Source organism: Engystomops pustulosus, chromosome 9, assembly GCF_040894005.1.
Source record: "Engystomops pustulosus chromosome 9, aEngPut4.maternal, whole genome shotgun sequence".
Taxonomy (NCBI): Eukaryota; Metazoa; Chordata; class Amphibia; order Anura; family Leptodactylidae; genus Engystomops; species Engystomops pustulosus.
The window spans coordinates 16,990,135-17,062,010 of NC_092419.1; the positions used below are offsets into that span (position 1 = coordinate 16,990,135).

Genomic DNA, 71,876 nt, shown 5'->3' on the forward strand with positions numbered 1-71,876 from the left:
GTGTCCCTGTCCTGTCCCCCCAAGTGTCAGCGTGTCCCTGTCCTGTCCCCCCAAGTGTCAGTGTGTCCCTGTTCTGTGTGAATCCTCCCAGGTTGGACAGTTTCGCCATCTTGTGGTTTTCTCATGAAATGTCAGGGAGTCTCTAAACACATTTAGGGTTCATATAACTTTTTTCTATATAATATCTTTCTTTTCTTGATTATCTTATTTGTAATAGTTCGATAACTGTATTTTTGGGGGTTTCCCGGTATATTCAGTGTGGACCCATTTCATTTTGGAAATAATAAGAACGTAAATTTCAGAGCATACTAATAATAATTACATAGACCCGAGAGTAGACGGATAATATCAATGGGGAGTCTACAGCAGATAAATCTAAATATTATATAAAAATAATGGACAACAATAAATAAATAAAATCCTCTTTTCTCTTTTCTACAGCTTTCTCCATATTTGATGCAGGAGCAGGAGCTGTGCCAGGAGCAGGAGCGTTGCCCGGAGTAGAAGCAGTGCCCGGAGCAGGAGCGGTGCCAGAAGCAGGAGCGGTGCCCGGAGCAGGAGCGGTGCCTGGAGCAGGAGCGGTGCCAGAAGCAGGAGCGTTTCCCGGAGTAGAAGCAGTGCCTGGAGCAGGAGCAGTGCCCGGAGCAGGAGCGGTGCCAGAAGCAGGAGCGTTTCCTGGAGTAGAAGCAGTGCCCGGAGCAGGAGCGGTGCCTGGAGCAGGAGCGGTGCCCGGAGCAGGAGCGGTGCCCGGAGCAGGAGCGGTGCCTGGAGCAGGAGCGGTGCCAGGAGCAGGAGCAGTGTCTGGAGCAGGAGCAGGGTCTGGAGCAGGATCAGGAGCGTTGCCCGGAGTACGAGCAGTGCTTGGAGCAGGAGCAGAAGCAGTGCCTGGAGCAGGAGCAGTGTCTGGAGCAGGATCAGGAGCGTTGCCCAGAGTAGGAGCAGTGCCCAGAGCAGGAGCGGTGCCCGGAGCAGGAGCGGTGCCCGGAGCAGGAGCAGTGTCTGGAGCAGGAGCAGTGTCTGGAGCAGGAGCAGTGTCTGGAGCAGGAGCAGTGCCTGGAGCAGGAGCAGTGCCTGCAGCAGGCCGATGCAAGGAGCGGGAGCAGTGTCTGGAGCAGGAGCAGTGTCTGGAGCAGGAGCAGTGCCTGGAGCAGGACCGATGCAAGGAGCGGGAGCAGTGCCAGGAGCAGGAGCGGTGCCAGGAGCAGGAGCGGTGCCAGGAGCAGGAGCAGTGTCTGGAGCAGGAGCAGGGTCTGGAGCAGGATCAGGAGCGTTGCCCGGAGTACGAGCAGTGCTTGGAGCAGGAGCAGAAGCAGTGCCTGGAGCAGGATCAGGAGCGTTGCCCAGAGTAGGAGCAGTGCCCAGAGCAGGAGCGGTGCCCGGAGCAGGAGCGGTGCCCGGAGCAGGAGCAGTGTCTGGAGCAGGAGCAGTGTCTGGAGCAGGAGCAGTGTCTGGAGCAGGAGCAGTGTCTGGAGCAGGAGCAGTGTCTGGAGGAGGAGCAGTGCCTGCAGCAGGCCGATGCAAGGAGCGGGAGCAGTGTCTGGAGCAGGAGCAGTGTCTGGAGCAGGAGCAGTGTCTGGAGCAGGAGCAGTGCCTGCAGCAGGACCGATGCAAGGAGCGGGAGCAGGAGCTGACCAGAGCGATAGGAGAAGACCTGGGATTGCATATGACAAGTTGCTCCTGTAGTGGAAGCGCTTATTGGTTTCTTATGCTGTCGCTCTGGGGCAGACCAGGTTCAGGCCACAGGTTGTGCACCCCTAGATTTGGGGAATAGAATGTGATAGGGTAAGTGGAGAAGTGCAGAGGGCTCTTAAAGGGAACCTGCCGGGGTGATTTCTGACACAAAACCACCCACAGTGCCTTATGGGCCGGTGGTTTAGCGCCCAATTTTACCCTTTATATTTCAATCTGTGCCTGCAATAAAAAACAGGAAGATTAGGGAAACGAAAGCACTGGTTCAAAATGACCTGTTGTAGGTTTATTGTCCCAAACTGCTGTGACAGGTTCTCTTTAGGTTGGCAGGGGGCGGTAGGATGAGAGGAAATAAAGTTTCCTCTGTGCCTTCGATGAGCACCCTCCCACACCCCTAGTAACTGACCTGATGATGACTGTAGCAGTTGCCGATTCCCTCCTCCTCTTCCTCTCTGTCCTTCCTCCTCCATGTTGTCGGCCATCTGTATTTCTAAGAGGAGGTAACATTGAGCGATGCTGCCACCTACCGGACACAATGGGGGTCATTTACTAAGGGCCCGATTCGCGGTTTCCCGACGTGTTACCCGAATATTTCCGATTTGCGCCGATTTCCCCTGAATTGCCCCGGGATTTTGGCGCACAAGATAGAATTGTGGCGCATCGGCGCTGGCATGCACGCGACGGAAATCGGGGGCGTGGCCGAACGAAAACCCGACGGATTCAGAAAAACCGCCGCATTTAAAAAAAAAAAAACTGTCGCAGAGCTTGCACTTACCTTCACTCAGCCCGGCTCGGTGTATTCCAGTGCGTTCTGATGCTCTTCAGCGCAGCAGCACCACCTGGTGGACGGCGGAGGAACTACCTTAATAAATCCCAGCCGGACCCGAATCCAGTGCAGAGAACGCGCCGCTGGATCGCGAATGGGCCGGGAAAGTAAATCTGCCCCAATAATTATCTCTCCTCCTAAACAGAGAGAAGATCATTATTGGAGCCTCCACACAGCAGAACAGAAGGGAATATTATCCTTAGGTCCCTGACCTCTACAGGTCTTGTGGTGGAGGTGCCTATTACCTATGCAGTGGATGAGGCCCCAGGTGCCCACTCTTTAATCTGACTCTGAATCCTTGGAAGTGGGGGGTGGGTTTCCCGGGCAACAACCTGCATATTTTCCTTGGTGGTGGAAGCCCCTCCTTGTACAAAGAAGACACAACACAACCGGGGATGACTACCACAACTTTATTGTCTCAGGATTGTACACAGCACAGATAATATAATGATGGGGGGTCCCAGTGCGGACCCTCATAGCACAGCGCACACCAATCTCTTATCACGGAAGGGATTCTCTGCAGCGGGAACGGGAGACACCAACGGATCCGAGATAAAGTGAGACTGACAGAACGAGAGGATGTCCGACACCACCACCGACACCTGAGGCAAAGAGGGGATATCAGTGATGTCATCAGTAGGGGCGGAGCTGTGAACACCTTTCACAGAGGATATAAAGGGGGGGGGGCTGTGACTACCTCTTACATTATGAGGGGGAGCTGCTGTGGGGCACATTATAAGGGGGAGCTGCTGTGGGGCACATTATGCTGAGAAGCTGCTGTGGGGCACATTATGAGGGGGAGCTGCTGTGGGGCACATTATAAAGGGGAGCTGCTGTGGGGCAGATTATAAAGGGGAGCTGCTGTGGGGCACATTATAAACGGGAGCTGCTGTGGGGCACATTTTGCGGAGGATCTACTGTGGGGCACATTATGAGGGGGAGCTTCTGTGGGGCACATTATGAGGGGGAGCTGCTGTGGGGCACATTATGAGGGGGAGCTGCTGTGGGGCACATTATGCGGGGGAACTACTGTGGGGCACATTATGAGGGGGAGCTTCTGTGGGGCAGATTATGGGGGAGCTGCTGTGAGGCACATTATGGGGGAGCTGCTGTGGGGCACATTATGAGGGGGAGCTGCTGTGGGGCAAATTATGAGGGGGAGCTGCTGTGGGCACATTATGAGGGGGAGCTTCTGTGGGCACATTATGAGGGGGAGCTGCTGTGGGGCACATTATGAGGGGGAGCTGCTGTGGGGCACATTATGAGAGGGAGCTGCTGTGGGGCACATTATGAGAGGGAGCTGCTGTGGGGCACATTATGAGGGGGAGCTGCTGTGAGGCACATTATGAGGGGGAGCTTCTGTGGGGCACATTATGAGGGGGAGCTTCTGTGGGGCACATTATGAGGGGGAGCTGCTGTGGGGCACATTATGAGGGGGAGCTGCTGTGGGGCACATTATGAGGGGGAGCTGCTGTGGGGCACATTATGAGGGGGAGCTGCTGTGAGGCACATTATGGGGGAGCTGCTGTGGGGCACATTATGAGGGGGAGCTGCTGTGGGGCACATTATGAGGGGGAGCTGCTGTGGGGCACATTATGAGAGGGAGCTGCTGTGGGGCACATTATGAGAGGGAGCTGCTGTGGGGCACATTATGAGGGGAGCTGCTGTGAGGCACATTATGAGGGGGAGCTGATGTGGGGCACATTATGAGGGGGAGCTGCTGTGAGGCACATTATGAGGGGGAGCTGCTGTGGGGCACATTATGCTGGGGAGCTGCTGTGGGGCACATTATGCTGAGGATCTGCTGTGGGTCACATTATGAGGGGGAGCTGCTGTGGGGCACATTATGAGGGGGAGCTGCTGTGGGGCACATTATGAGGGGGAGCTGCTGTGGGGCACATTATGAGGGGGAGCTGCTGTGGGGCACATTATGAGGGGGAGCTGCTGTGAGGCACATTATGGGGGAGCTGCTGTGGGGCACATTATGAGGGGGAGCTGCTGTGGGGCACATTATGAGGGGGAGCTGCTGTGGGGCACATTATGAGAGGGAGCTGCTGTGGGGCACATTATGAGAGGGAGCTGCTGTGGGGCACATTATGAGGGGAGCTGCTGTGAGGCACATTATGAGGGGGAGCTGATGTGGGGCACATTATGAGGGGGAGCTGCTGTGAGGCACATTATGAGGGGGAGCTGCTGTGGGGCACATTATGAGGGGGAGCTGCTGTGGGGCACATTATGGGGGGAAGCTTCTGGTGGGCACATTATGAGGGGAAGCTTCTGGTGGGCACATGATGGAGGGGGGGGGGCTAGCACATTTTTGCACAGATGTGACTCACCTTCATCCGCTCGATGTTCACCTCCATCTTTAGCTGCTCCACATCCTTTCGGGCTTCGACGATTTTTGCTAAATTATTAGACATTCTGCAATGAAGCCGCAGGAGAATCTGCTGTAATATACGGAGGTGACAAAACTAAGTGCCCCCCTCGCTACAGCCGCCGCTGCTGAGCCGCCGCCCTATTTATTCCTTTAATCCAGTCTGAACGCTCCTGGCGCTGGTGGAGAGGGGGCACATACTTTCCAGCATGTAGCAGGTGTCTGATCCCCCGGGGACCGGCAGGTAATTACACCGCGGGCTCCAGCCCATCCCCCACCAGGCAGCGCAGGGACAGACCGTAGTGTCTCCTCAGGGTGCGGCCTCCACCTCTCTGATGAGTGTGAGCTCACATCATGTGTCCGGGGGTCTCGCTCCCATCTACACCCCCCACCAGAGCAATGACATTGTATCTCAGGGCTGATAACAGCAGACAATAGCTGCTGCAGATATTTAAATATGTAGGTTACAAAGATGATCATCCCTCAGCTTCACCCAAATGAGTCCAAAAGATATCCCCCCCCCCCAAACCTGCAGAGCCGCTCACCCCCGGGGCGCCTCTCGTCTTATTCTGTTACAAGCAGCCCGGACCCTCACCCATCACCCGGGGGGCACTCACCTGTGTCCTGTGCTGCAGAGAAGAGAGAAGGATGCGACCGACTCCAAGCGTCACCTCCAGCGTCTGACAGGTGCAAGAGCTGAGATCTACAAGAAGAGGGAGGAGACGACAGATGTCACCTGCAAGGGAGGGGGGAACGGATGTGCACACCTGGGCAGCTTCATCTTATACTAAGGAGGAGAGGGATGTGCACACCTGGGCAGCTTCATCTTATACTAAGGAGGAGGGGGATGTGCACACCTGGGCAGCTTCATCTTATACTAAGGAGGAGGGGAATGTGCACACCTGGGCAGCTTCATCTTATACTAAGGAGGAGGGGAATGTGCACACCTGGGCAGCTTCATCTTATACTAAGGAGGAGGGGGATGTGCACACCTGGGCAGCTTCATCTTATACTAAGGAGGAGGGGGATGTGCACACCTGAGCAGCTTCATCTTATACTAAGGAGGAGGGGATGTGCACACCTGGGCAGCTTCATCTTATACTAAGGAGGAGAGGGATGTGCACACCTGGGCAGCTTCATCTTATACTAAGGAGGAGGGGAATGTGCACACCTGGGCAGCTTCATCTTATACTAAGGAGGAGGGGAATGTGCACACCTGGGCAGCTTCATCTTATACTAAGGAGGAGGGGGATGTGCACACCTGGGCAACAGCATCTTATACTAAAAAGGAGGGGGATGTGCACACCTGGGCAGCTTCATCTTATACTAAGGAGGAGGGGAGGTGCACACCTGGGCAGCTTCATCTTATACTAAGGAGGAGGGGGATGTGCACACCTGGGCAGCTTCATATTATACTAAGGAGGAGGGGGATGTGCACACCTGGGCAATTTCATCTTATACTAAGGAGGAGGGGGATGTGCACACCTGGGCAGCTTCATCTTATACTAAGGAGGAGGGGGATGTGCACACCTGGGCAGCTTCATCTTATACTAAGGAGGAGGGGGATGTGCACACCTGGGCAGCTTCATCTTATACTAAGGAGGAGGGGGATGTGCACACCTGGGCAGCTTCATCTTATACTAAGGAGGAGGGGGATGTGCACACCTGGGCAACAGCATCTTATACTAAGGAGGAGGGGGATGTGCACACATGGGCAGCTTCATCTTATACTAAGGAGGAGGGGGATGTGCACACCTGGGCAACATCATCTTATACTAAGGAGGAGGGGGATGTGCACACCTGGGCAGTTTCATCTTATACTAAGAAGGAGGGGGATGTGCACACCTGGGCAGCTTCATCTTATACTAAGGAGGAGAGGGATGTGCACACCTGGGCAGCTTCATCTTATACTAAGGAGGAGGGGGATGTGCACACCTGGGCAGCTTCATCTTATACTAAGGAGGAGAGGGATGTGCACACCTGGGCAGCTTCATCTTATACTAAGGAGGAGGGGATGTGCACACCTGGGCAGCTTCATCTTATACTAAGGAGGAGGGGGATGTGCACACCTGGGCAGCTTCATCTTATACTAAGGAGGAGGGGGATGTGCACACCTGGGCAGCTTCATCTTATACTAAGGAGGAGAGGGATGTGCACACCTGGGCAGCTTCATCTTATACTAAGGAGGAGGGGATGTGCACACCTGGGCAGCTTCATCTTATACTAAGGAGGAGGGGGATGTGCACACCTGGGCAGCTTCATCTTATACTAAGGAGGAGGGGGATGTGCACACCTGGGCAGCTTCATCTTATACTAAGGAGGAGGGGGATGTGCACACCTGGGCAGCTTCATCTTATACTAAGGAGGAGGGGAATGTGCACACCTGGGCAGCTTCATCTTATACTAAGGAGGAGGGGGATGTGCACACCTGGGCAGCTTCATCTTATACTAAGGAGGAGGGGGATGTGCACACCTGGGCAGCTTCATCTTATACTAAGGAGGAGAGGGATGTGCACACCTGGGCAGCTTCATCTTATACTAAGGAGGAGAGGGATGTGCACACCTGGGCAGCTTCATCTTATACTAAGGAGGAGGGGGATGTGCACACCTGGGCAGCTTCATCTTATACTAAGGAGGAGGGGAATGTGCACACCTGGGCAGCTTCATCTTATACTAAGGAGGAGAGGGATGTGCACACCTGGGCAGCTTCATCTTATACTAAGGAGGAGGGGGATGTGCACACCTGGGCAGCTTCATCTTATACTAAGGAGGAGGGGAATGTGCACACCTGGGCAGCTTCATCTTATACTAAGGAGGAGGGGGATGTGCACACCTGGGCAACAGCATCTTATACTAAAAAGGAGGGGGATGTGCACACCTGGGCAGCTTCATCTTATACTAAGGAGGAGGGGAGGTGCACACCTGGGCAGCTTCATCTTATACTAAGGAGGAGGGGGATGTGCACACCTGGGCAGCTTCATATTATACTAAGGAGGAGGGGGATGTGCACACCTGGGCAATTTCATCTTATACTAAGGAGGAGGGGGATGTGCACACCTGGGCAGCTTCATCTTATACTAAGGAGGAGGGGGATGTGCACACCTGGGCAGCTTCATCTTATACTAAGGAGGAGGGGGATGTGCACACCTGGGCAGCTTCATCTTATACTAAGGAGGAGGGGGATGTGCACACCTGGGCAACAGCATCTTATACTAAGGAGGAGGGGGATGTGCACACATGGGCAGCTTCATCTTATACTAAGGAGGAGGGGGATGTGCACACCTGGGCAACATCATCTTATACTAAGGAGGAGGGGGATGTGCACACCTGGGCAGCTTCATCTTATACTAAGAAGGAGGGGGATGTGCACACCTGGGCAGCTTCATCTTATACTAAGGAGGAGAGGGATGTGCACACCTGGGCAGCTTCATCTTATACTAAGGAGGAGGGGGATGTGCACACCTGGGCAGCTTCATCTTATACTAAGGAGGAGGGGGATGTGCACACCTGGGCAGCTTCATCTTATACTAAGGAGGAGGGGGATGTGCACACCTGGGCAGCTTCATCTTATACTAAGGAGGAGGGGGATGTGCACACCTGGGCAGCTTCATCTTATACTAAGGAGGAGGGGGATGTGCACACCTGGGCAGCTTCATCTTATACTAAGGAGGAGGGGGATGTGCACACCTGGGCAGCTTCATCTTATACTAAGGAGGAGGGGGATGTGCACACCTGGGCAGCTTCATCTTATACTAAGGAGGAGGGGGATGTGCACACCTGTTTCATCTTATACTAAGAAGGAGGGGAGATGCACACCTGGATAGCTTCATCTTATACTAAGTAGGAGGGGATGTGCACACCTGGGCAACAGCATCTTATACTAAGAAGAAGGGGGATGTGCACACCTGGGCAACAGCATCTTATACTAAGGAGGAGGGGGATGTGCACACCTGGGCAACAAAATCGTATACTAAGGAGGAGGGGAGGTGCACACCTGGGTAGCATCATCTTATATTAAGGAGGAGGGGGATGTGCACACCTTGGCAGCAGCATCTTTTATTTAGGAGGTGGATGTGCACACCTGGAAAGTTTGCTCAATTAATCCATTGGTTTTTCTATACTGATCGCCCTCTGATTTATAAATCCACAGTTTCAAAGCGCCCTCTGGTGGCCAAAGCAGAGGAATAAAAAGAACACATGGGCTATCGCTATCCGACACAGAAATCTACTTTTTAAAAAGTATATTTTAGAAGGCAGGAGGCCATGGATAAAAAATATAAGAAGATTCCCACAGACAGGGTGCTTGGATATAGGAGGAGGGGGTGCACACCTGGACACCCACATGGCACATCCTAGAAATGAATGAATTAAATATTCTCTTCGAATACTTAGTTCTGTACAAAGTTGAAAGTGCAGACAACAAAATCACAAAAGAATCATCAATGGGAATCAAATTTATTAACCAATGGAGGCCTGGATTTGGAGTCACCCACAAAATTAAATTGGAAAAACACACTACAGGCTGATCCATCAATGTCCGTAAAACAAGATGAGGCTCGGTGGGCGACTCACTCGCTGCCATATCTAGGCATCACATTGACCTCCTCCATCACCTCTTTATACAATTATCCAGCCTTGCTTCATATAAATTGGAACTCGATTTAAAAAGTTGGCCTCTCGGACGAATTGCTGCGGTCAAAATGACCCTATTATTCCCCACCCCACCGATACGGGTAATTTACAGCTAGGGAGTCACCCACAAGTACCTAGACGCACCTTGTTTGATCCAAAGTCTGTGGGGGCTTGGGTATGCCCAATCTATAAGGGGGATGCCACACATGGCGTTTTTTTGTTCCGTTTTTAAGCATGCGTTTTCAGTCTGATTAAAAACGCATTTTTTTTTACCTCTTACCATGCGTTTGTCCGCTTACAACCTCTTTATCTATTAAGATAATTGTCAAAAACTGATGCGTTTTAAAAATACATGAGTTTTTACGGACTGAAAAAGCATGCTTAAAAATGGACCAAAAATGCCATGTGCGCCACCCTGACACTAAAACTCGGCTACATTGGCCAACATGACCTCCATATACTTGAGACCATACTATCCCCAAGTGGGTCCCGATTGAGGCTCCAGCCTGTCATCCGGTCCCGATTGAGGCTCCAGCCTGTCATCCGGTCCCGATTGAAACAGTTTTATGGTTGAGGGCCTCCTCCAGACCTATTTTGGCTCCAGTACTTTCCAAAAGGCTGGCTCTGTGGGACGCTCTGCTGAAGAAACGTAATCTAGCATCGCCACATAGACCCCTGGCTACAATATGCCGTAATCTGGATTTCATCCCAGGTTTGCAGATGGGAAATTCTAAGTGGTGGCTAAACAAGGGCTTTCACAGAATCAGGGTGATGCCACACATGGCGATTTTGGTCCGTTCTTCATGTTTGGTGGGAATGCCCGATAGTAGATAAATTCTGGGGGGAAGTTTGGGATCTCATGCATGAAAAATGAGTGCAGTGCTCAATGGTGAGTTACACCCTCCGAAAGCCACACGGAAATTGGTTATGCTAGCGGCAAAAATAGCCACTGCCAGAGCGTGGAAGTCCCCCCCCCCCCCAGACTATGCCATTTGCATTTGTGACATCTAAATTGACATGGATTATGATGAATGACCAACTAAGTCACTTATTGGCCGATAGGGTCACAAATTTTACAAAATTTGGAATACCAAGCAATCTAGGATGATGACTTTTATGGGATAACCTCCCTTCCCTTGGAATGGCAGTGTCCAGAAGCACAAGAAGGTGGGACGAGGCAGAGCCGGTCAGTTCCCTAATTCCCTTCCCCCCACTACCCTATTTCCCATTTCCCCCCATAGTCCATAGCCAATCACGTTTATGGTCTATGTTACTTTCTACCTTTCAATTTTTCTTGACTTTATTGCATGTTATTCATTTGTTCTCTTTTTTGATTGTCTTTTGTTTTCATACAACATGACCTGTATTAAAGATGATACTTGTCAAGATACATCTCCAGAAGGGAGATATTGGGGCAGATTTACTTACCCGGCCCATTCGCGATCCAGCGGCGCCTTCTCTGCGCTGGATTCGGGTCCGGCCGGGATTTATGATGGTAGTTCCTCCGCCGTCCACCAGGTGGCGCTGCTGCGCTGAAGTCCGCTGGAATGCCTTGAAATACACCGACCTATCCTGGATGAAGGTGAGTGAAATTTTCGCGACACATTTTTTTTTTTAAATGCGGCGGTATTTCCGAATCCGTCGGGTTTTCGCTCGGCCACGCCCCCCGTTTTCCGTCGCGCACATGCCGGCGCCGATGCGCCACAATCCGATCGCGTGCGCCAAAATCCCGGGGCAATTCAGGTACAATCGGCGCAAATCGGAAATATTCGGGTAACACGTCGGGAAAACGTGAATCGGGCCCTTAGTAAATGACCCCCATTCTGTTCTGTTATGTGAATTTCTTTTGCCATTTCTTAATAAATCTGAGTTGAAAACAAAATGAGGCTCAGTAGTGTGTCCTCCACATGCCTGTATGACCTCCCTACAACACCTCCACATGCTCCTGATGAGGCTCAGTATTGTGTGTGGCCTCCACGTGCCTGTATGACCTCCCTACAACACCTCCACATGCTCCTGATGAGGCTCAGTATTGTGTGTGTGGCCTCCACGTGCCTGTATGACCTCCCTACAACACCTCCACATGCTCCTGATGAGGCTCAGTATTGTGTGTGGCCTCCACGTGCCTGTATGACCTCCCTACAACCCCTGTGCATGCTCCTGATGAGGCTCAGTAGTGTGTGGCCTCCACGTGCCTGTATGACCTCCCTACAACCCCTCGGCATGCTCCTGATGAGGCTCAGTATTGTGTGTGGCCTCCACGTGCCTGTATGACCTCCCTACAATGCCTTGACATGCTCCTGATGAGGCTCAGTATTGTGTGTGTCCTCCACGTGCCTGTATGACTACTCTACAACCCCTGTGCATGCTCCTGATGAGGCTCAGTAGTGTGTGGCCTCCACGTGCCTGTATGACCTCCCTACAATGCCTTGACATGCTCCTGATGAGGCTCAGTATTGTGTGTGGCCTCCACGTACCTGTATGACCTCCCTACAACCCCTGTGCATGCTCCTGATGAGGCTCAGTAGTGTGTGGCCTCCACGTGCCTGTATGACCTCCCTACAACACAAGTGTCTTGCTAATTGAAATTGAATGTCAAGCAGTGCTGCTTCCTAAGTGGACAGTTTGATTTCACAGAAATTTTATTTACTAAGTTATATTATGTTGTTCCCTTTACTTTTTTGAGCAGTGTATTTAGGCGGAGGGGGATGTGAATACTTGGGGTGTACCGATGCACAATTGCACCGTGCACCACATTTATTATGCAAAGTCCGGCATAATTGTGTTGAACGCCCTATGTTTAAGCTGCACCAAAAAAAAGTTGTTGCACTCGGTCGGAGCAGTGCAGGGGCAGCAGATTCTTGGTCTATACACTACACAGGACACTGCACAGCGCAGCTTGAACTTCTTTTAATAAATGAACTGTGGCCTTTAACCTCGAGAGCGAGCAACACAATCCTGCTGTGCGGAAATGTGTGTCACGGAGAGTGTAAAAGAACATGTACAGGAAGATTCCATGTTCTTTTCAGCACAAAGAAAGAAAACTGGCGCAGACACCTTCATAAATGTGAGATATAATCTCCAGTCCACATCTCACTCCCTCCCTCCCTCCATCCAAACATACATATAATCCCCCCTCCACACCTCATTCCTCCATACGTATAATCTCCAGTCCACACCCCAATCTCTTCCTCCATACATGCAAATAATCCCTCCTCCACACCTCGTTCCCTCCATATGTATAATCTCCAGTCCACACCTTGTTGTTCCATAAATATAATCTCCAGTCCATTCATCGCTACCTCCATCCATATGATCTCCAGTCAACACCCCACTCCCTACATACATAAAATCTCTTCCCCACACCTGGCTCCTTCCATAAGTATAATCTGCAGTCCACACCCCAATCCCTCCCTCCATCCATCCATACATATAATCCCCCCTCCACACTTCACTGTCTCCATCCATATGATCTCCTGTCCACACCCCACTCCCTCCATACATATAATATCCAGTACATACCCCACTCCCTCCTTACAAATAATCTCTCCCCCACACCTCACTCCATCCATACATACATATCTCCAGTCCACACCTTCCTAATATATATATATATTTATATTACACACACACACTCACCGGCCACTTTATTAGGTACACCATGCTAGTAACGGGTTAGACCCCCTTTTGCCTTCAGAACTGCCTCAATTCTTCGTGGCATAGATACAACAAGGTGCTGGAAGCTCCTCAGAGATTTTGGTCCTTATTGACATGATGGCATCACACAGTTGCCGCAGATTTGTCGGCTGCACATCCATGATGGGAATCTCCCGTTCCACCACATCCCAAAGATGCTCTATTGGATTGAGGTCTGGTGACTGTGGAGGCCATTTGTGTCCAGTGACCTCATTGTCATGTTCAAGAAACCAGTCTGAGATGATTCCAGCTTTATGACATGGCGCATTATCCTGCTGAAAGTAGCCATCAGATGTTACAGGGTACATTGTGCTCATAAAGGGATGGACATGGGCAGCAACAATACTCAGGTAGGAAAATATTCCCCACACCATGACACCCCCACCACCAGCCTGAGCCGCTGATACAAGGCAGGATGGATCCATGCTTTCATGTTGTTGACGCCAAATTCTGACCCTACCATCCGAATGTCGCAGCAGAAATCGAGACTCATCAGACCAGGCAACGTTTTTCCAATCTTCTACTGTCCAATTTCAATGAGCTTGTGCAAATTGTAGCCTCAGTTTCCTGTTCTCAGCTGAAAGGAGTGGCACCCAGAGTGGTCTTCTGCTGCTGTAGCCCATCTGCCTCAAAGTTGGACGTACTGTGCGTTCAGAGATGCTCTTCTGCCTACCTTGGTTGTAACGGGAGGCGATTTGAGTCACTGTTGCCTTTCTATCAGCTCGAACCAGTCTGCCCATTCTCCTCTGACCTCTGGCATCAACAAGGCATTTCCGCCCACAGAACTGCCGCTCACTGGATGTTTTTTCTTTTTCGGACCATTCTCTGTAAACCCTAGAGATGGTTGTGCGTGAAAATCCCAGTAGATCAGCAGTTTCTGAAATACTCAGACCAGCCCTTCTGGCACCAACAACCATGCCACGTTCAAAGGCACCAAATCACCTTTCTTCCCCATACTGATGCTCGGTTTGTACTGCAGGAGATTGTCTTGACCATGTCTACATGCCTAAATGCACTGAGTTGCCGCCATGTGATTGGCTGATTAGAAATTAAGTGTTAATGAGCAGTTGGATAGGTGTACCTAATAAAGTGGCCGGTGAGTGTGTGTGTGTATATATATATATATATATAACTCCAGTCCACACCTCACTACCTCCATACATATAATATCCAGTTCCCACCTTGCTCCCCCACACATATAATCTCCCGCTACCCTCCACATCTCCAGACTCTTCCAGCAGATATTCAGCCCCCGTAGTCCATGTCCACACCCCATGGACCAGTTGATTAATATTTCGTACTTGACACTTTGTTCTGCCGGTCCGTCCATCTACTCTTAGCCCCTTATGCTGAAGAGGATAATATTGTGGTGCAGGTAGGGGAAGACATTATAATCCCTGAGAGCGCAGCAGTCTCCAGCCTGATGATTACCACCCCCCACCTCTCACACGCGGCATGAATCACGTTCTGTGTTATATTTGGACTGGGGGTTTTTGTTCAGTTTCCATGACGACTGGAGGATGAGACAGACGGCGCTTTGTGTGACGGGACGCAGATTTTGCAGCGATGAAGTCTGCACCGTTATATGTAAAGTAGCTCCCGTGTACAGCTCTGCCCGGTGGTAGCATAAAGACTGACAACCGCAGAGGAGAAGGATCAAAAAACGTCTCTGGGAGGGAGCTGGACCTCTGGAAGAAGAAGACAATGCGAGGGACGACAGTGCAGACCGACAAAGGCAGAGAGCAGCCACACTCACTACTGCCCCCTGCTGGACATCCTGAGAAACACAAGACCGACACAAAGTGACAAGAACCACTTTATTTACAAGATCCCATACAAAACGGTGGCGGTTATTTACAGCGTCTGCGATGGCGGCGCCTCCTGTACACGCACAACGCTATATACATCCGGGCCCGCTCATTATACACATTTTACATCACCAGGAGCTAAGCGATAACCCCCAGGGGAACAGGGAGTAATGATGGGAACTCTAGTCATGAGATCTTACAGGGCATAGAGAGGGTTAAACGTGCAGGCACCCAGACCATGGGAGTTGTAGTCCTCCACTCTTCTCTAATCCTAGGAGTTGTACTACTCTCTGGTATTAGCAACTGCAGGCCATGGGCACACAATCTATTACTCCCTGTTATCAGCCATTCTTCAGCGTGAGACGGGAAGCAGTATTGGAGGACAGGGGTATCATGTCTGTACAGCAAAGAGGCCCTGAGGTCATTGGTCACACAGTTGTCATGACCTTCAGTGACCCCGTATGGAACCTCATGATCTTTTTCTTAAGGGCTTGAGAAGCTTTGACCTTGAACATTTGTGGACGCCCTTCAGCATCCCGGGGAGGGAGCTGCATTGGCCATACTAAACCTCCTTCTTCTTCTTCGTCCTCCTCCTGGACCTCTCCTTCAGAGTCCACTCTGGCTTCCCCCTCTGGGACCCCTGCGCTAATCTCAGCAGTGGACCTCCACTTCCTGCAGGGGGGCCCTATCCTCGCTGTAGGGGCTCTTCCATCTCTTCCCAGAGTGTAACAGCGCCCCCCTTCTTGGGCATGAGATCGAGGATCCCCCCATTCCTGCACAAAGCCCTGGGGGTCTGCCCACCCCTCGGTGTGTGCCCTGCTGTTTGCCCAGCTCTCCTTATAAGTGCGGGGATTGCCCCAGCCATCTAAGTGGCTCCTGGAGCCCTGCCACCCTTCCCGGGGGGCCCTAGGGTCTACAGTCTCCTCTGGGCGCGGAGCAGGGTCCCTCAGGCTGGTTTCGGAGAGTGACCTTGGAGTCCTCCGTCCGCCTCTTTTTCGTGGAGGTTCCTCTGCAGAAAGGCATTTCCTTGGCGGTTTTGGCGGAGACCCCTCCACGCTGTGGCCCTTTAGGAGAGGGGGGTGCTTCCGGCGTGGGCCACGGTGAGTGGGAGTGTATGACACGCTGGTCATCCTACATGCAGGGGCAGTAGCAGGTGCAGGGGGCGAAGGGCGCTCGGTGGAGACAGAACGTAGGTATGGGGCCCGTAGCTGGCGGCGGAGGAGAGAAAGAATATAACCTTCCGCCCGGCGGGCAGGGGGTGGTGGTGGGGATGAGGGAGAGGGATAAGGAGCAGACATGGAGCGAGGCACTAGAAGACGAGAAGAAGAGGAACGGGGGTGATGGGATCCCACAACCAGATCACCTGGGGGCAGAAAGAAGAGCGGGGCAGTTACACACAGAAGAGGAGAAGCGACAGGAGGAGCAGAGGGGACCATGACCGACCTTACCTGCGCTCTTGGGGCGCTCACTGGCGTAATGCATCCGAGCCTCGGCCTGTCCGCCCCGGGGGGCCCGATCCAGGAACACATCACATGATTCTGGACCATCGGCTTCATACTCCGCTACTGAGAGAGAAGATGGAAATAATCATGGCGGCCTAGAAAGGGGAGGGGCAATGCTACATGCAGCTCTATCATACTGTGCCCATTCACCCCACACCAGCAATGCACTTAGAAATTGCACCAGTGGACCCTCTGCGGAGCCAGTACAACACCAACTACACGATGGTGGACGTGGGCCAGTGGCTGAAGGACTTGGCCCAAATGCTACAAGGAATACAGGGCCAGACACCTCTTACTGGGTGGCCCATCTAGGCCGATGCTGCAGCGAGCTGCGGGCAGTGGATATGCTGTGGCCCGGTACATGCTGCATGGTGCTGGGGGCAGTGGATATACTGTGGCCCGGTACATGCTACAGGGTGCTGGGGGCAGTGGATATGCTGTGGCCCGGTACATGCTGCGGGGTGCTGGGGGCAGTGGATATGCTGTGGCCCGGTACATGCTACAGGGGGCTGGGGGCAGTGGATATGCTGTGGCCCGGTACATGCTGCGGGGTGCTGGGGGCAGGGGATATGCTGTGGCCCGGTACATGCTGCGGGGTGCTGGGGGCAGTGGATATGCTGTGGCCCGGTACATGCTGCAGAGTGCTGGGGGCAGTGGATATGCTGTGGCCCGGTACATGCTGCAGGGGGCTGGGGGCAGTGGATATGCTGTGGCCCGGTACATGCTGCGAGGTGCTGGGGGCAGTGGATATGCTGTGGTCGGGTACATGCTGCAGGGTGCTAGGGGCAGTGGATATGCTGTGGCCCAGTACACGCTGGAGGCAGTGGATATGCTGTGGCCCGGTACATGCTAAAGGGTGGTGGGGGCAGTGGATATGCTGTGGTCCAGTACATGCTGCGGGGTGCTGCGGGCATTGGATATTCTGTGGTCCGGTACATGCTGCGGGGTGCTGAGGGCAGTGGATATGCTGTGGTCTGGTACAGGCTGCAGGGTGCTGGGGGCAGTGGGTATGCTGTGGTCCGGGACATGCTGCAGGGTGCTGTGGATATGCTGTGGTCCGGTACATGCTGCAGGGTGCTGGGGGCAGTGGATATGCTGTGGTCCTGTACATGCTGCAGGGTGCTAGGGGCAGTGGATATGCTGTGGTCCTGTACATGCTGCAGGGTGCTAGGGGCAGTGGATATGCTGTGGTCGGGGACATGCTGCGGTGTGCTGGGGGCAGTGGATATGCTGTGGTCCGGGACATGCTGCACGGTGCTAGGGGCAGTGGATATGCTGTGGCCCAGTACATGCTGCAGGGTGCTGCGGGCAGTGGATATGCTGTGGCCCGGTACATGCTGCGGGGTGCTGCGGGCAGTGGATATGCTGTGGCCCAGTACATGCTGCAGGGTGCTAGGGGCAGTGGATATGCTGTGGCCCAGTACACGCTGGAGGCAGTGGATATGCTGTGGCCCGGTACATGCTAAAGGGTGGTGGGGGCAGTGGATATGCTGTGGTCCAGTACATGCTGCGGGGTGCTGCGGGCATTGGATATTCTGTGGTCCGGTACATGCTGCGGGGTGCTGAGGGCAGTGGATATGCTGTGGTCTGGTACAGGCTGCAGGGTGCTGGGGGCAGTGGGTATGCTGTGGTCCGGGACATGCTGCAGGGTGCTGTGGATATGCTGTGGTCCGGTACATGCTGCAGGGTGCTGGGGGCAGTGGATATGCTGTGGTCCTGTACATGCTGCAGGGTGCTAGGGGCAGTGGATATGCTGTGGTCCTGTACATGCTGCAGGGTGCTAGGGGCAGTGGATATGCTGTGGTCGGGGACATGCTGCGGTGTGCTGGGGGCAGTGGATATGCTGTGGTCCGGGACATGCTGCACGGTGCTAGGGGCAGTGGATATGCTGTGGCCCAGTACATGCTGCAGGGTGCTGCGGGCAGTGGATATGCTGTGGCCCGGTACATGCTGCGGGGTGCTGCGGGCAGTGGATATGCTGTGGCCCAGTACATGCTGCAGGGTGCTGCGGGCAGTGGATATGCTGTGGCCCGGTACATGCTGCGGGGTGCTGCGGGCAGTGGATATGCTGTGGTCCGGTACATGCTGCAGGGTGCTGCGGGCAGTGGATATGCTGTGGCCCGGTACATGCTGCGGGGTGCTAGGGGCAGTGGATATGCTGTGGCCCGGTACATGCTGCAGCGTGCTGGGGGCAGTGGATATGCTGTGGTCCAGTACATGCTGCAGGGTGCTGGGGGCAGTGGATATGCTGTGGCCCGGTACATGCTGCGGGGTGCTGGGGGCAGTGGATATGCTGTGGCCCGGTACATGCTGCAGGGGGCTGGGGGCAGTGGATATGCTGTGGCCCGGTACATGCTGCGGGGTGCTGGGGGCAGTGGATATGCTGTGGCCCGGTACATGCTGCGGGGTGCTGCGGGCAGTGGATATGCTGTGGCCCGGTACATGCTGCAGGGGGCTGGGGGCAGTGGATATGCTGTGGCCCGGTACATGCTGCGGGGTGCTGGGGGCAGTGGATATGCTGTGGTCCAGTACATGCTGCGGGGTGCTGGGGGCAGTGGATATGCTGTGGCCCGGTACATGCTGCGGGGTGCTGCGGGCAGTGGATATGCTGTGGCCCGGTACATGCTGCAGGGTGCTGCGGGCAGTGGATATGCTGTGGCCCGGTACATGCTGCGGGGTGCTGGGGGCAGTGGATATGCTGTGGCCCGGTACATGCTGCAGGGGGCTGGGGGCAGTGGATATGCTGTGGCCCGGTACATGCTGCGGGGTGCTGGGGGCAGTGGATATGCTGTGGCCCGGTACATGCTGCAGCGTGCTGGGGGCAGTGGATATGCTGTGGCCCGGTACATGCTGCAGGGGGCTGGGGGCAGTGGATATGCTGTGGCCCGGTACATGCTGCAGGGGGCTGGGGGCAGTGGATATGCTGTGGCCCGGTACATGCTGCGGGGTGCTGGGGGCAGTGGATATGCTGTGGCCCGGTACATGCTGCAGGGTGCTGGGGGCAGTGGATATGCTGTGGCCCGGTACATGCTGCAGGGTGCTGGGGGCAGTGGTTATGCTGTGGCCCGGTACATGCTGCAGGGTGCTGGGGGCAGTGGATATGCTGTGGCCCGGTACATGCTGCAGGGTGCTGGGGGCAGTGGATATGCTGTGGCCCGGTACATGCTGCAGGGTGCTGGGGGCAGTGGTTATGCTGTGGCCCGGTACATGCTGCGGGGTGCTGCGGGCAGTGGATATGCTGTTGCCCGGTACAGAGGAATGAATAAAACCATGAAACAAAAACAAATATGAAAATTCCTGTATCCCAAATTATCCCCCCCCCCCTTCCTCTGCCCGCTGCAGTTGGAGTGATGGGCGCAGGCACGGTCCACTGAGCAGGAAAACATCCCAATCCACACGTGCAGTGAGCAGAAAGAAAAGCGGACCACCAATTATATCCCCCCACCCCCAATGCAAGAGGAAAGTCTACAGCAGAGAGTCTGCCCTGAGCCGCTGCATCCAGGGGCCCCATAGCCACCGTTGCGGCCGCTCACCGTTCTCCTGGTCGCTCTCCGCTCTCAGCCGCAGTTCTCCCAGCTGCCTCTCCAACTCCCAGAGCTGCCGCTCCAGATCCTGAGGAAGAGACAAGAGAGAAGTGTATACAGGAGGGCGCGGTACACACAGGGGGGGTGGGGGGTGGGCTGCGGTACACACAGAGGGGGGGGGGGGAGAGCTGCGGTACACACAGAGGGGGGGGGGGCTGCGGTACACACAGAGGGGGGGGGCTGCGGTACACACAGAGGGGGGGCTGCGGTACACACAGAGGGGGGGGGCTGCGGTACACACAGAGGGGGGGGGGCTGCGGTACACACAGAGGGGGGGGCTGCGGTACACACAGAGGGGGGGGGGGCTGCGGTACACACAGAGGGGGGGGCTGCGGTACACACAGAGGGGGGGGGCTGCGGTACACACAGAGGGGGGGGGCTGCGGTACACACAGAGAGGGGGGCTGCGGTACACACAGAGAGGGGGGGCTGCGGTACACACAGAGAGGGGGGGAGGGGTTGTAGTATACAGGTACACACAGGTTGTTTATAAGGGGGGGATCTTGTACTCCTCTTCCCACTGTGACCTCTTTGGATGTTACTTTAACCCTAGCCTGCTATGATCAGCTGTAAGGTGTCTGTAATGAAGCTTTATTGATCATCCTTGGTCCCATTACAGCAAAAAATTTTGAAAATCCAATTTTCACTGGGACAAAAAAACTATTTTGTCTGGAGCCACAATTATAAAATATACAGTTCCGACTTACAAACAAATTCAACTTAAGAACAAACCTATGGACCCTATCCTGTATGTAACCCGGGGACTGTCTGTATGTGGAGATCATGTCGGCCAATGTGAGTTTTAGTAATGTCATAAATTGGTCATCTTGTACGTAACCCGGGGACTGCCTGTATATGATATATTTGTTATCCATGGGCTCCTTCTGTCTCAAAGCAACCATGAAATTCTCCTTCTTCCGGAGCCGCTCCTTAGTTGTCCTGGCTGTGTGTTTCGGGTCATTGTGGAAGACCCAGCCATGACCCATCTGCACTGCTCTTACTGAGGGAGGAGGTTGTGGTACATGGCCCCATCCATCCTCCCTTCTATACGCTGCCGTCATCCTGTCCCCATTGCAGATAATCCCCCCAGAGTCTGATGTGTCCCCCCACATGGTCGGGACATCATATGGGGTTCCAAAGTTCTATTTGTTGTTGTTGGGCCTGGACATGAGCAGGAGGAGCTGCTGTGTCCTGCAGGATATAATCCAGGACTGTGCAGTGTTACTAGCGGTGATCTATGTGACTGAGGTCCCAGATCTCTTCAGGTCATGGACCAGGTCCTCCTGTAGTTCTGGGCTGGTTCCTGATCTCTCAGAATCATCCTGACCCCATGAGGCGAGATCTTACATGGATCCCCAGACCCAGGAGGACGGACGCTCATCCTGTGTTTCCTCCATCCTTTCTTCTCACCAAGCTGCTGCCTGTTGTCCTGCACATCCCGGCCTGGTGTCCTCTCTCTCTGGTTTTGGCCGTGCTGGAGTGGATGGAGGGTGATTGAGCGTGTAATAATAATAATAATTCCTTTATGTATATTCCGCACTCAGATTACGCAGCGCTGCACTGAACTTGCCCAATCTGTCCCTGTCTGACAATCTAATCACCTACTAGTATGTGTTGGAGTGTGGGAGGAAACTGGAGGACCCGGAGGAATCCCACGCAAACATGGAGAGAACATACAGGTAACAAGTGCAGAGGAGGAGGAGCTACAGGTTACAACTACAGAGTGGGAGGAGATTCTATAGGTAATAAGTGCTGTCTGAGAGGCGCTTAAACAGGTAATTAGTCCAGAGTTGGGGGAGCTCCTAAAGTTAATGAGCATTACATTATATCCACCCCTCCATATACCTGTACATTATATCCACCCCTCCATATACCTGTACATTATATCCACCCCTCCATATACCTGTACATTATATCCAACCCTCCATATACCTGTACATTATATCCACCCCTCCATATACCTGTATATTATATCCACCCTCCATATACCTGTACATTATATCCACCCCTCCATATACCTGTACATTATATCCACCCCTCCATATACCTGTACATTATATCCACCCCTCCATATACCTGTACATTATATCCAACCCTCCATATACCTGTACATTATATCCACCCCTCCATATACCTGTACATTATATCCACCCCTCCATATACCTGTACATTATATCCAACCCTCCATATACCTGTACATTATATCCCCCCCTCCATATACCTGTACATTATATCCACCCCTCCATATACCTGTACATTATATCCACCCCTCCATATACCTGTACATTATATCCACCCCTCCATATACCTGTACATTATATCCACCCCTCCATGTATCTATACATTATATGCACTCCCTGTACATTATATCCACCCCTCCATATACCTGTACATTATATCCAACCCTCCATATACCTGTACATTATATACACCCCTCCAAATACCTGTAAATTATATACCTGTACATTGTATCCACCCCTCCATATACCTGTACATTATATCCACCCCTCCATATACCTGTACATTATATCCACCCCTCCATATACCTGTACATTATATCCAACCCTCCATATACCTGTACATTATATCCACCCCTCCATATACCTGTACATTATATCCAACCCTCCATATACCTGTACATTATATCCAACCCTCCATATACCTGTACATTATATCCACCCCTCCATATACCTGTACATTATATCCAACCCTCCATATACCTGTACATTATATCCAACCCTCCATATACCTGTACATTATATCCACCCCTCCATATACCTGTACATTATATCCACCCCTCCATATACCTGTACATTATATCCACCCCTCCATATACCTGTACATTATATCCAACCCTCCATATACCTGTACATTATATCCAACCCTCCATATACCTGTACATTATATCCACCCCTCCATATACCTGTACATTATATCCAACCCTCCATATACCTGTACATTATATCCAACCCTCCATATACCTGTACATTATATCCAACCCTCCATATACCTGTACATTATATCCAACCCTCCATATACCTGTACATTATATCCACCCCTCCATATACCTGTACATTATATCCAACCCTCCGTATACCTGTACATTATATCCAACCCTCCATATACCTGTACATTATATCCACCCCTCCATATACCTGTACATTATATCCAACCCTCCATATACCTGTACATTATATCCAACCCTCCATATACCTGTACATTATATCCACCCCTCCATATACCTGTACATTATATCCACCCCTGTACATTATATCCACCCCTCCATATACCTGTACATTATATCCACCCCTCCATATACCTGTACATTATATCCACCCCTGTACATTATATCCACCCCTCCATATACCTGTACATTATATCCACCCCTCCATATACCTGTACATTATATCCACCCCTGTACATTATATCCAACCCTCCGTATACCTGTACATTATATCCAACCCTCCATATACCTGTACATTATATCCACCCCTCCATATACCTGTACATTATATCCACCCCTCCATATACCTGTACATTATATCCACCCCTCCATATACCTGTACATTATATCCACCCCTCCATATACCTGTACATTATATCCACCCCTCCATATACCTGTACATTATATCCACCCCTCCGTATACCTGTACATTATATCCACCCCTCCGTATACCTGTACATTATATCCAACCCTCCGTATACCTGTACATTATATCCAACCCTCCATATACCTGTACATTATATCCACCCCTCCATATACCTGTACATTATATCCAACCCTCCATATACCTGTACATTATATCCAACCCTCCATATACCTGTACATTATATCCACCCCTCCATATACCTGTACATTATATCCACCCCTCCATATACCTGTACATTATATCCACCCCTCCATATACCTGTACATTATATCCACCCCTCCATATACCTGTACATTATATCCAACCCTCCATATACCTGTACATTATATCCACCCCTCCATATACCTGTACATTATATCCACCCCTCCATATACCTGTACATTATATCCAACCCTCCATATACCTGTACATTATATCCACCCCTCCATATACCTGTACATTATATCCACCCCTCCATATACCTGTACATTATATCCACCCCTCCATATACCTGTACATTATATCCACCCCTCCATATACCTGTACATTATATCCACCCCTCCATATACCTGTACATTATATCCACCCCTCCATATACCTGTACATTATATCCACCCCTCCATATACCTGTACATTATATCCACCCCTCCATATACCTGTACATTATATCCAACCCTCCGTATACCTGTACATTATATCCAACCCTCCATATACCTGTACATTATATCCACCCCTCCATATACCTGTACATTATATCCACCCCTCCATATACCTGTACATTATATCCAACCCTCCATATACCTGTACATTATATCCAACCCTCCATATACCTGTACATTATATCCACCCCTCCATATACCTGTACATTATATCCACCCCTGTACATTATATCCACCCCTCCATATACCTGTACATTATATCCACCCCTCCATATACCTGTACATTATATCCACCCCTGTACATTATATCCACCCCTCCATATACCTGTACATTATATCCACCCCTCCATATACCTGTACATTATATCCACCCCTCCATATACCTGTACATTATATCCACCCCTCCATATACCTGTACATTATATCCACCCCTCCATATACCTGTACATTATATCCACCCCTCCATATACCTGTACATTATATCCAACCCTCCATATACCTGTACATTATATCCAACCCTCCATATACCTGTACATTATATCCAACCCTCCATATACCTGTACATTATATCCAACCCTCCATATACCTGTACATTATATCCACCCCTCCATATACCTGTACATTATATCCACCCCTCCATATACCTGTACATTATATCCACCCCTCCATATACCTGTACATTATATCCACCCCTCCATATACCTGTACATTATATCCACCCCTCCATATACCTGTACATTATATCCACCCCTCCATATACCTGTACATTATATCCACCCCTCCATATACCTGTACATTATATCCACCCCTCCATATACCTGTACATTATATCCACCCCTCCATATACCTGTACATTATATCCAACCCTCCATATACCTGTACATTATATCCAACCCTCCATATACCTGTACATTATATCCACCCCTCCATATACCTGTACATTATATCCACCCCTGTACATTATATCCACCCCTCCATATACCTGTACATTATATCCAACCCTCCATATACCTGTACATTATATCCACCCCTCCATATACCTGTACATTATATCCACCCTCCATGTATCTATACATTATATCCACCCTCCATGTATCTATACATTATATCCACCTCCTGTACATTATATACCTATACATTATATACGACCCACATATATGTACTTTATATGCACCCCCTGTACATAATATACCAATACATTTTATACCTGCACATTATATCCACCTCCTGTACATTATATACACCCCTCCATTTATCTGTACATTATATGCACCCCCTGTACATTATGTCTATTCCTCCATATACCTGTACATCATATCCACCCCATCTACATTATATACCTGTACACTATATATCAGCCCCTGTACATTATATACCTGTACACTATATACACCCCCCTGTACGTTATGTACACTCCTCCATATACCTGTACATTATATATCAGCCCCTGTACATTATATACCTGTACAGTATATACACCCCCCTGTACGTTATGTACACTCCTCCATATACCTGTACATTATATATCAGCCCCTGTACATTATATACCTGTACAGTATATACACCCCCCTGTACGTTATGTACACTCCTCCATATACCTGTACATTATATATCAGCCCCTGTACATTGTATACCTCTCCGCCTCTCAGCGCTCGCCGCACCCGCACTTCTTGCCGTTCCCGCAGTAGTTTCAGCTCGCACAGTCCGGCTACACTTCCCCGCAACAGTTGACGGAGTCGCCCCCGATCCACGGAGCCTCCAGAGCCCAGCATGTCACCCCGGAGCCGGCCGAGACCTGACTGAGCAGCCGCAGCCTGAGCGCAGCGGCCCGGAGCGCCCAACCAACCAATCACAGGGCACGACTCCGGAGACGCGCGCCGCTGTAGCCAATCACAGACAGAAGATGCTGACAGGTCCCGCCTCCCCCTCAGACAGGCCGTAGCGGAGGAAGCTGATGCCGCCCAGTCTCTCTGTCATCTGTGCGTCTGAGCCAATCATAAGGCGATGTATCTGCATTTCCCCGCATGAGAGCGCTTCGCCACGCCTCTAAGATGAAACTGTCCACACAGCGGATGACTGACATCAGGTTGAACCAATAACATAGGCAAACAGTTACCTAGGCTGCTGGTAGAAATACATATTCAATATAAGCCACGCCCACAGCGCGCTGCCACGTCAAAAACGAGCGAGAGACCAAAGAAATGGGCGTGGCTAATAGAAGAAGGCGAGCGCGTTTAAGGGGCGGGGTCATGTCGTTGTCAAAGTGAACAATAAAGTTTTTAACAAAGCGGCGTCAGAGGAGATGGACCACACGCGACCCGCTGCTGATGGAAGTGCAATGAAATGATGGCAACAATGAAGTGAACCGCGGAAACCGGTAACGTGCAAAGATCTGGTGATATCCCCCCTCCCTCCATAGATCCTGTGATTCCCCCCCCCCCCCCACCGCCATAGATCCGGTACTATTCCCCCTCTCCCAATAGATTGGGTGACCTCCTCTCCCTATAGATCCGGTGATCTCCGCACCCCTATATGTCCAGTGGACGCCCCCTCCCTATAGATCCGGGGATATCCGCACCCTCTTATGTCCAGTGGACGCCCCCTCCCTGTAGATTCTCCGGGATATCCGCACCCTCATATGTCCAGTGGACGCCCCCTTCCTGTAGATCCGATGATATCCGCACCCCCATATGTCCAGTGGACGCCCCCTCCCTGTAGATCTGGGGATATCCGCACCCCCATATGCCCAGTGGACGCCCCTCCCTGTAGATCTGGGGATATCCGCACCCCCATATGTCCAGTGAATGCTCCCTCCCTGTAGATCTGGGGATATCCGCACCCCCATATGCCCAGTGGACGCCCCTCCCTGTAGATCTGGGGATATCCGCACCCCCATATGTCCAGTGAATGCTCCCTCCCTGTAGATCTGGGGATATCCGCACCGCCATATGTCCAGTAGATGCCCCCTTTCCATAGATCCGGGGATATGCACACCCCCTCCCGCATAGATCCGCCATGCTGTACTGTTGTGTCTTCTCCTTGCAGGTCGGCGGTGATGGGCTCAGGATGCGCTGCCCGCTCTGCCACGTCCTGGTATCGCTGACGCTGCTCTGTAACCTGCTGCTCCTCTACTACACCTGGCACCTCCATGTCCGGCCAGTGGGGCGCCCCACGGGATCCTTGTCACCTGGGGTCACAGTCATCGTGCGGGAATTCCGCCCCTTTGAGCACGGTCTGGCGGAGCTGCACCGCTCCTTTCTGCGAGCCCACCCCACCATCCAGATCCTTGTGGCTTCAGAGACAGCTCCGTACCCCCCTGTACCCGGAATAACCCTGCTGAGGCTCCAGCTGTCCCCGGAGCAGCCTGCCTCTGCCTCTCGCCTGGAGACCCATGTTCACACCCGGCTGGTGGCGCTGGTCCCGGATGGTTCTGCTTTGGACCCTCCTGATCTGCTGGAGCGAATGGCTAGAGGGCTGCGTGATGCTCCGGCTGGGGTCAGACTTGTGGCTGCTGGAGCCGGTGCCACCCTGCGCTGCCTGCACCTGAATGTGTCTCAGCGGGAGTGGACGGCGCAGTACAAGGTGGGCAGCAGCGGAGGGTCCTGTGGAGCGGTGTCTGGATCGGCCGTGATCCTGATGAGGTCCCGGGATCTGTTTGACTTGCCATTTCCTCTGGCCCGCCCTTTGCAGGCCGCCATATTTATCCAGGCTTCTCTACGGGGCTGGAGGGTAAAGGTGATGGAAGACATCAAGTTTCCTCGTACTCCTTTTCCTGGCACGGATCACGGGCGCTGGAAGGCAGAGCAGGCGGAGCGTACGGAGGAGGCAGCGGCAATGCGAGCGCTGGGTGTCAGGCTGCTCCGCGGTCTGGATGGAGGGGACCGCTGGTTCGGCTGCACCAAAGAGACACCGCGCTGCTTTGGGACTGTGGTTGGGGAAACGCCAGACTACCTTTATGAGGGGCGATGGACACCCCCTTGCTGCCTTCGTGCCCTGCGGGTGACTGCCCTCCACGTCATCAAGGTCCTGGAAGCAAACAATGTGCGCTACTGGCTGGAGGGAGGAAGCCTGCTGGGGGCGGCCCGCCACGGGGACATCATCCCCTGGGATTATGATGTGGATCTAGGCATCTACTTGGAGGACGTCACCCTGTGTCCAGAGCTGCGGGGGGCACAAGGGGGGTCCCTCATTGATGAAGAGGGGTTTGTATGGGAGCGTGCTATAGAAGGTGACTTCTTCAGGGTGCAGTACAGTCAGAGTAACCACCTTCATGTGGACTTGTGGCCTTTCTACCCCCGCGAGGGGCTGATGACCCGGGACTCTTGGACGGGTCACCCCCAGGACATAGAGTTTCCAGAAAGCTTTCTCCAGCCTCTGCAGACGTTGCCTTTTGCAGGCGCCTTAGTTCAGGCTCCAAATCGCCATGTGGAGCTCCTGAAAATGAAGTTTGGGGAAAGAGCCATAGAGGTTCCAGAGTACCCCAACCCTGCTCTCCTGAGAATAGGGGGGCAATGAGATTGGAGAAGGGAGGGTATTTACCTACACAGAGAGAGACGCTCAGGAGATGTCCATACAGGACCACCTGTCCCCGGGCAGAGGAACCAAATAATTCTCCTGCAGATACAAGACCCTTCATGGCTGAAATAAATGTGAAAGTGTGAGTGTCCTCCAAACTGATGTGGTCAGTCATACAGGGGCATATGTGTCCATAACTCCTACAGGTGGGGCTTTAGGGGTCTACCATGGGCAGAGGTGTTTGGGGTGGGATCTGGAGGAGGGAAGAGATGGATAGACCTGGAGATAAACCTGGAGATAAACCTGAGGCTTTGGACATGACTGAGAAGCTGATGCAGATACAAGAAGACTGATGACGAATCAGGGATAGATGCACAGATATAAGGCGTTTTCGCTCTTCAGGTTTAGGATATTCACAAGAGACGGGTGTTTTTTTTCTGATATTTCTGATACATTTCGGGGTGTGACTTAACTGTCCTGCTCTACATATAACAATCACTATCTCTATGTAAGGTGTCTCATGTCCCCCAGTATTCCTTTCACTGTCAGTTTGAGTTAATGCAGCAGATGTTGATGGGGTCGGCCATCAGAGTGATCTTCTAAGCCCAATCTAAGTGAAAGTCCAGGCTGAAATGCAGTGGACTGACCTCTATCATGACTGAGGCTGCAGAGGTGGAGGTGCAGGGGACTGACCTCTGACATGACTGAGGCTGCGGAGGTGCAGGGGACTGACCTCTGACATGACTGAGGCTGCAGAGGTGGAGGTGCAGGGGACTGACCTCTGACATGACTGAGGCTGCGGAGGTGCAGGGGACTGACCTCTGACATGACTGAGGCTGCAGAGTTGGAGGTGCAGGGGACTGACCTCTGACATGACTGAGGCTGCGGAGGTGCAGGGGACTGACCTCTGACATGACTGAGGCTGCGGAGGTGCAGGGGAGTGACCTCTGACATGACTGAGGCTGCGGAGGTGCAGGGGACTGACCTCTGACATGACTGAGGCTGCAGAGTTGGAGGTGCAGGGGACTGACCTCTGACATGACTGAGGCTGCGGAGGTGCAGGGGACTGACCTCTGACATGACTGAGGCTGCGGAGGTGCAGGGGAGTGACCTCTGACATGACTGAGGCTGCAGAGGTGGAGGTGCAGGGGACTGAATTCTGACATGACTGAGGCGGAGGTGCAGGGGACTGACCTCTGACATGACTGAGGCTGCAGAGGTGGAGGTGCAGGGGACTGACCTCTGGCATGACTGAGGCTGCAGAGGTGGAGGTGCAGGGGACTGACCTCTGGCATGACTGAGGCTGCAGGGGACTGACCTCTGGCATGACTGAGGCTGCAGAGGTGAAGGTGTAGGGGAGTGCCAACTGACATTGCTGTGGCTGCAGAGGTGGTGGGGCAGGGGACTGACCTATGACATTAGTGAATCCGCAGTAGTGCGGGGCACATGGCAGACCCTCTGAGTTATAGGATATATATATTAATATGACAGCAGCAGGGCACTAATGGAGCGACCACACTGAGTCCTCACAGAAACCGAGAAATGGCATATTGCGGGGATTTGGTTCATTATGGCGGGTGATTAATGCCTGCTGGTGTGAATACGGTCCAATGTAACGTAGAACATGATTTTGGGTGACTTGGTGAAGGATCTGTGAGGACCTTGTACAGGCTGCTTCTTATTCTGACCCTTGTAAGGAGAGCAGGGACTACTTCCCGCATAGATGATGAGGATGTAGTATCAGGTACCGCAGGGCCCTGATCTGTATACAAAGTCTCCTAACCAGCAGGGGGCAGCGCAGCCTCGTAACCCACAGACTCCAGCAGCTGTGACCTTCAGGAAGCTAAGAAAAGCAGGGACAGGTTTCAGCCGGTTTTTGTATATTGAGGCGTGAGGTACAACGCCCAGGACGCCTCGCTGGAAATACGGATGTTGGCTTAGGTCTAGGTGACCCCAGCAGACGTTATATATAGATATAGATCAGCAGTGACCCCCACAGAGGTAGGACAGGGGCTGAGAGCAGTGGTGAACAATACACTATGAAGGGAAAATCGGAGAAGAAGTCACCAGATGTCCATGACTGATGTGTAATAAAGAGAAATTACTGCCATGTATATAATACTGAGTGCAAGGTGCCCCCAGTGTCCTGCATCACTCAGGGGGTTCTGGCCCATTCCCAACAACCTGAAGGTTCTGTAGGCTCCTGCTATGGACACAGAGCTTCAGTTACTTCAATATCTGCCAAGAGTTTGTATGTTCTCTCCATGTTTGTGTGGGTTTCCTCCAGTTTCCTCCCACACTCCAAAACATACCGGTAGGTTGATTAGATTGTGAGCCCCATTGGGGACAGGGACTGATTTGGCAAGTTCTGTGCGCTATATAAATAAATTATTATAGATTTCTATAGGATTCCTCCAATCATATGAAGTCTCCGCACACCAGGTTGTCCCCACCTCCGCTGTTGGGTGTTTTTGGGGTGATGTACCGTAGCTCTTGTCCTCCAGTGTTCATCTCTGGTGTCTGAGCAGACTCTATTCTCCCAGTATCTCTCAGGCAGGAGTCTGGTGAGGACATTACTCGATTCCAGGTTTTGAAAAAAAAAGCACAGGTTTAGAAATACTTCTGTAACCAATGTGATCAGAAGATTCTGTAAAAATTGGGCCTCATTCACACTGTGTGTTAGGAATGTGTGACCTAATGGCTCCTTCCTTGAGAGACTCATATTTGACATCCGCTGATATTGTGCCAGGATTGCTTTCTCATTACAGGTAGATTTCAGCTGGTGTCATGACCTTTCAATGGCATTTTGCATCCCCCTTCTTGTGTTATATCCTTTTCTCTAACATTTCTCATTTTTACATCTCATTTATGGACATTGCTGGTGATTGGTTTCTTAGTAGGGATCGGATGGGTTGTTACTCAATGTGCTCCATAGTTACTTTATCTGTTACATATAGATGGGGAAGGTGATACATGTGTAGGGCAAAACTCCAGAATCTTATTCTGTGCCAGGTAAGCGCTGATACATTTTTGGGTGCCTGTTAGGCCACGCCTCCTTTTCAGACAAGGCGGGAAGCTACCCAAAAATAGTTTAAAACTCAATAAATGTGGCTCATGGTATTTCAGGTGGAATTTCTCCATAATTCTGGCACAGACCGGTTGGTGAATTTAACCACATCTGCTTTTGGCTTCAAAAAATTGCATCTAAAAAAACCTGAACATGTGAACGCAGTCTGAATGTGCCACATCAGGTTTGAGGTGATTTTAGGAGCAGTTTTGGGAAATTAACAGGCGAATTTGATTTTGACAAACTTGCTCTCTGTTGGATTTAGAACTGCTGGGCTGAAGAGCTGACGTTCTAGATTCAACATGTTTAGGCAGGTGAGATTCTAGAACTCTCTCCCACAGGAGGATGTTACTGTGACCTCCTTTGTACATGTTTAAAGGGGTTTTCCTGCAAAAGAAAAATCTCACATTTCAATCCCCTAGTGATGTTAACACAATAAAGATCATTTTTAACCCCGTACTTCACAACGTTACTCAGTTTTATTGCTGTTTACCTCCTATCACTCCCTGGGCTTCTCAGTGTAAGATTCTAGGGCGTGGGCGGGGCTTCTCTGAGCAGACACATTATAATCCATCTAGCGCTGTGGGGTGACAATGTGGTTACATTATCAGGGTACAGGTGTAAATACTTTCATTTGGCTTCTGACATTGTACTAACACAGAAATAAGATGCCTATTATCAGCTCTGCTACATCTCACAGACATGTGCCCATCTCTCCTTTCCCCCTGATCACTTATCGCCTTGTAGTTTGTCTCTGCTCATGATCTCCTGCAGGAAGTGATCAGTGAGTGTCTCTGAGCTCCATGCAGGGGGTGTGGCCACAGGCTCAGCAAAATCCAAGATGGTGGCCATCCAATCAGCAGTTACAGGGTAATGTCTAGGGGTAACAGAAATTGTGTACAGCAGGATTGAGACAGATTGAAATTATATCTGTGAAATGCTGCATTTTTGTTATCCTGAGTATATATAAGAAACTTGTCTTTGTGGGAAAAGAGAAAAGGGGTCTAGATGCCTTTCTAGGTAGAATATTTTTGCAGTAGTTTCAATTGATCCAGGAAGTTATTCTGATGCCCTATTAGGGGTTTGGGAAGGAAGTTTTCCCTCCTTTGGACCTTGGCATCAGCCTTGCAGAATTTTTGCCTTCTTCTGGAGCAACACAATTTAAGGAATAGGTTAGATCCTCTTTTACTATGAAAACTCATCTACCCCCCCCATTGTGTCACCCTGATGCATGAAGTTGTTATGGGGCAGGAATCAGTTCATAAGTATAAGATCCTACAGCAGGTGATCAACTGAACCACAACCTGGACCTGTAAACACAGAACGAGGTCCAGCCATCCACCAAAATTATGTGAGTGATTAGATTGTGAGCTCCTGGGGCCATATTTATAGAGAACACAGCGCAGCCACATAATGACGACACCAGAGATTCAGTGTTGATGTCTTTACTTCTTGGAGCACTACTTTCCCATCATTCTCTCAATCACTCAATTGCTTTTTCAAGTCCAGGGTCCACACGTAACAGACACAAACCTAAGGTACAGATGATCAGCAGCAGTCGCCCTCGCAGATCCAGCACCCAGGGAGGAGACCGCCATCTGCCCTCCACCTGAAGAGGGGGGCGCAGCAGTTTGTGAACCCACATAAATTAAAGTCAATTTGGTCCCACAATACAAGAAAACATAAATAACCCAGATAATATAAGACCAAGAGCCACCGAGTCATGTACAAGGGGGCGGAGCCAGGGACCCAGCTCCGTGCAGCATGGCGGACCTGCCGGCGGATAATTACGTCACCGTGATTGGAGGTAAGGGGCAGCACAAGGCCCCGGAGAACGCACCCGATTGCCCTGAAGATGCAGCATAAGTTAAGAGTCCACGTAAAAAAAATAATATTATATAAAAAATAAAAACAAGTCCACACATCAGCGCACTGATCACATGGTCGACTCCTTCTCTGTGGGAGGATCCACCACCACACAGGCCGCGTCCTTCAGTAAGGGGTTACCCTCCGGATGATCCTCAGCCACCACCCGGACCGCCGTCAGGTTCACCTCAGCACTGGCCTTCTCCATCCGGTCACTGTACACCTGGAGCAGACCCGCGCCAAACGCATCGCCCTCCACATTCAGAACCGTACAAGTGCGGTCACTGCAGAACAAAGATAGAGTCAGAAGAGCGTACAGGCACATACACCACATTATCAACCGATACATACATGGACAATGTATTACACCCCAGAGCTGCACTCACTATTCTGCTGCAGGTGCAGTCACTGTGTACATACATGACATTACTTATCCTGTACTGATCCTGAGTTACATCCTGTATTATACCCCAGAGCTGCACTCACTATTCTGCTGCTGGTGCAGTCACTGTGTACATACATGATATTACTTATCCTGAGTTACATCCAGAGCTGCACTCACTATTCTGCTGCTGGTGCAGTCACTGTGTACATACATGACATTACTTATCCTGTACTGATCCTGAGTTACATCCTGTATTATACCCCAGAGCTGCACTCACTATTCTGCTGCTGGTGCAGTCACTGTGTACATACATGATATTACTTATCCTGTACTGATCCTGGGTTACATCCTGTATTATACTGCAGAGCTGCACTCACTATTCTGCTGCTGGTGCAGTCACTGTGTACATACATGACATTACTTATCCTGAGTTACATCCAGAGCTGCACTCACTATTCTGCTGCTGGTGCAGTCACTGTGTACATACATGACATTACTTATCCTGTACTGATCCTGAGTTACATCCTGTATTATACCCCAGAGCTGCACTCACTATTCTGCTGCTGGTGCAGTCACTGTGTACATACATGATATTACTTATCCTGTACTGATCCTGGGTTACATCCTGTATTATACTGCAGAGCTGCACTCACTATTCTGCTGCTGGTGCAGTCACTGTGTACATACATGACATTACTTATCCTGAGTTACATCCAGAGCTGCACTCACTATTCTGCTGCTGGTGCAGTCACTGTGTACATACATGACATTACTTATCCTGTACTGATCCTGAGTTACATCCTGTATTATACTCCAGAGTTGCACTCCCCATGACAGATCCCAGCTTGTGCTTCCTATACATTAGATAGGCATCTCCTGTGTGCAGGATTCATCCACAAATCCATATCACAAAGAAGAGAGACTGGGAAAGTTAAAGGTCTTCACAGGTGAAATTCCACATGGGTGGGAGGAGGGGGATACATCCTACGGCAGCCACAGGGACACATCGCTCATGTACTACAAACCCATCATCCCCAAGTAATTACCACATACTAGTATGCGGTTCCCGGAAATCTAATTTGTCAATCCCAATGCCAAAACTGGTGATTGACAAGTCAGGGGCCCTGTCGCCCCCTAGTATTTTCAGCTCCAGTCACTGGCCCCCATCACACAGGACACAATGGACCACATTCAAACCAGCAAAAACAAACAAGGGCCTGATACTTACACCAACCAGTCCACCGCCAGGATGAGGGAGATGTCATTAGTGGGCAGTCCAATCGCCTCGAGAATGATAGCGAGTGTCAGCACCCCACCCGCCGGGATCCCTGCAGCCCCCACACTGGATGCTGTGGCTGTGACCCTGAAGAGAGAAAGGGTGGAGTTAGAGCCTGAAACACACCCCCAGGTCAGATAAGACCCGCCCCCAAAGAACCACACTAACAAGATGGTGACGATCTGGATGAAGTCCAATGTACGGTGGTTCAGTTGTGCAATGAAGACAGCAGCGACACACTGGAATAACGCAGCTCCATCCATGTTCACTGTGGCACCGATCGGGAGGATGAAGCGGCTGATCTGCTTGGAGACTCCATTCTTCTCCTCTACACACTTCATCATCAGCGGGAGAGTGGCCGAGCTAAAGAGACACAGACATCAGCCCTACAACCACTAGACACAACATAACCGATCCTGTATTATACTATTATGTATTTTTTTCCAGAGCTGCAGTCACTATTCTGCTGCTGGTGCAGTCACTGTGTACATACATGACATTACTTATCCTGTACTGACCCTGAGTTACATCCTGTATTATACTCCAGAGCTGCACTCACTATTCTGCTGCTGGTGCAGTCACTGTGTACATACATGACATTACTTATCCTGTACTGATCCTGCGTTACATCCTGTATTATACTCCAGAGCTGCACTCACTATTCTGCTGCTGGTGCAGTCACTGTGTACATACATGACATTACTTATCCTGTACTGACCCTGAGTTACATCCTGTATTATACCCCAGAGCTGCACTCACTATTCTGCTGCTGGTGCAGTCACTGTGTACATACATGACATTACTTATCCTGAGTTACATCCTGTATTATACTCCAGAGCTGCACTCACTATTCTGATGCTGGTGCAGTCACTGTGTACATTACTTATCCTGTACTGATCCTGAGTTACATCCTGTATTATACCCCAGAGCTGCACTCACTATTCTGCTGCTGGTGCAGTCACTGTGTACATACATGACATTACTTATCCTGTACTGATCCCCAGTTACATCCTGTATTATACTCCAGAGCTGCTCTCACTATTCTGCTGCTGGTGCAGTCACTGTGTACATACATGACATTACTTATCCTGTACTGATCCTGAGTTACATCCTGTATTATACCCCAGAGCTGCACTCACTATTCTGCTGCTGGTGCAGTCACTGTGTACATACATGACATTACTTATCCGGTACTGATCCTGAGTTACATCCTGTATTATACCCCAGAGCTGCACTCACTATTCTGCTGCTGGTGCAGTCACTGTGTACATACATGACATTACTTATCCAGTACTGATCCTGAGTTACATCCTGTATTATACTCCAGAGCTGCACTCACTATTCTGCTGCTGGTGCAGTCACTGTACATACATGACATTACTTTTCCTTGCTTACCTAGAAGAGGTCCCGAATGCTGTGGCCAGGGCGCTGACGATGCCCCACAGGAAGCGGTAGGGGTTCTTCCGGGTGACGATGAAGTATATGAGTGGTAGTACGATGAGTCCATGGATGGCGTGTCCCACCAGGCAGCAGCAGATGTACTTGCCGAGGCTGGTGAAGAGCATCACCACATCCTCCATCTCCACAATCTTCCCGGCCACCAGGAACATGATACCAATGGGGGCATACCTGGGGGGGGGGGGGGGGGGGGACAGCAGAGGTCAGAGGTGGGACTCCTGGCCGCCTCCCTGAGCAGCTGCCATATGTTGGGGCACTTACCACATGATCCAGGTGACCAGCACCATGGTGGCTTCATTGAAGGAGTTGAAGAACTTGATGAGGATCTCTCCCTCCTCGCCCAACTTGCGTAGCGCCACCCCAAAGACTATTGCGAAGACCACCAGACCCAGGATGTTCATCCCCTCCACCTCCTGACCATAGGGCACCTAAGGGAAGCATCATATCGGTGAGACACAAATCATTGCGGGGCTGGGGGTGACATTGGTCATGGGCCCTCACCTTCAGCACCGTCTCGTTCATCTTCACTGCAATGGACTCGTTACCAGCAGAGACATTGATGGCCTCCAGCTTATAGGAGGTGGAATACTGCAAAAGAAACAGCGGTCACATGACTGAGCCCCACCCACACACGGCACGTTATACAACTGCGCCCCACAGGGGGAGGAGCCAGATATTACACTCACCGACTGGAATGCTGCAGACACCAGGTTGGAAGGGAAAATGTTTCTGTGGAGAAAAGAAAGAGGTCAGAGACAAAGCAGAAGCCTCATGGAGCAGAGAGCCCATTCACCCCCTGATACCTCCATCACATGACCTCTCTCCCCCAGTAATGCATCACATGACAACCAAACTTGAATCCAGGGTTTATTTCCTAGCACTTTATTCCTCTGATCTGTAGCTTCACCACTGAGCATGTGCATAAAGTGCAGCCACTTTCACTCCAACTAAAAGCCTAGAAGAGGGTGCACAAGCCGCAGTGACTAGAGACACACAGCCATCAACCTCTAATGAGGATCCCATAACTGATTGTCATTGGTGCAAGAGGCCGATCGCGCTGAGAAGTCCTCACTGCGGCCCCTGGAGCAGGAGAGGTAAGTACTCGTCAGCTGTACTGCTCATGGGTCTCCACTATTGTCTCTGGATATTTATTGCTGTACTGTAGCATTTATAATTTTTGGGTGGCATTTTGTGCTGTGGGTGCTGGTGCCTCTAGGGCGCTGCTTACTAATGTGGCCCCTTAAAGTTGAGCAGTGTGACATTGTGGCCCCCAGACCAATAAATGTTGCTCCCCCCATCGGCCTAAACCCTTAGATTGGGAATAGAATAGACATTTTTTAGTATTTGTGGCATTCGTGCATTTCACCACGTCTCCCTGGTCGTAGCACACTGTTCCCATGGTAACCAGGAATGCAGTTTTAGGAAACATCACAGGGTACTCCAGCTCATAAATGGTGCAGAGCCGATGACACCGAGGAGGAACCCGACAGTGTAAACAGAGGCTAAGAGTGACGCACAGAGGGATGGGGGCGGGGCTGGTGACATCACTGCCCCTCCCCTCCTGACATCACAGGATCCCACGCGGCTCAAACATCACACAACTCACAGCAGTCATTGCATCAGCCGAGAGCAGGATGTGCTGCAGCAGCAGCGGGACATGACAGGGTCCAGCATAGCCCCTCATATACAATACAGGAGGGGGGACCCCAGCACAGCCCCTCACATACAATACAGGAGGGGGGACCCCAGCACAGCCCCTCACATACAATACAGGAGAGGGGACCCCAGTATAGCCCCTCACATACAATACAGGAGAGGGGACCCCAGTATAGCCCCTCACATACAATACAGGAGGGGGGACCCCAGCACAGCCCCTCACATACAATACAGGAGGGGGGGACCCCAGCACAGCCCCTCACATACAATACAGGAGAGGGGACCCCAGTATAGCCCCTCACATACAATACAGGAGAGGGGACCCCAGTATAGCCCCTCATACACCAGGGGACCCCGACATAGCCCCTCATATACAATACAGGAGAGGGGACCCCAGTATAGCCCCTCATATACAATACAGGAGAGGGGACCCCAGTATAGCCCCTCATATACAATACAGGAGAGGGGACCCCAGTATAGCCCCTCATACACCGGGGGACCCCGACATAGCCCCTCATATACAATACAGGAGAGGGGACCCCAGTATAGCCCCTCATACACCGGGGGACCCCGGCATAGCCCCTCACATACAATACAGGAGGGGGGACCCCGGCATAGCCCCTCACATACAATACAGGAGGGGGGACCCCCGGCATAGCCCCTCACATACAATACAGGAGGGGGGACCCCGGCATAGCCCCTCACATACAATACAGGAGGGGGGACCCCGGCATAGCCCCTCACATACAATACAGGAGGGGGGACCCCGGCATAGCCCCTCACATACAATACAGGAGGGGGGACCCCGGCATAGCCCCTCACATACAATACAGGAGGGGGGACCCCGGCATAGCCCCTCACATACAATACAGGAGGGGGGACCCCGGCATAGCCCCTCACATACAATACAGGAGGGGGGACCCCGGCATAGCCCCTCACATACAATACAGGAGGGGGGACCCCGGCATAGCCCCTCACATACAATACAGGAGGGGGGACCCCGGCATAGCCCCTCACATACAATACAGGAGGGGGGACCCCGGCATAGCCCCTCACATACAATACAGGAGGGGGGACCCCGGCATAGCCCCTCACATACAATACAGGAGGGGGGACCCCGGCATAGCCCCTCACATACAATACAGGAGGGGGGACCCCGGCATAGCCCCTCACATACAATACAGGATTGGGGACCCCGGCATAGCCCCTCACATACAATACAGGATTGGGGACCCCGGCATAGCCCCTCACATACAATACAGGATTGGGGACCCCGGCATAGCCCCTCATATACAATACAGGAGGGGGGACCCCGGCATAGCCCCTCATATACAATACAGGAGGGGGGACCCCAGCATAGCCCCTCATATACAATACAGGAGGGGGGACCCCAGCATAGCCCCTCATATACAATACAGGAGGGGGGACCCCAGCATAGCCCCTCATATACAATACAGGAGGGGGGACCCCAGCATAGCCCCTCATACACCATGCCCCTGGGCATAGCCTCACATACAATACAGGAGGGTGACCCCCACCATTGCCCCTTATACACCATACAGGAGGAGCATAACCCCTGTAACCCATTCAGGTGGTGTCCTGGAACAACCCCACAAATTATACAGCAGGGACCCATATGTCTAATATATAGGGTTCCCCATTTCCCATTATCACAGCTGTGCCCTGAGCCCCCCCCATACAGTACAGGGGGGCCCGGCATAGCCCCTCATACACCAGTAGGGGGAGCATAACCCCTGTAACCCATTCAGGTGGTGTCCTGGAACAACCCTACCACACATTATACAGGGGGGACCCTGGTGTCCAGTATACAGGGTTTATGACAGCTGTGTCCTGAGCCCCACCATATGCCAGTCCCCCTTAGTTTCTCACCTGATGAGGTCCAGGAAGGAGTCCACCACCTCCTTGGCCTCGGGCCCGTCCCCCGCGTCTGTCCCGGAGCTCTGGGCGCCCTCCCCGGGCTGGATGACCAGGGCCAGGCAGACCCCCAGCGCGGAGGCGAGGAGCGTGGTGACCAGGAAGAAGAGCAGCGCCCACCCGCCAAGGCGGCCCAGGGCGGAGGGCTGCAGGGAGGCTGCGCCGGACACCAGGCTGCACACCACCAGCGGCAGGATGATCATCTTCAGCAGCCGCAGCAGCAGCTCCCCGGGGAACGAGAAGCGGGCGATCTGCGCGGCATCCAGCCCGACCGGCCTCAGCGCCATGCCCAGCCCGGCGCCCAGCAGCACGCCCGCCACCGTCAGCAGCACCAGCAGGTTACCGCGCAGCAGGCGGCAGGTGCGGGCGCCGCAGGAGGAGGGAGGGGGCGGCTGCGGGGGGTCCGCGCTGGCGGGAGACGATCCGTTACATTCCTTCATGGTGCCGGTGCACGTGTGCGCGCGCGGGGCGGAGCTTAAGCACGTAACCTCCAGGAGCGCTGCGCGATACGCGAGTGAGCCGCCGCGTGCGCAACCTGCTCTTATATACTCTAGTGGGCGGGGTGTCACTGTCACCTGCTGACGTCACCAGGCACAGGAGACAGAGGGGTGTGTAATGGAGTATTAGCATAGCCACGCCCACGACCGCGGGAGGAGGACACGTGTACGGAGCCGTCCACAGGGCAGAATCCCCCCGTCATGAAAAGTGACATCACAAATAACATTGACCCCAAAATCATACAGAGAGAAGAGGATACGAGTTATAGTGTATCCGCCCCCCGAGATTCACTGCTTCCACCAAATGCCAGCTGTAATTACATCATAATAAAACCATAAATTATCATAGCATAGTACATGAATACAGCACCAGAACCAAGCTCCATATAGAAATACATCACCACAACTGGACTCAGTACAGAAATACAGGATTATCTGGGGAGGGAAGGGTTAAGGGATTATCTGGGAAGGGTTAAAGGATTATCCGGGGAAGGAAGGGTTAACGGATTATCTGGGGAGGGAAGGGTTAAGGGATTATGAGCAGGTTACAATGTGGGTCCTGCCATTGGTCCTGCTGGAACTTGTGGTGCTCCAGCACAGGTTGCTTGATGTATCGGGTAATGATCCCCATCCACATATCACATGTGTTAGCTCATTTCCATAGCTCCGCCTGGGATGCGCTATCTGGGGTGGGAGATGTTATTTTTAGCCCTCAGCCCCTGGGGATGTTATTTTTAGCATTGGGTCAATGATTTCTGCAGTTTCTGCACCGCAGCAGTGGGCGGGGACAATAGAAGGACACACCTCCAGGTGCTGATGTCATTGATGGATAGTTTTTACATTTCATATATGAAGGAGTTTGGGATATAGAATCTGCCCCTGAGAATTACTAATGTCACATACTGTACTGATATCCTGCGGTGATACCACTGCTTGCATAATACCTCCATACATGGAATACAGCTATACCATGCACACATAATACCGTCATAGGATGCCAACACAATACTGCCATACAGTACCCATGGAATACAGCTATATCATGCACCCATAATACTGCCATATGATGCCGATACAATACTGGGGAAGGGGTAAGCAGCCTCTCACGCACTGATTTGTTATCACTTGTATTGTGATTTGTATATCCAGGGTTTGCAGCCCCCTGTGATTATAGAGGGGTCACCCTGCCTTATTGTACGCTCAGATATCCAGATCAGGGGTAGCACATGTCCCAAACATCTCCCAGATCAGAGACATATATATATACCCCATCATCCAAGAACAGAACACCACACCCCGCACTGCGCCCGCCAAGTACACAGAATAATCCCTTGTGTAATCTGCCCCCAGGAGAGGTGCTGCCTGTGCATGTACCCTCCACACCTGTACCCAATCACCCCCCCTCTCCTGCCTCTCGCCCTCCTCACCTGCACCCACTCACCGCCTCTCATGACACTCGCCCTCCTCTCCCTCCACTGCACTCTTCCTCCCCTCCTGGCACCTGCCCTCCTCACCTGCACTCACCGCCTCTCATGGCACTTGCCCTCCTCTCCTTGCACTCCTCTCCTGGCATTCGCCCTCCTCTCCTTGCCCTCCTTTCCTTGCACTTGCCCTCCTTTCCTTGCACTTGCCCTTCTCTCCTCGCCCTCCTCTCCTGGCACTTGCCCTCCTCTCCTCGCCCTCCTCTCCTGGCACTTGCCCTCCTCTCCTTGCCCTCCTCTCCTGGCACTTGCCCTCCTCTCCTCGCCCTCCTCTCCTGGCACTTGTCCTCCCCCCTTCCTCCCCGATCCTTATCGTGTCATGTGTCGCCCAATCTCTTATTTCCAGCATCTTGTCCTTATTTGCCCCCGTTCCTCTGTCGCCTCTGTGTACCCTCTGGACCGTTTCCCTTGTGTTTGCCTTCAGGGCAATAGGGTGGAGGAGGTGATGGGGGGCTCGGGGGTCTAGGGCTGTCACCAGCTTCACTACAAGGGTGACAGGGGGCGTCTGTTATGTAATACCCCCGATGCATGGTGTTCCCCGCAGCAGCTCCTGTCACTGATTTTTATAAGTTTGTCTTTTGAGCCACTTTCAGGATCTCTGCTTGCTGTCAGTAAACGTGTCATGGACCAGTGATGTGACAGATATATTTCGTTATTGTCACCATGACACAAGGTACAGGATGGACAGTGAGACCAGGGATTAATCAGCAGATCCTGGGAAGCCAGAACATTCTACCCCACTAATATGTACACGGGGACCCCCATAGTGTGTTAGGCGGTGCCCCCGGAGGAGGAGGAGGGGTACATCATACAATGTGGACACCCTGGTGATGACAATTGGGTGGTTTATCACCTTCTATTGTGGTTTCCATGGTGATACATAGGACGATGTAATGGTCTCCATGGTAACCCCTTCATCTTTATTCCCGACCTGTGATTGATGGTGCAGCCCCCCCCCACACACACACACACACATAGAATATAACAACCTGAGCACTGTATGGCGGTGTTATGTGTACACTGTATGGGGTTATGTGTGCAGTGTATGGCGGTGTTATGTGTGCAGTGTATGGCGGTGTCATGTGTGCACTGTATGGCAGTGTTATGTGTGCACTGTATGGCGGTGTTATGTGTGCACTGAATGGCAGTGTTATGTGTGCACTGTATGGCGGTGTTATGTGTGCACTGTATGGCAGTGTTATGTGTGCACTGTATGGCAGTGTTATGTGTGCACTGTATGACTGTGTTAGGTGTGCACTGTATGGCGGTGTTAGGTGTGCACTGTATGGCGGTGTTATGTCTGCACTGTATGGCGGTGTTATGTGTGCACTGTATGGCGGTGTTATGTGTGCACTGTATGGCGGTGTTATGTGTGCACTGTATGACTGTTTTATGTATGCCCTGTATGGCGGTGTTAGGTGTGCACTGTATGGCGGTGTTATGTCTGCACTGTATGGCGGTGTTATGTGTGCACTGTATGACGGTGTTATGTGTGCACTGTATGGCGGTGTTATGTGTGCACTGTATGGCGGTGTTAGGTGTGCACTGTAGGCTTGTCACAGCTTAGTTTACATAAATTGTCTTAACTGGATCTAATTGTAACAAACCGGGCAATGATTAAGCCGCACAGCCCAGAAGATGTCCCTTCTTCTTAGATTTCTCATTTCCAGCTGGAGAACACGACGTCCTGGGTCCGGCGCCAGAAGCAGAATGTGCCACATGTGACTGCCGCGCCTCAGCGCCAGATGTGCATCGCCTCTGCTGCCAGCCAATCACAGGCCACGTACAGCTCGAAGCCCCTTCTACATCTGACCTGAACGCCTATAAACAACTCTGAGGGGGGTTATTCACTAAACACGGCAGATGTAAGGCGCCTACTACATGGCGGCACAATGATGACAGCAGCAGGCAGAGGACAGGCAAGGGCAGTATATGTAACCACACATATATGTATATAGATCACACGCTCCATGTCATGTGATATCACCCACCAGATCACCCTCAGAGCAGGACGTCCTGTGCCCCTGCCCCTCCCCTGCAGGAGAGATGTGCTGCCGATACTGGAAAATAGTATGACTTATACTCCAGTCACATCCAGAGCTGCAGTCAAATCCAAAATAACTTGTAGAATTTTAATTGCAGCTTTGCAATGCAACAGCAGCGGCTTACTGCGGGTGCAGCTCTGGAGGTAACCAGTGACTAAGGGATTGTAAATGCAGCTCTAGATTTATTAGAATAACAGCAGAACTTTGCCGGCAGCTCTAGGTAGGACTGGAGTGTAAGACCTAAATTTGGGGTAAAATTGTGTTGCAGCTCTGAATGTGATTGGTGTATTATGACTGTAACGACAGCTCTGGAAGTGACTAGAATATACAGCTAAAATTATCAATCAACGGAGAAGACAGTAGTCTGGCACCATCCGACCACAATAATACATAGATCTCAATGATAGCCCGGCAGGGGTCTTGACAGGGTGGTAAGGCCTTCTTGCACAACTCGGAAAACGGTGGTGCTCAGCAAGAGCAAAGGTAATCCAAATAGAAAATATAGAGTTCAGCGGCACTCACCAATACAGTGCGAAGAATACTTTTATTGAGGTGCGTACAGGTACAGAGCGGGGCCAGGCGACGGGCCGTTTCGCGCTAGTCTAGCGCATTATCAAGCCAAATGACTTCACATCCCGGCGCCGCGCACAATATATGCGTCGGGGCCGGTCGGCGGCGTCATGGAAACAATGATACAACAATATGCATAAAAGGTATACGTGAAAGTGACAGTTAAAATACACACAGTATAACAAAGTTAAAAACACATCAGCACTACGTGCCGATACTAGGACCTGCTGTGGTAAGTATGAGCTAAGCACGGGACAAAATAGTCACCTGCAAGTGGAACGCTCTATCAAGGGTCCGGTAGACTAAGAAGTGCATTGGACCGAGACAGAAATAACCAAAGATTTAAGCAACGGTAGATACATTCACAGAAAGCAGCTATAATCATTCCTGTCATTTAGACCTAGGGCGCCTGTGGCGTCAAACCGGATGATCTGCCTACTTTCCTGCCTAAGTAACTGTTTTTTTCTATCCCCACCAAGGGGATCCACTTTGATCTGTTCAACCCCTGCAAATCGTAGGACCCGTGGGTCACCACCATGTTGTTTTTTAACATGATCGATCAGTCGGGGGCAACCATCCCCCGTACTAATCGATTTGTAGTGTTCTCTAAACCTCACATAAAACTTTCGTATTGTTTTTCCAAAGCTAAAATTATCATCATGTGGTGGATGCAGCTCTGGATGTGACTAGAGTATAAGACATGATGTGACAGCAGGATTGTGCATCTTTGGATGTGGCAGGACTGACCGAAGGGTCCAGTCCCTGGAAATGGCTGAGGTGGAGTGAAATGTGCAGTCATAGTGGACCTAACACTTAGAACTTTCTTCCCATAATATGAGACTGGCAGTGACTGGGCCCAGTAATAAGGCTTATAAAGGTTGTGAGCCGCAGGTTGTAACAGGAGCCGGGCGTCAGCCGCGCCAAGCCTCATCTACATGTTATAACAGAGCAGCACTGCAGCCCCAGAGCATGATGGGAGACATGTGTATGACATGGTGATGGCCTCCTCCTCCATCGCCACTGGGGTGGGGGAGCACCTCCATCGCCGCAGGGGGCGGTCTCCTCCATCACCACGGTGGTGGCCTCCGTCAGCGCACGGGGTGGTCCTCTCAATCGCTGTGAGGGCTGCCTTTATTGCTGCTGAGGGTGGTCTCCTACATCCTTGCGAAAGCCGTCTCCATCGCCGCAGGGGGCGGTCTACGCCGTCGACGCAGGTGGGCGGCCTTCTGCGTCGCCCGAGGCGGCGGCGGCCTACTGCGGCGCCCGAGGCGGCGGCCTACTGCGGACTACTCCGTCACCCGAGGCGGCGGACTACTCCTTCGCGGCAGGGGACGGCCTCATCCTTCGCCGCAGGGGACGGCCTCCTCCATCGCAAAGGAGGGTGGCCTCCAACGTCATGTTTTTGAGCCAGTTCCTCCATGACATCTGTGACTGACGCAGGAATGTAGAGATTATATAGAAATACCAGGACATCACATGACACAGATACAACAAAACTGACAGAACAGGATGTGACTACAGGAACAATAGAGAGCGGACTGCCAGGAGGCACCGGGGAAGTCCCTACACTCCCCACCTGCTACAGTGGGTATATTGAGTACATACAGGAGGTTGTAATAAGTCTTTTCACTTGGAGCCGCACAGATCCACAGTTCAGGGGGAGAATCTTTCCACAGGATGACTATTCGTTGTGTCCCCATCTGTGTGCAATGCCCAGTCACAATCCATTCACAAATGTGACTAAGCTAGAACCTCACTGCAAAGAAGATTGGGGGAACCTCCAGCCTCTAGCTGTACAATAAAGAATGGGGGAACCTCCAGCCTCTAGATGTACAATGGGGGAACCTCCAGCCTCTAGATGTACAAAGAAGAATGGGGGAACCTCCAGCCTCTAGATGTACAAAGAAGAATGGGGGAACCTCCAGCCTCTAGATGTACAAAGAAGAATGGGGGGGAACCTCCAGCCTCTAGATGTACAAAGAAGAATGGGGGAACCTCCAGCCTCTAGATGTACAAAGAAGAATGGGGGAACCTCCAGCCTCTAGATGTACAGAGAAGAATGGGGGGAACCTCCAGCCTCTAGATGTACAAAGAAGAATGGGGGAACCTCCAGCCTCTAGATGTACAGAGAAGAATGGGGGGAACCTCCAGCCTCTAGATGTACAAAGAAGAATGGAGGAACCTCCAGCCTCTAGCTGTACAAAGAAGAATGGGGGGGGGGAACCTCCAGCCTCTAGATGTATAAAGAAGAATGGGGGGAACCTCTAGATGTACAAAGAAGAATGGGGGGAACCTCCATCCTCTAGATGTACAAAGAAGAATGGGGGAACCTCCAACCTCTAGATGTACAAAGAAGACTGGAGGAACTTCCAACCTCTAGATGTACAAAGAAGACTGGAGGAACCTCCAGCCTCTAGATGTATAAAGAAGAATGGGGGGAACCTCTAGATGTACAAAGAAGAATGGAGGAACCTCCAGCCTCTAGATGTACAAAGAAGAATGGAGGAACCTCCAGCCTCTAGATGTACAAAGAAGAATGGGGGGAACCTCCATCCTCTAGATGTACAAAGAAGAATGGAGGAACCTCCAGCCTCCATATGTGCAAAGAAGAATGGAGGAACCTCCAGCCTCTAGATGTACAAAGAAGAATAGAGGAACCTCCATCCTCTAGATGTACAAAGAAGAATGGAGGAACCTCCAGCCTCTAGATGTGCAAAGAAGAATGGAGGAACCTCCATCCTCTAGATGTACAAAGAAGAATGGAGGAACCTTCAGCCTCTAGATGTACAAAGAAGAATGGAGGAACCTCCAGCCTCTAGATGTACAAAGAAGAATGGGAGGAACCTCCAGCCTCTAGATGTACAAAGAAGAATGGGGGGAACCTCCAGCCTCTAGATGTACAAAGAAGAATGGGAGGAACCTCCAGCCTCTAGATGTACAGAGAAGAATGGGGGGAACCTCCAGCCTCTAGATGTACAAAGAAGAATGGGAGGAACCTCCAGCCTCTAGATGTACAGAGAAGAATGGGGGGAACCTCCAGCCTCTAGATGTACAAAGAAGAATGGAGGAACCTCCAGCCTCTAGATGTACAAAGAAGAATGGAGGAACCTCCAGCCTCTAGATGTACAAAGAAGAATGGGGGGAACCTCCATCCTCTAGATGTACAAAGAAGAATGGGAGGAACCTCCAGCCTCTAGATGTACAGAGAAGAATGGGGGGAACCTCCAGCCTCTAGATGTACAAAGAAGAATGGAGGAACCTCCAGCCTCTAGATGTACAAAGAAGAATGGAGGAACCTCCAGCCTCTAGATGTACAAAGAAGAATGGGGGGAACCTCCAGCCTCTAGATGTACAAAGAAGAATGGAGGAACCTCCAGCCTCCATATGTGCAAAGAAGAATGGAGGAACCTCCAGCCTCTAGATGTACAAAGAAGAATAGAGGAACCTCCATCCTCTAGATGTACAAAGAAGAATGGAGGAACCTCCAGCCTCTAGATGTGCAAAGAAGAATGGAGGAACCTCCATCCTCTAGATGTACAAAGAAGAATGGAGGAACCTTCAGCCTCTAGATGTACAAAGAAGAATGGAGGAACCTCCAGCCTCTAGATGTACAAAGAAGAATGGGAGGAACCTCCAGCCTCTAGATGTACAAAGAAGAATGGGGGGAACCTCCAGCCTCTAGATGTACAAAGAAGAATGGGAGGAACCTCCAGCCTCTAGATGTACAGAGAAGAATGGGGGGAACCTCCAGCCTCTAGATGTACAAAGAAGAATGGAGGAACCTCCAGCCTCTAGATGTACAAAGAAGAATGGGGGGAACCTCCATCCTCTAGATGTACAAAGAAGAATGGGAGGAACCTCCAGCCTCTAGATGTACAGAGAAGAATGGGGGGAACCTCCAGCCTCTAGATGTACAAAGAAGAATGGAGGAACCTCCAGCCTCTAGATGTACAAAGAAGAATGGAGGAACCTCCAGCCTCTAGATGTACAAAGAAGAATGGGGGGAACCTCCAGCCTCTAGATGTACAAAGAAGAATGGAGGAACCTCCAGCCTCTAGATGTACAAAGAAGAATGGGGGAACCTCCAGCCTCTAGATGTACAAAGAAGAATGGGGGGAACCTCCAGCCTCTAGATGTACAAAGAAGAATGGAGGAACCTCCAGCCTCTAGATGTACAAAGAAGAATGGGGGGAACCTCCATCCTCTAGATGTACAAAGAAGAATGGGAGGAACCTCCAGCCTCTAGATGTACAGAGAAGAATGGGGGGAACCTCCAGCCTCTAGATGTACAAAGAAGAATGGAGGAACCTCCAGCCTCTAGATGTACAAAGAAGAATGGAGGAACCTCCAGCCTCTAGATGTACAAAGAAGAATGGGGGGAACCTCCAGCCTCTAGATGTACAAAGAAGAATGGAGGAACCTCCAGCCTCCATATGTGCAAAGAAGAATGGAGGAACCTCCAGCCTCTAGATGTACAAAGAAGAATAGAGGAACCTCCATCCTCTAGATGTACAAAGAAGAATGGAGGAACCTCCAGCCTCTAGATGTGCAAAGAAGAATGGAGGAACCTCCATCCTCTAGATGTACAAAGAAGAATGGAGGAACCTTCAGCCTCTAGATGTACAAAGAAGAATGGAGGAACCTCCAGCCTCTAGATGTACAAAGAAGAATGGGAGGAACCTCCAGCCTCTAGATGTACAAAGAAGAATGGGGGGAACCTCCAGCCTCTAGATGTACAAAGAAGAATGGGAGGAACCTCCAGCCTCTAGATGTACAGAGAAGAATGGGGGGAACCTCCAGCCTCTAGATGTACAAAGAAGAATGGAGGAACCTCCAGCCTCTAGATGTACAAAGAAGAATGGGGGGAACCTCCATCCTCTAGATGTACAAAGAAGAATGGGAGGAACCTCCAGCCTCTAGATGTACAAAGAAGAATGGAGGAACCTCCAGCCTCTAGATGTACAAAGAAGAATGGAGGAACCTCCAGCCTCTAGATGTACAAAGAAGAATGGGGGGAACCTCCAGCCTCTAGATGTACAAAGAAGAATGGAGGAACCTCCAGCCTCTAGATGTACAAAGAAGAATGGAGGAACCTCCAGCCTCTAGATGTACAGAGAAGAATGGAGGAACCTCCAGCCTCTAGATGTACAAAGAAGAATGGAGGAACCTCCAGCCTCTAGATGTACAAAGAAGAATGGGGGGAACCTCCATCCTCTAGATGTACAAAGAAGAATGGGAGGAACCTCCAGCCTCTAGATGTACAGAGAAGAATGGGGGGAACCTCCAGCCTCTAGATGTACAAAGAAGAATGGAGGAACCTCCAGCCTCTAGATGTACAAAGAAGAATGGAGGAACCTCCAGCCTCTAGATGTACAGAGAAGAATGGGGGAACCTCCAGCTTCTAGATGTACAAAGAAGAATGGGGGAACCTCCAGCCTCTAGATGTACAAAGAACAATGGGGGAACCTCCAGCCTCTAGATGTACAGAGAAGAATGGGGGGAACCTCCAGCCTCTAGATGTACAAAGCTGGGGGGAAGACATCTCCTAACAGACCTGTCACTGACTGAGGCAGGGTAATCATTTTCTTTCCACTTCACAGTTACTTGACATGTGATGTATACATGTGTATAGCAGATGCCATGTTACAGCAGACACTGTGTACTGCCCGTCACTGCTATACGGGGTGGTGATCAGTAAATATGGAGGTGACGCAGTGTGAGGATTTCTGGTGACGACTCCGTTACCCTCCTCCCACTTCTAAGGACCTGATGCAACTCAGAGCCGAGTTACAGGAGCAGCGTCCTGGTGCTGAGGAGGAGGAGGAGGCGCCGCTGATCTTATGCCTGATGCAATCTTAATCTGCAGCTCTAATTCCCTCTCATTGTACACTGATCCGGGGGTGCTACAACACACCCATGGGAGCAACCACAGCCCCTTGTGCCAGGAAATACCCGCTATGCAAAGAAGTTTCACTCTCAAGAATTCAGCAGATGTAAAGATTAATCCTTCACCTCCTGCTAAGTAACGGCAGTCTAACCGTAATAATAAACATCGGTCAATATGGCTGTATACAGGGCCACCGGTCAGGGTGACAGTGGATATACAGGGTGACAAGTCAGAGTGACAGTGGACATACAGGGTGACCGGTCAGGGTGACAGTGGACATACAGGGTGACCGGTCAGGGTGACAGTGGACATACAGGGTGACCGGTCAGGGTGACAGTGGACATACAGGGTGACCGGTCAGGGTGACAGTGGACATACAGGGTGACCGGTCAGGGTGACAGTGGACATACAGGGTGACAATGGACATACAGGGTGACTGGTCAGGGTGACAGTGGATATACAGGGTGACAATGGACATACAGGGTGACTGGTCAGGGTGACAATGGACATACAGGGTGACTGGTCAGGGTGACAGTGGATATACAGGGTGACCGGTCAGGGTGATAGTTGATATACAGGGTGACCGGTCAGGGTGACAGTGGACATACAGGGTGACCGGTCAGGGTGACAGTGGACATACAGGGTGACTGGTCAGGGTGACAGTGGACATACAGGGTGACCGGTCAGGGTGACAGTGGACATACAGGGTGACTGGTCAGGGTGACAGTGGATATACAGGGTGACCGGTCAGGGTGATAGTTGATATACAGGGTGACCGGTCAGGGTGACAGTGGACATACAGGGTGACCGGTCAGGGTGACAGTGGACATACAAAGTGACAGTGCACATACAGGGTGACTGTTCAGAGTGACAGTGGACATACAGGGTGACCGGTCAGGGTGACAGTGGATATACAGGGTGACCGGTCAGGGTGATAGTTGATATACAGGGTGACCGGTCAGGGTGACAGTGGACATACAGGGTGACCGGTCAGGGTGACAGTGGACATACAAAGTGACAGTGCACATACAGGGTGACTGGTCAGAGTGACAGTGGACATACAGGGTGACCGGTCAGGGTGACAGTGGATATACAGGGTGACAGTGGACATACAGGGTGACAGTGGACATACAGGGTGACCGGTCAGGGTGACAGTGGACATACAGGGTGACCGGTCAGGGTGATAGTGGATATACAGGGTGACCGGTCAGGGTGATAGTGGACATACAGGGTGACCGGTCAGGGTGATAGTGGACATACAGGGTGACCGGTCAGGGTGACATTGGACATACAGGGTGACAGTGGACATACAGGGTGGCAGTGGATATACAGGGTGACAGTGGACATACAGGGTGACAGTGGACATACAGGTTGACCGGTCAGGTTGACAGTGGACATACAGGGTGACCGGTCAGGGTGATAGTGGACATACAGGGTGACCGGTCAGGGTGACAGTGGACATACAGGGTGACCGGTCAGGGTGACATTGTTCATACAGGGTGACAGTGGATATACAGGGTGACAGTGGACATACAGGGTGACCGGTCAGGGTGATAGTGGACATACAGGTTGACCGGTCAGGGTGACAGTGGATATACAGGGTGACAGTGGACATACAGGGTGACCGGTCAGGGTGATAGTGGACATACAGGGTGACCGGTCAGGGTGACAGTGGACATACAGGGTGACTGGTCAGGGTGACAGTGAACATACAGGGTGACCGGTCAGGGTGATAGTGGACATACAGGGTGACCGGTCAGGGTGACATTGGACATACAGGGTGACAGTGGACAAACAGGGTGACCGGTCAGGGTGATAGTGGACATACAGGGTGACCGGTCAGGGTGACATTGGACATACAGGGTGACAGTGGATATACAGGGTGAAAGTGGACATACAGGGTGACCGGTCAGGGTGATAGTGGACAAACAGGTTGACCGGTCAGGGTGACAGTGGACATACAGGGTGACAGTGGATATACAGGGTGTCTGGTCAGGGTGACAGGGGATATACAGGGTGACCGGTCAGGGTGACAGTGGACATACAGGGTGACCGGTCAGGGTGACAGTGGACATACAGGGTGACCGGTCAGGGTGACAGTGGACATACAGGGTGACCGGTCAGGGTGACAGTGGACATACAGGGTGACTGGTCAGGGTGACAGTGGACATACAGGGTGACCGGTCAGGGTGATAGTGGACATACAGGGTGACCGGTCAGGGTGACAGTGGACATACAGAGTGACTTGTAGATGTCAGGATGACAGAGTATAAACTAGACACAATGTTTCATTATTTTGCAGATTCATTTTCCGCCTCCGGGTATAAATATGTATAACTGCAGGAGACGTTGAGTCATTGTTACTTTACAAGCTGAGGAAACTGATGAGTCACCTCAGGCTGCGCCTCCTGGAGGAGGGAGGAGAACCCTCATCATCTATGTCCATCATACACTAACATGACCCCCACCCATCCCTTCTCCATCACTATATCAGCAGAAAGACGGTCCCTGTGCTGTATACTATACAGGAGGAGGGGTATACAATGCCGCAGCTCTTTACTCAATTAAAACATAACTTACTGCAATCAATTCATCAAAAGTTTTAAAGGGAACCCAGGGACCCAAAATTGTAGCTTCTCCAAGCGCACAGGGGGCATGTCCTCACACTGCTGTGCTCTGTGCATCCAGTTTTCTGTATTTTCCCTGGAGAGATGTGTAATCAGACCTTTGTGTATTTTGTATGTAGCAGCAGGACTGTGATATATGATTTCTATTCCTGGATTGTAGATTCTCCAAGTGTATTGGGGGGGGGGGGGTCCTCACACTGCTGTGCTCTGTGCAGCAATTGTTCAGAACTGTACAGCTATATTTCACAGTCCTCCTGACCCCTTGTCACATAAACAATTATTACATTCATCTTCCATGTTGTTGTTGAGGCTAATCCAGATCTTTCTGGAATATCTCACATTCTCTCAGCTCTCAGGAGAAAGGACTCAAACTTCACTTCTAATCCCGGGTAAGTAGAAAGATTACAGAGAAATGGGGCCCAACACTGGTCCCTGTGCCTTCCATCTCACGCATTGCAGGTCCCTCCAGTCTCTGCTGCCACCTCCCAGCACAGTTATTTCTGACTTTCTATACTCCCTATACAGGTCCTTCCAGTCTACACTGCTCCCTGCATAGATCCTTTGGTAGCTACTGCTTGTTATATAGAACTTACAAAAGGGGCAGTTATATTCTTGTACATAGGGGGCAGTATTATAGTAGTTATATTCCTGTACATAGGGGGCAGTATTATAGTAGTTATATTCTTGTACATAGGGGGCAGTATTATAGTAGTTATATTCCTGTACATAGGGGGCAGTATTATAGTAGTTATATTCCTGTACATAGGGGGCAGTATTATAGTAGTTATATTCCTGTACATAGGGGGCAGTATTATAGTAGTTATATTCCTGTACATAGGGGGCAGTATTATAGTAGTTATATTCTTGTACATAGGGGGCAGTATTATAGTAGTTATATTCTTGTACATAGGGGGCAGTATTATAGTAGTTATATTCTTGTACATAGGGGGCAGTATTATAGTAGTTATATTCCTGTACATAGGGGGAAGTATTATAGTAGTTATATTCTTGTACATAGGGGGAAGTATTATAGTAGTTATATTCTTGTACATAGGAGGCAGTATTATAGTAGTTATATTCCTGTACATAGGGGGCAGTATTATAGTAGTTATATTCTTGTACATAGGGGGCAGTATTATAGTAGTTATATTCTTGTACATAGGGGGCAGTATTATAGTAGTTATATTCTTGTACATAGGGGGCAGTATTATAGTAGTTATATTCCTGTACATAGGGGGCAGTATTATAGTAGTTATATTCTTGTACATAGGGGGCAGTATTATAGTAGTTATATTCCTGTACATAGGGGGCAGTATTATAGTAGTTATATTCCTGTACATAGGGGGCAGTATTATAGTAGTTATATTCTTGTACATAGGGGGCAGTATTATAGCAGTTATATTCTTGTACATAGGGGGCAGTATTATAGTAGTTATATTCTTGTACATAGGGGGCAGTATTATAGTAGTTATATTCTTGTACATAGGGGGCAGTATTATAGTAGTTATATTCCTGTACATAGGGGGCAGTATTATAGTAGTTATATTCTTGTACATAGGGGGCAGTATTATAGTAGTTATATTCCTGTACATAGGGGGCAGTATTATAGTAGTTATATTCCTGTACATGGGGGGCAGTATTATAGTAGTTATATTCCTGTACATGGGGGGCAGTATTATAGTAGTTATATTCCTGTACATAGGGGGCAGTATTATAGTAGTTATATTCTTGTACATAGGGGGCAGTATTATAGTAGTTATATTCCTGTACATATGAGGCAGTATTATAGTAGTTATATTCTTGTACATAGGGGCAGTAGTATAGTAGTTATATTCTTGTACATAGGGGGCAGTATTATAGTAGTTATATTCTTGTACATAGGGGGCAGTATTATAGTAGTTATATTCCTGTACATAGGGGCAGTATTATAGTAGTTATATTCTTGTACATAGGGGGCAGTATTATAGTAGTTATATTCCTGTACATAGGGGGCAGTATTATAGTAGTTATATTCCTGTACATGGGGGGCAGTATTATAGTAGTTATATTCCTGTACATGGGGGGCAGTATTATAGTAGTTATATTCCTGTACATAGGGGGCAGTATTATAGTAGTTATATTCTTGTACATAGGGGGCAGTATTATAGTAGTTATATTCCTGTACATATGAGGCAGTATTATAGTAGTTATATTCTTGTACATAGGGGCAGTAGTATAGTAGTTATATTCTTGTACATAGGGGGCAGTATTATAGTAGTTATATTCTTGTACATAGGGGGCAGTATTATAGTAGTTATATTCCTGTACATAGGGGCAGTATTATAGTAGTTATATTCTTGTACATAGGGGGCAGTATTATAGTAGTTATATTCCTGTACATAGGGGGCAGTATTATAGCAGTTATATTCTTGTACATAGGGGGCAGTATTATAGTAGTTATATTCCTGTACATAGGGGGCAGTATTATAGTAGTTATATTCTTGTACATAGGGGGCAGTATTATAGTAGTTATATTCCTGTACATAGGAGGCAGTATTATAGTAGTTATATTCTTGTACATAGGGGGCAGTATTATAGTAGTTATATTCTTGTACATAGGGGGCAGTATTATAGTAGTTATATTCTTGTACATAGGGGGCAGTATTATAGTAGTTATATTCCTGTACATAGGGGCAGTATTATAGTAGTTATATTCCTGTACATAGGGGACAGTATTATAGTAGTTATATTCCTGTACATAGGGGGCAGTATTATAGTAGTTATATTCTTGTACATAGGGGGCAGTATTATAGTAATTATATTCTTGTACATAGGGGCAGTATTATAGTAATTATATTCTTGTACATAGGGGACAGTATTATAGTAGTTATATTCTTGTACATAGGGGGCAGTATTATAGTAGTTATATTCTTGTACATAGGGGGCAGTATTATAGTAGTTACATTCTTGTACATAGGGGCAGTATTATAGTAATTATATTCTTGTACATAGGGGACAGTATTATAGTAGTTATATTCTTGTACATAGGGGGCAGTATTATAGTAGTTATATTCTTGTACACAGGGGGCAGTATTATAGTAGTTATATTCTTGTACATAGGGGGCAGTATTATAGTAGTTATATTCTTGTACATAGGGGGCAGTATTATAGTAGTTACATTCTTGTACATAGGGGCAGTATTATAGTAATTATATTCTTGTACATAGGGGACAGTATTATAGTAGTTATATTCTTGTACATAGGGGGCAGTATTATAGTAGTTATATTCTTGTACATAGGGGGCAGTATTATAGTAGTTACATTCTTGTACATAGGGGCAGTATTATAGTAGTTATATTCTTGTACATAGGGGGCAGTATTATAGTAGTTATATTCCTGTACATAGGGGGCAGTATTATAGTAGTTACATTCTTGTACATAGGGGGCAGTATTATAGTAGTTATATTCTTGTACATAGGGGGCAGTATTATAGTAGTTACAGCAGACACATGGGTTAATTTCCCTATGTACAATTCATGAACAGGTTAATGAGCAGTAAAACAAAAACAAACAATGAATTGGCCTTTGAGCAACTCCACCTATATAAGGGAAGAACAAACACCTCCTTGAATGAAGAAATCAATTTTTTTTAGGATGGGAACGTTGCGCTGCCTCCAGACAAATGAAATCGAAATTTCTGTAAGCAATTTTCTATTTTTCTTATCGACTTGCAGTACTAATGGGGAGGAACGTGAGTTGCCAAAGGCTGATTCCTCTGATACGGAGACGTTCCGGCCTGTAATGCTTGATAAATGTCAAAGCTGAAGACCTAATGTCTGTTTTACAAATGTGTTGACCAAACTGCGTCCAGGACGTGGCTGTGTATCACGTGGAATCAGCTCTCATCTGGGCTGGAGCTACTTGACCTGAAAGGATATAGCAGTCTTTTCCCGTATCCTCGACCCACCTGGGATGTGTAGCCTTGCCCCATTCTCTTGCTCATCCATATGTTCTGATATGGAGCACCTTCTGATGGTCATCCTTTGCATCAGGAAAGAAGGTTGGAAGAGAAATGTCTTGCTAAATGTTGGAGAAAGAAAATGACTTTAGGAATGAAACAAGGATTGGTGCGGACAATAATGCCATATGGTAACGTGCATAGGTATGGATCTAAGCAGGAGAGGGCTACAAGGTGGGGAGGTGGTCTGTAATAAGAATAGAGTCTTGAAGGAGATGCACTTGAGATTTGCTTGTGCCATAGTTTCAAATATAAACCCCTTAAAGCCTGCAGGACCAAGGCTAAACTATGGAATGGTTATAGATGGACGACTTCAAGCCTCTGAGAGATCCCTAGAAATGGTTGATTAGATAATGGTTAAAGTGCCAGCTGTGGTGTTGGGTCCATGAAGTTGATCCTAGTGATTCCTCCCTCCTTTCAATCCCGAATGACTTCTGTTCCAGACAGAGAGGAGATCTTGCTGAAGGCATCTTACACAGTATTTTGCCCAAAAAAGCATCATCTATACCCGAATCATCTACCCTAGATCGGTCATTGCTTGACAAATTGAAACTTTGCGATTTGAAATTACGTGCGAGGTAACAAACCTTTGCTTCCAGTCCTCAATGTTAACTTCAATGTCCTCTGCTGGAAGTTGACTACTTAGTATCATTTTATTTTTTTGCACCAGAGATAATTGGGACTTTATGTTTATTAAAACCCTCAGTACATCCTGGACTATCTGATGGTAGAGAATCAGGATCTCTTTGGAGTCATCAAAAATCAACCAATCATCTAGATACAGAATGATGGATATACCTGGTAGATGGAGAACCTCTGCCAGGACTATCACAGTTTTGTGAAACCCTCTTGGTGCTGATGTTATTCCAAATAGAAAACACCTGAATTGGAAATGCGAGGTCTCCTCCTCCTTCTGCGGTATTTCCTCTGAGATAGTAGCATAGTGACATGCAGTGAGGCATCTGTTGGTGGACGCCATAGAACAAAAACTTGTTCAGATAGTCGAGGTCTATTCTCAGAGGTCATTTGTCTACTGGGACCAAACAATGACAAGTACAAAGAGTAGACAAGTTGAGAAGATGGAACGTTCAAGTGCATTCTTGTCCAGGAAAACTCAAACGTGATGAAGCTTCTGCTAGAAATGATTAACCAGGAACCTGTCTAAAGGAAGACCATAGCACAAGGAGAACAAACCTAGCCTGTACTTACTTACTTAACTGGAGGTAATATTAATCTGGCATCATAGATCTCCAGGGTTGGTGTTGGATTGTTTTCCTTTTAGAACAATTGTAGTTTTGTTTGGTCCAGAATTTTCTTTGCTTGGCTTGATACCTGTTATTTCTTTGGAACGTCTTTTCCCTTGGTAACTAAAGGACCTAAGGGTGTTTTTTTTTCCCTGGATATGGAAAACATGAAAATTACTCTTACCGGTAATTGTTTTTTTCGTAACCTCCACAACAGCACTGACAGGAAACAATGTGGAACAGAATAAAAGGGAGGTACCTCCCCTCGTTTCTCTGTTAATATCTTTGGTCCTGACTTTATAATAAATTTGAGAAATGAAACAAAAAAAAAAACGGAAAAAAGGAAAAAGAAAAAAAATTTGGGATGGGAAAACTCTGTGCCATTGTGGGGGTTGCGGAAAATTCAATTACCGGTAAGAGGAATTTTCATCTTTTCCTAGCACCTCCACAACGGCACAGACAGGAGGATAAGAAGAGTCATTTACTCAGGGCGGGACTACTGCAGAGAGCACCCTCCTGCCAAAGGATAGATCCGGGTACGAACCCACATCTAATATATAGTGCCGAAAAAAGGTTTGAGGGTTTTTCCATGTAGCAGCCTTGCAGATCTGCTTTACTCTCGCGGAGTGAGCTTTGATTTGTTCCGGCGGAGACTTTCCTTCAAGAGTGTAGCAAGTAGAAATCACGAGTGGTTTTACTTGCACCGGACCTTCTTTCCTTGATACTGGGCCACTAGGCCAATACTGAGTTCAAAAGGTTCTTTTGTTAATGCTGCTAGCACCTTGGATACGTCCCGAGGGGGGGGGGGGGTCGGATGGGGGGAGGGTTCGGATGTACATATGGTCAAATTCTATGAGAAGCTTTTATGAATCTCCTGATCCAAGGGTTATCTGCTAGTTTGATGTCAAAAAAGTCACTGAGAGCTGATACTTGCCCTTTACGGGAGCTTGTGCTCAACCCTATTTCCGGGTCCAAAATAAGGGCTATGTTCGGGGTATTTGTGGACTTTCCAAGTTGTTTGCTAAACTTTGAAGAGGTATTCCATACCTGAAGATACATTTTTGATGAGACTTTCTTCCGGCTTTCAAGAAGAGTCTCTATCAAAGTTCTGACAGACCTTTCTTTTTTAGCACAAACCTTTCAGCATCCATTTCGTAAGTAGTAGGTGGTGAATGTTTGGATGATGTAGCGGGCCTTGGGTTAGGAGGACTTCCACCAAAACTCTGGCTCCATAGAGATACTGAAAAGCTAAACACATTAGCACTCACCCAGCATCCTGAAGCTGCTTAAATTTCAAATTTGGCGACAACCTTACTAAGCTCTGCCCAGGAGCCGGAAGTGGAGCAGAGAGAACGCTGCCCAGCATCCTCTATATCTCTGAATGCCACCTGCGTGGTGAACCCTACAAGGAGAACCCGAAGGCACCTGGACTGCACGAGCTTGCCCTCCAGGAAGGCTTTACAGCTAGGAGACGAGAGGACACAGCTGATCCTGCTTCTTGCTCCCAGCACAGCCCTTCAGACGCACAGGGGGTCATTTACTAAGGGCCCGATTCGCGTTTTCCCGACGTGTTACCCGAATATTTCCGATTTGCGCGGATTTTCCCTGTATTGCCCCGGGATTTTGGCGCACGCGACCGGATTTTGGCGCATCGGCGCTGGCATGCACGTGAAGGAAATCGGGGGGTGTGGCCAAATGAAAACCCGACGGATTCGGAAAAACCGCCACATTTAAAAAACAAAAAGTGTTGCGGAGCTTGCACTTACCTTCACCAGGAATAGGCGAGTGTGCTTGACTGCATTTCAGTGGACTTCAGCGCAGCAGCGCCACCACGTCGGACGAACTACCACGTCGGACGAACTACCACGTCGTGAATCCCGGCCGGACCCGAATCCACCGCAGAGAGCGCGCCGCTGGATCGCGAATGGACCGGGTAAGTAAATCTGCCCCACAGTGTCAGGATCCAGGTAGGCTGGGCGTTATCCTGCTCCTGCACCACAGCATCTTAAGGGACAGAAAACAACTGGGGAACAACAGGAGGGACCTCCCTTTTATTCTGTTCCACTTTGTTTCCTGTCCCTGGGAAGCGGGGAATCCCTCCTGTCACTGGCATTGTGGAGGTGCTAGGAAAACAGTGTTTCTTCATCCAGAAATCCAAAAAAAAATTTCAGTTGCTCCTCCAGGAGATGCTCAGCTTGAACGAGAAGACTGGGGAAGCTCACTTTGGCTGGTGTGTCCTACTTCCAGATTTTATCCATAAAGCTTTGAGGATATCTTGGACGTTGAGACATTTTTGATAATGTCTCAAACTGAGACTTTTTTGAGAAGGGACAAGCATCTCTTCTCTTGGTACCTCACCCTTTAAACCCTAAATTGGTTGAGATTAATTCCAAATGGTAACAGACAGAGGAGGCTCGATGTACCTTTGTGAGAAAGTCTTCCACTTTCCCGTCAACTGGACCTTGCAGCAATGTTACTTTCTCAGAAGGAAAGACAGACTTCTATGCAATCTTTCTTACTGAGAACAGCTTCCCATAAAGTTCTGTACTGAGGGTCCAATTTCTTCAATATTTTTTTTTTTTATAATTTCTTTTTATTAAGTACAGGTAGAAAAACGGGTTACAAAGAAACAGAGATTCCATCGGGCAAAGACATGTCAAGTACAAAAGATCACGATGTCTCAGCGCCATAGCAGTACATCAGAGGAAAAACATTGTATTAACCAGAGACAAACAAATTTAACATGTCTATATGTAAATTAATCTTTATAAATAAACTCTGAATTCACACCCGCTCTACTAGCCTGTTTTAAATTTAAATCTGGGAACAGAAAGAGTAAAAGCAAAAAGACTTGGATAAAAAGGGTGTGGGTGGTACATACAGGGTGGGGAAATCAAGGGGGGGGGGGGGGGGAGGCAGAGCACTGTCAGCTGAAGCATATAGTAATTCCAGGCTTATATCAAGTCTCCGTACTCAGGAGACAATTTGAATTGAATCCAGGGTTGCCATGTTTTGTGGAACTTTTCGTAGGTACCATGAACAGAGGAAGTAAGTTCTTCCATGTACATGAGGTCGTTGACTTTTGTCACCCACATTGCCATGGTTGGTGGTACAGTTTGTTTCCACAGTATCGGGATGCACGCCCTCGCAGCGATGATGAGGAACCGCAGTAGTGACTTCTTATATCGTTTGGCAGACATATCGCAATGGTGAAGGATGAGAAGAGAGGGTTCCAATCTGAATGATTCCCCACACAGATGAGATATAGTTCTGTCCAAGTCTTGCCAGAAAGGGGTCAAGACATTACAGGACCAGAACACATGCAGAAAGGATCCCTCCTCTTCCCCACATCTCCAACAAGTGTCTGGAACCTGTGGGAAAATTGTGTGTAGTCTGGTAGGGACCCTATACCATCTTGCCAGCAGTTTGTAGCCGGCCTCTTGGTAGCGGGAGCTAATGGTTGCGTAGTGGCATAGCTCGAATATCCTGTCCTTTTGTTCTGTGGTCAGAGAGATGCTCAAGTCTTCCTCCCATTGAGAAAGGTAGAGAGGGCCAGGGTCATCTGGGATTGAGAGTAGGCATGAATATGTTAAGGATAAAGTGTGTCGTAAGCCATTTGCATTGCCACAAAGACATTCAAAAGTAGTTTTCTCCTTTGTGAACTGTTCACAGGGAGATAAGGAGACTAAGAAGTGTCGTAGCTGACCTGATCTCCACACCCCTAGGGGACACGGGTCCGTGAACTCAGTCATGTCCTGGGACGTCATCCAAGCTGAATCTTTGATGAAGTGCTCCGCTCTGAACCTACCAGCCTCTCTCCACTGCTGGAAGACTTGGTCTTCTATGCTAGGAGTGAAATCCGGGTTGCCAAGAATCGGAGTAAGAGGAGATTTTAGAGGTAGGAGTCTTTCCCTAGTGCGTTTGGACTGACAGATTAAGAGCGTAGGGCCAATGGTGGGGTGACGCTTCAAAGACATAGTCACGGAGGGTTCCAACCAAGGTAAAACCTGGAGGGGTATTTGTGTGAAGGACTGCTCCAGATGGATCCAGGGCTTGGTGCTTTGATTGCAGCACCAATCTAAAACTCTTGCCAAATGTGCCGCATTGTAATAGTTCCGGAAATCAGGCAGTCCCAGTCCCCCAGACCTCTTGGGTCTAAACAGAGTATTGCGGCTGATTCTTGCCGGTTTGTCTGCCCACACAAATCTATGTTGTATGGTATTTAAGGAGCGAAAAAAGGCCGTAGGTAAATGGACCGGGACAGCCTGGAATAAGTATAGGAGCCGTGGAAGGATGTTCATTTTAAAAATGGCACATCTACCAAACCACGAAAAAAGACCCTTGGACCATCTGGAGCAGTCCCTCTGAACATTTTGAAGGACTGTTGTGAAATTCAGGGTATATAATTTGGATAAGTCTGCTGGAAGACGGATTCCGAGGTATTTTATACTTTGTTCAGCCCAATTGAAACTAAAGGAAGCTTGCAACGTTTCTTTAAGAGAAGCATGCAGGGACACATTCAGGGCCTCAGACTTTGACCAGTTAATTTTAAAGTTGGAAAGCAGAGAGAACTGTCGTATTTCCCACATAAGGTTGGGCAGTGAAATCTGTGGGTTTGAGATGAAAAAGAGAAGATCATCTGCGTAGGCAGCTATTTTGTGAGTTGACCCTCTAACCGTGATGCCCGATATGTTTGGATTAGAGCGAATCTTACGGAGGAAAGGCTCTATAGACAGGACGAATAATAGAGGGGAGAGGGGGCAACCCTGTCTCGTGCCATTTTGAATGTGGAAACTGTCAGACAGTATGCCATTCACCCGTATCGAAGCCGATGGGGAGGAGTACAGGGACAACACGCAAGCAAGCATGCGACTTCGCAGGCCAAAGTAACGAAGGACTTCAGACATAAATGACCAATTGACTCTGTCGAATGCCTTCTCCGCGTCTGTGGACAGAAGCATTAGAGAGAGCCCATCCAAGCGAGCCTTGTGTATCACATTTATCGCCCTAGTAGTGTTGTCCCTGGCTTCTCTCCCCAGTATGAAACCGGCCTGATCCGGATGAACGGCATGTTTCAGTAAAGGGGCCAGTCTCATCGCCAATATCTTAGAGAAGATCTTAAGGTCTTGGTTCAGCAATGAAATTGGACGGTAGTTAGAGCATTGAGTCGAGTCTTTACCGAGCTTAGCTATGACGGTAATCGTAGCTTAGAGAGCCTCGTTTGGGAGTGGGGAGCCAGAGGCTATAGAATTAAAGGCACTTGTCCAGTGGGGTTCAAGCAATTTAGCAAACGTCTTGTAATATGGCAGTGAGAAACCGTCGGGGCCAGGGGCTTTACCGGTCTGTGCCGCCTGTAGGGCAGTCTGGAATTCAAGCCCTGTTATGGGGGCCTCAAGGGCCTCTGCCTCATCATCCGACATGGTCGGGAGTCCGGATTCAATTATGTAGGATCGCATTTTTTCTTTGAGTTCCTCCCTGGCGCGGTGAGATGTTGGTTGAGGTAAATTGTAAAGAGACTGATAAAAGTCCCTAAAAATGGCTGCTATGTCTCGACTGAGATGGAGGGTTGTTCCTGTCGGGGAAGTGATTTTAGGGACATAGGTGTGGGATCGTTGTTCCCTCAAGGCTCTGGCCAGTGTTCTACCACACTTGTTACTGTATTCATAAAAATGTCTGCTACACTTAGCTAAGGTGCTTTTAGCCTTGTCAATAAGAAGGGACCGCAGAGATTCTCTAGCCGAAAGTAAGGCAGACCGGTTATCAGATGTGGGGGATCTCTTATGAGAGAGTTCTAGAGACTTAATGCGACTCAGTAAGTCGGTAACGGCTTGAGCCCTTTCCCTCTTACGTCGGCTGCCGTGAGTAATCAAAATGCTGCGTACGTTAAATTTGTGTCCTTCCCACGCTATAGAGGGATTAATGTCATCAGCTGTGGTCCTTTCGAAATGAGAGGCTATCGAATTTTTAATGTCATCTATCACTAGGGGATCCTCCAGAAGGGAGGCGTTCAGCTTCCACTGCCATTGAAAGTCAGCAGGGTTCGGGAGGAATATCGAGATAGAGATCAGTGCATGGTCCGAGAAGGTGATGTTGTCTATGGTGGCTTCGCGCAACAGTCCCAAATCTCCGTGTCGTAGAAATAAGTAGTCCAGTCTGGAATAATTATCGTGTGGTGTGGAGTAGAACGTGTAGTCCTTGTCCGAGGGATGCATTAATCTCCATGTGTCTATCAACTGGTGGTCATGTAGTAAACTTTTTATTCTGCGCAAACTAGCTCGCGTGAGGGCAGAGGATCCCACTGATGTGTCTACTGCAGGGTCAAGAGCTACATTAAGGTCTCCCCCAGTTACAACTGTGCCCTCTGCAAACTCGTCCACCATTTCGAGGAATGAATTCATAGCCTGGGCTTGCCCTGTGTTCGGGAGATACATAGAGGCAAAAGTGTATACACTGGGGCACATTTACTTACCCGGTCCAGTCGCGATCCAGCGGCGCGTTCTCTGCACAGGATTCGGGTCCGGCCGGGATTTATGAATGTAGTTCTTCCGCCGTCCACCAGGTGGCGCTGCTGCGCTGAAAGTCATCTCATCGCGCCGGAATGCACCACCTCGGACCAGGTGAAGGTAAGCGCTTCCCGAGCGACACTTTTTCGGTTTTTAAATGCGGCGGTTTTTCCGAATACGTCGGGTTTTCGTTCGGCCACGCCCCCCGATTTCCGTCGCGCGCATACCAGCGCCGATGCGCCACAATCCGATCGCGTGCGCCACAATCCCGGGGCAATTCAGGTACAATCGGCGCAAATCGGAAATATTCGGGTAACACGTCGGGAAAACGCGAATCGGGCCCTTAGTAAATGACCCCCACTGTCTCCTATCTTGCCCTTCACCATAATTACGCGGCCATCACCATCGCTGCGGGAATCTATGAGCTCCCACTGAATCGTGTTTGATATAAGAATAGACGTGCCCCTGGATCTTACGTCATCCGAGTAGCTATGGTAGGTATGTGGAAACCATCTATTCTTGAAATTGTAAGGCCTCGTTTCAGTAAGGTGTGTCTCTTGAACGAAGGCCACTTGAATCTGTCTACGTTTAAGCAGGTTGTACAGGATAGAGCGTTTTTCCGGGCTATGTAGCCCTTTAACATTGAGGGAGCCTATGGTTAAAACATCTCGAGATCTGCCCGGGAGAGGCATCTCTGCCAATCGCGGATGGGGTAAGTGGGGGGGAACAGAAAGAGGCAAGGGGACCTTCGTTAGGGGGGGAGGGTGGGGAGGGATAAGAGGTCAATAGAGCGGGGCACGAGGGGTGAAAAATAAGAAAATAAAAAATACAAATAGAGAGAACAAATAGTAATAGAGGGGAGGTACGTATGCAAGGGGGGTGAGCCCCTATATCCCAAGTGAGTACACGAGGGAACACCAAAAGTTGGTGTGTGTGGGAAGCGTAGAAAAACGTGAGCGGAGCTTACGAACTAACAGGCAGTGAATACCAACAACAAACAAATAATGTAGCCCGGCAGCATCATCCCCATCGTGCCCCCGGGTGCGCCAACCACGTGAGGCCGCAACCGGGAGGAGGAGGGGGAGGCTTTAACTTAAAACACTTTCTCCATGTAGGAGGGATCCTTGATGGTAAATGGGTACATATTACAGGCATTTTCAATAAGAGGTGAGGCCGGGTTTAGAAACAACTAGTCAAATTGACCAGAATTATACATACGTATGTAATGGGCAGGGCTAGGACCTGTGCTGGCGTCACACCAAGAAACCACTAGGGGGAAACAATCACACCAATCAACTGACCAGCAAGAAGACTGATGGAGAGGCCCACAGGATCGGTGCAACCCCAGTCCAGGCTCCCCCTTTAGCCCATACTGGAAAGAAAACAAGTTGGTTACAGTTTTGCAATTATAAAACATTAATAAGGAAATCGTAACGAGTAACCTGAGTCCATGGTCCTAACGCTGGGGAGGAAGAACAAATCAGAGCAGGACCGATCAGGAGCAGAACCATGTTTGTCCAATAGTTCCGTAGGCAAACTAAGCTGTTTCAAAACAGGCGAGATGTAGAAAGTAGGGTCGCCTCCTCAAGCTTCCAGCGGTAAAGGCACAGAAAGATCCGGACCCGTAGGTGTATCGTTTTCCATCCATTCCGCGGTGGGAGGTGCGGGGGCAATGGCAGGAGGAGGAATTCTTCTTCTCAAGGAATCCCTCCTTCTCCTAGCAGTTGAGGGGCCCATACGCATGTTGTCGAGACTGAGCCAATTAGGGACTTCCATAGGAGGCATGTTCAGGAACAGAAATAATTCAGGGAGATCTTCTGGCCTCCTCAAGAAGAAGTTTTGGTCGTCGTGTCTCACAATTAGATGAAAGGGGTGACCCCAACGATAAGTAGCCCCTCGCTCTTTAATGCCATGCAGCAGCGGTTGTAGTGAACGTCTCATGTTTAGAGTGCGGGTGGAGACATCTGGGTAAATGTGTATCTCAGATCCCTCTATCTGGACAGTATCTTCAGACCATGCCGCTCGTATAATCTTTTCTTTATCGGAGAAATAATGCAAGCGACAGAGTACATCTCTGGGCATTGGAGAGGCCGCGGACGACATCCTTGTCACTCTATGGATGCGGTCTATAAGTAACTCTGTATCTGAGGGGCGGTGAAGTAATTTGTTGAAAATGAACGTTGCCCTTTCAGATAAGTTATCATTAGGCAGATTTTCAGGGAGACCTTTAATACGGACGTTATTTCTCCTGCCTCTATTTTCCTGATCGTCTAAGAGGAGGGCCAGATGTTGCATGTGCTGTCTTGAGTTACTGGCTTCCCGCTCCAGTGCAGAGACCCTCTCATTTAGGGAGACAGTAGCATTTTCAGTGTTCACAGTACGGGCTGTAAGTGTCTCAATATCTTCTCTAATGCCTCCTAGTGCCTGCTGGTGAGCGGCTTCCACCCTTTGAATCACAGAATCTAAGTCCTGCCTTGTGGGGAGAGCCTGTATCAGTTCCCTAAGGAGCTGGAACTCAGAATGAATTGTGCCCCCTTGTGCATCTGTGGGGGGAGGGGTGGGAGAAGCCTGGGCACTCTGGGGGCTTCCATACCTGCTCACCCAACCTGGGCTTGGTGACTGGGCTGGCTCTGGGTTTGGAGAGGAGCTCGAGCCTTCACATGTGGCAGGCATCCTCCTGTCCTCTGCACTGCTTCTGACAGGGGCGGGCGCCATGTTGGAATCTGGCAGCGGGTCCGGGTCTACCTGCCAGCTATGCTGGCTGCATTCGGCTGCGTCCCACGGCTCCCTGGGGTGAGTGGAGCTGCCCGACACTTGTGTGTCGTCGGGGCCGGTGTCCCCTTCGCCTCCGTTAGGGGGGTTCAGCGCAGCACGTGCGTGCGCCATATTGGAGCCGACAGGTGGGACTGCCGTCTCCCGCGGCTGATGCCGAAACCTGTCAAGGCTCCGCTCTGGTGCCGGGTGACGGGGTTTTGAGCTCCCGGACCGGACCGTGCTCCTTCCCCTCCTTCCCGACATGTCAGCGATGCTGCCGGACTCGTAAAGGCGCCTGCTAGTGCGGAGCTCCTAAAACGAGCGTCTTCACTCCGCCATGCTTCTTCAATATTTTTTGTAGATGCCACTGTAGATTTTACAGCCTTAGGCTTCACGCTGGGCCGATCCCACAGACTGCACACTTGGGAGTCCTTGCATTATGCAGAGATATGATGCAAGGACTTCACGTCTGCCGGCATAACTGCACAGCTTGTACAGAGCTGTCAATGCGGTCCTTGCATCATATCTCCGTGAATATATTTTATCAGCATCATCAGATTCTTCTTCAAGGGAAATGTTTTCTCCCTCTGAGAGTGAATCATTTTTCGGAGGAAGAAGAGGAGGCAGCTCCCCGAGGCACATGCTTCATGGCAGAGGCACAATTTCTTTTACGTTATGAAATGCAGAAGATAATTGCGCTCTAAACCAGGACATGGTTGTGCTTCAGCTCTAGGTGGATTTGTCTCTTCAGGAGCTACACAGAAAGAACACAAATCTGGGGGTTCCATTACTTTCTGCATCTAAAGGACATCTACCACCAGGATGAAGGAATGTACACCAAGCACACTGACATACTGGTGTGCACCCCCTCTGGCAGGGTCTGCTAATCTTTAAGCTTCTTATGGCTTTGTTTAAAAAAAAAAAAGGGCTTTAAAATTATGCAAATGAACCTATGTAGCCTGGAGTCCCTCATTTGCATAATTTTAAAAACCTTTGTTTTTATAGAAAAAATAAACAGGGAATAAGAAGCTAAAAGAAAGGCAGAGAGGGCATACACCAGCATATCAGTGTGCTTGGTTTACATCACTTGATCCTGGTGGTCCTATGAAGGAGAGCATAGCATGACCCAAAAATGGTAGTCGAGTGGAAAGGCTTCTGTTCACCTGCCATTTTCCATGGACCATAATAAACCATCTGTTATTAATAGCAGATACAGGATTCTGCGCCATTTTTACTGCTCTTAATAACGTAATGTGTAACAGAACCTGCAGAAGGCAGCTGTGAGCTTAAAGCATTTTTCCACTTTCATCAAATATTTGATAAGGTTTGTGTAAGGAAAAGTTATCCAATTTTCCAATATACTTCCTGTATCAATTCCTCTTGGTTTTCTAGATCTCTGCTTGCTGTTCTTCTACAGAAAGCTTCTATTTTTACTTCCAGCGGATAGAAATCTGACCATGTGATAGGATGGACCTGCAGGTGCAAGAACCGTCATTGGAAAATTGTAGAACTTTTTAGTACATACACAATATCAAATATTTGCTAAAAGTGGACAACCCCTTTAACCTTAGACTCGTTGTCAGGAGGTAGTTTGCTTTTCCTCCTTTTCTTTCTAGAAAAAAAAAAAGACTTCAGACTGAAGATCAGGTGGGGACATCTGCTGGAAAGAGAGAAAACAACATGCAAGAAAGAAACATGCGGGAGCCCCTCGGCTAAGACCGCTTGCCTAAATAAAAAAATAAAATAAAATTTAAAAAAATATATATTTTTTTGTCTGTTTTTGTGAAGATTTATGTAAATGGTATTTATTAGTTATATATATACACACACACACCTACATACATGCATGCATACATACATACACACACACATATGCTTCCGTTCTCTTGCGGCGGCGCCCGGCACTGCTGTATACAAAGGCCGAAGGTGATGCGCGTCTACAGCTTCTGTTTACATGCAAAGGCCCGCAGTGGCGCACGTATACAGCCGCGCTGAAACTCATGTAGCTCCAGGTCACCGCCGGCCTCTGTATACAAGTAAAAACTGGAGAGTGGAATCAGAGGAATAGGTGTTTTTAAACACCCCCAGCCATAATATATACACACAAACACCATATATACTCGAGTATAAGCCTAGTTTTTCAGCAGAAAAAAAAGGGGTGAAAACCCAAACTCGGCTTATACTCGAGTAAAAATATATATCAAAACTCACCTTTCTGGCTTCCCCCGCTGCTGGCTATATACTGGGGCAGGGGGCAGGCTATATACTGGGTCAGGGAGCAGGCTATATACTGGGTCAGGGGGCAGGCTATATACTGGGACAGGGGGAAGGCTATATACTGGGGAAGGGGGCAGGCTATATACTGGGTCAGGGGGCAGGCTATATACTGGGACAGGGGGAAGGCTATATACTGGGGCAGGGGGCAGGCTATATACTGGGACAGGGGGAAGGCTATATACTGGGACAGGGGGAAGGCTATATACTGGGACAGGGGGAAGGCTATATACTGGGGCAGGGGGAAGGCTATATACTGGGGCAGGGGGAAGGCTATATACTGGGGCAGGGGGCAGGCTATATACTGGGGCAGGGGGAAGGCTATATACTGGGGCAGGGGGAAGGCTATATACTGGGGCAGGCTATATACTGGCGCAGGGGGCAGGCTATATACTGGGGCAGGCGGCTGGCTATATACTGGGGCAGGGGGCTGGCTATATACTGGGGCAGGGGGCTGGCTATATACTGGGGCAGGGGGCTGGCTATATAATGGCGCAGGGGGCAGGCTATATACTGGGGCAGGGGGCTGGCTATATAATGGCGCAGGGAGCAGGCTATATACTGGGTCAGGGGGCAGGCTATATACTGGGACAGGGGGAAGGCTATATACTGGGGAAGGGGGCAGGCTATATACTGGGTCAGGGGGCAGGCTATATACTGGGACAGGGGGAAGGCTATATACTGGGGCAGGGGGCAGGCTATATACTGGGACAGGGGGAAGGCTATATACTGGGACAGGGGGAAGGCTATATACTGGGGCAGGGGGAAGGCTATATACTGGGGCAGGGGGAAGGCTATATACTGGGGCAGGCTATATACTGGCGCAGGGGGCAGGCTATATACTGGGGCAGGCGGCTGGCTATATACTGGGGCAGGGGGCTGGCTATATACTGGGGCAGGGGGCTGGCTATATACTGGGGCAGGGGGCTGGCTATATAATGGCGCAGGGGGCAGGCTATATACTGGGGCAGGGGGCAGGCTATATACTGAGGGATATGGGCTGGAAGACTATATACTGGGGGGCAGGTTTCAACAGGCTATATACCGGGGAGGCTGTGACCAATGCATTTCCCACCCTCGGCTTATACTCGAGTCAATAGGCTTTCCCAGGTTTTTGTGGTAAAATTAGGGGCAAAATTATATACTAGCTAGTCTCACGCATGCAGCGGAGGAGGCCCTCAGAAAAATCCCATTGACATTAAAGTTTCGCACAAGGCCAAACCTCGAAACCCAGAACTGCTGGAGAACGTGGTTCTTACTGGTATAATCCTCCTGTAGGTGTCAGACATGGAGAACAAATCAGAGGAAAGAGACAAGTCTATAATACAAACAGCGGAGGAGAGGAGATCTGCCCAATTACATTGCTGTTAACATTTACGTTTACAAAACACAAGGTCATTGCAATTCCGTAGTTAACAGCATGTAAAAAAATATGTTTCCA

At 49.9% G+C, this 71,876-nt stretch overlaps 3 protein-coding genes and 1 long non-coding RNA gene across 9 annotated transcripts; 2 read left to right on the top strand and 2 right to left on the bottom strand.

The window, feature by feature from the left end:
- Positions 1 to 2,909: 2,909 nt before the first annotated feature.
- LOC140077874 (guanine nucleotide-binding protein G(I)/G(S)/G(O) subunit gamma-8-like) lies at positions 2,910 to 26,284 on the bottom strand. Of its 5 annotated transcripts, none has more exons than XM_072125457.1 (6): positions 26,033 to 26,284; positions 20,061 to 20,139; positions 16,474 to 16,587; positions 5,507 to 5,592; positions 4,852 to 4,962; positions 2,910 to 3,117 (listed from the first exon to the last, which is right to left on the bottom strand). In XM_072125457.1, the coding sequence occupies exons 1-6, from the start codon at positions 26,168 to 26,170 to the stop codon at positions 2,989 to 2,991; spliced, it is 657 nt and encodes a 218-aa protein (XP_071981558.1). In that variant the 5' UTR covers positions 26,171 to 26,284; the 3' UTR covers positions 2,910 to 2,988. The 5 variants fall into 5 exon arrangements, with proteins under 5 accessions (XP_071981558.1, XP_071981557.1, XP_071981559.1 ...); XM_072125456.1 differs by having other exon boundaries at positions 16,474 to 16,590; positions 26,033 to 26,281; XM_072125458.1 differs by lacking the exons at positions 20,061 to 20,139; positions 26,033 to 26,284 and having other exon boundaries at positions 4,852 to 4,936; positions 16,474 to 16,528.
- Positions 26,285 to 26,613: 329 nt separating this feature from the next.
- Positions 26,614 to 29,201, top strand: FKRP (fukutin related protein). Its single transcript, XM_072125453.1, has 2 exons — positions 26,614 to 26,775; positions 27,444 to 29,201. Exon 2 carries the CDS (start codon positions 27,465 to 27,467, stop codon positions 28,911 to 28,913), a length of 1,449 nt encoding a protein of 482 aa, XP_071981554.1. The 5' UTR covers positions 26,614 to 26,775; positions 27,444 to 27,464; the 3' UTR covers positions 28,914 to 29,201.
- A 2-nt stretch (positions 29,202 to 29,203) lies between these two features.
- On the top strand, positions 29,204 to 31,278 carry LOC140077876 (uncharacterized). 2 transcript variants are annotated; one of them, XR_011849846.1, is made up of 4 exons: positions 29,204 to 29,591; positions 29,632 to 29,763; positions 29,884 to 30,055; positions 30,093 to 31,278. It is a non-coding gene; the product is annotated as an uncharacterized lncRNA (long non-coding RNA). The 2 variants fall into 2 exon arrangements; XR_011849845.1 differs by having other exon boundaries at positions 29,204 to 29,763; positions 30,093 to 31,277.
- A 2,131-nt stretch (positions 31,279 to 33,409) lies between these two features.
- SLC1A5 (solute carrier family 1 member 5) lies at positions 33,410 to 41,080 on the bottom strand. The gene is made up of 8 exons (XM_072122915.1): positions 40,512 to 41,080; positions 37,652 to 37,694; positions 37,467 to 37,553; positions 37,227 to 37,393; positions 36,903 to 37,136; positions 35,676 to 35,870; positions 35,460 to 35,594; positions 33,410 to 34,130 (listed from the first exon to the last, which is right to left on the bottom strand). The coding sequence occupies exons 1-8, from the start codon at positions 40,994 to 40,996 to the stop codon at positions 33,917 to 33,919; spliced, it is 1,560 nt and encodes a 519-aa protein (XP_071979016.1). The 5' UTR covers positions 40,997 to 41,080; the 3' UTR covers positions 33,410 to 33,916.
- Positions 41,081 to 71,876: the final 30,796 nt, after the last annotated feature.

What these genes read in the sequence shown, in the direction of transcription:
- LOC140077874 (XM_072125454.1), bottom strand. Translation starts at nt 26,170, where the DNA reads ATGCTGGGCTCTGGAGGCTCCGTGGATCGGGGGCGACTCCGTCAACTG. An exon ending in GGAGAGCGACCAGGAGAACG is followed by an intron (nt 16,591 to 20,060) that starts GTGAGCGGCCGC and finishes CTTCTCTCTCAG; the next exon opens with TAGCGGAGTATGAAGCCGAT. An exon ending in TGAGCGCCCCAAGAGCGCAG is followed by an intron (nt 16,389 to 16,473) that starts GTAAGGTCGGTC and finishes TTCTGCCCCCAG; the next exon opens with GTGATCTGGTTGTGGGATCC.
- SLC1A5 (XM_072122915.1), bottom strand. Translation starts at nt 40,996, where the DNA reads ATGAAGGAATGTAACGGATCGTCTCCCGCCAGCGCGGACCCCCCGCAG. An exon ending in TCCTTCCTGGACCTCATCAG is followed by an intron (nt 37,695 to 40,511) that starts GTGAGAAACTAA and finishes TTTTCTCCACAG; the next exon opens with AAACATTTTCCCTTCCAACC. An exon ending in CTGGCGGTGGACTGGTTGGT is followed by an intron (nt 34,131 to 35,459) that starts GTAAGTATCAGG and finishes TTTGTTCTGCAG; the next exon opens with TGACCGCACTTGTACGGTTC.
- FKRP (XM_072125453.1), top strand. Translation starts at nt 27,465, where the DNA reads ATGCGCTGCCCGCTCTGCCACGTCCTGGTATCGCTGACGCTGCTCTGT.